Here is a 72,089-nt window from a genome sequence, read left to right as displayed (position 1 = left end):
AGTTTAACAGATTATAATGACTTTAAACTAAGACTATTTTTATTTTATTGCCTATTTGTGACGTTAACCTGTCCAGGATTTTTGCTAGAACCTCCACAAACATTTGACTTTGTGTAGCTCAGTGTTTTTATTTGCATTGTCCCTGATAAATAAACAAATAAACTAAACTAAATAAACTAAACTTACATACTTTGTTCAGTTACGTGTATTTTCGTTGATTAAAAGCATAGTTTGTATAAAAAAGTGGACTAATGGAGTGTGACGCCACCCATAGCGTTCGGCTCCAGTCAAATAAAGCTCATCGAGGTTGCAGTTATAGGGGCGAATGTGGAGCCATGTTTCTTTTTAGGACTAAAATTTGTGGGCAAAATAGTGAAATAAAAACACAAGGATCATGTAGAGTGAGTTAATACGAAAATTTTAAGACCAAAAAGAGGAGCCTGACAGCAGCAGTTACACAGACGGGGGACGGTATTTCAATACAAAGTGAATTGGAGCCAGAGTCGATGGAGTCTGAAATGCGTCCATGCTCACTTTCTGTTTGGAACGCAGCAACTAGTGAATTAGCTATGTCCATTTATATATACAGTCTATGATTAAAATGTGACTTACCTTGAAATATATAGGTTTGCCTCTCCACAGATCTGACTTGAACCTGGTCCACAGACAGATTATTTGTTTGGCAACACAGCGGATGTGAGCCAAAGAACTATAATAAAATCTGGAAGATGAATTTCAATGGTGCATGGGCCCAAAAAGAATTCATTCATTTCCACATTTACTTCCTCAATACGGGTGAGCGCCTCCCAAACTCGTGACGTCTGTTACATGCATGTGTGGAGCGTTTGGACCAATCAGAGCTGCTAGAGCGGAGCTAGGCTTACTAAGGCGACGTTCAGACTGCAGCCTGAAGTGACCCAAATCCAATTTTTTGGCCCCTATGTGACCTGTATCTGATCTTTTAATGACAGTCTGAACGACACAGATCCGATTTTTTCAAATGCGACCCAGGCCACTTGGATATGTGGTCCTAAAACCGATACATATCTGATCTTTTGACATGCGACTTCAGTCTGAACGGTCAAAGCACATTCATTCAACCTACACGTTATCAACAAACCACAAACGTCACTATTCTGCGCTGAAGTAGGCGAAAATTGTTAATGAACTCCGTGTCACTGAAGTGAAGCACATCGCCACTCACCACTCTTGGATACGTCTCCACATCCACACGTTCCTTTCAACGGACGTCGCTGCCGCTGCCCCACAAAACGCCACGGCCAAAAACCTCGTCCTTCTCCTTCTCAATCTCCTCCTTAAAACAAGTTCATGTTCTGGCTCTGGTACGAGAGGAACTTTAAAATCACCAGGTGCTCAATGCTTGGTGCATGTTTGGACAACTTCCGTAAACACAGAGCACGCTCGCTGCAGTTGACGTCGTCGTGTCTCCAGTGCACATGCGGGACACTTTCGGGCCATTTAATGTTCACACTGGAGATCACGTACAAGTCGCATTTAATTGGAAATGTGAACGACCTCGCAAAAATATCGGATTTCACAAAAAAATCTGACTTGAGCATTAAGCCCTGCAGTCTGAACGTAGCCTGAGTTAACTTTTAGGTACTTTGAGGTTTAATTTTTTTTTTTTTTTAAGTTCATGTTTTGAAAATAGAAAAAAATCCCTACAAAATCCGACCTTTGTGAAAGCTGTGGATGCCCTGTCAGCCAAACAGTTTGAATTCACAAAAATGCATTGTTCTTCTATGGGAGAATTCTTTCTGGGCCTAAACTCCCGGGAGCTGCAGTACCTGGAGCGACCACTAGTCAATCTCGAGCCGGGAACGAGAGGGAGTACCTTATCCAGTTTTTATTATAGATCCATGATGTGAGCACAATCTGTGGGTAGAAAACGCCGCTGTCTAAAACAGTTTATCACTGTGCGATAAAATAAGTAATGATGCTAAGTGAACATTAGTGAGTGGGATATGTATTCATGACTCATATGTGTTAATGCAGGTGAGTGCGTAAATGACAAGAAGAAATGACTCAAACTTCAGTAGCCGGACATCCACTCATACCTGATCGATAGAACTATATCCATCCCCCGGGAGAGTCTGAAACCTGCTGAAATCATACAAAACTATGACACTGACATGATACAAAACAGGACAGCGGCTCTTTCTGCAGGAGACATGTACAATAGAGCACAAAGTGACTAAGGCGACGTTCAGACTGCAGGGCTTTAATGTTAAATTTGGATTTTTTTTGAGAAATCAGATTTTTTTGCGAGGTCGTTCACATTTCCAATTAAATGCGACGTGTATATGTGATCACCAGTGTGAACTTTAAACGCCCCAAAAGTGTCCCGCATGCGCACTGGAGGACACAACAACGTCACACTTGTCTGCACTTGTAAATAGTTCATATAGTTTAATTCAAAATGTCTGAAAAACGCAAAAGAAGCTCATTGTGTTATTGTGTTAGATTATGAAGAGTAGGGGTGGGATTAAATAAATTTTTTTCTTCCCACTCCTTTTTGGGTAAAATAATAATAATAATAGTAATTTTTGTTGTTGTTATTTTCATTTCTGTTATGATTTCACTTATGTTATATATTCCATTGTATATAAATAAAAATCTTTACTTGCCCAAAATAAATGCATGGAAAATAAAACATACAGCAAGTGTGCTCAGTGTTTACAGAAGTCGCCTAAACATGGACGCGAGCATTGAGTACCTAGAGCAGGGGTGTCAAACTCATTTTGGTCCGGGGGCCGTATCCAACCAACTTTGATCCCAAAGGGTGGATCAGAAAACTAATGTCATATAAACCCCAAAAATAACAATAAGTTCAAATATTTGTGCAGAGAAACACAAATCTATTACAGAAATCTTTTTTAATTGATGAACTCTTTCTTTTACAAAATATTATAATATTATGAACAACCTGAAACTGACTTTAAGAAAAATCATACTCGAATTTCAACACAATTGTGGTCGAGTTGAGGTTAAGAGGAGCATGAGGACTTGTCTCTAACATTAACTTGTATAAATAGGAATAAGTAAATTTTTCTTGGAAAATCCTGCACTCGGCTCCACTTTTCTCATTTTTGACATTTTTCTGATGAGGATGTCACGGTCAACAGTCAAAACGATCGTCCTTTAAGAGCGTTTGGAAAGAGACAAGTCTTCATTTGTGCTGCTCTGGTGGGAGGGGCCACGTACAGAGACGCTGGAGACGCTGCAATGCTCAGCACCGCAGAAAATTAACAATATTTTAATAAATAATAGAATTAAAATATTTTAGTAGAAAATCAGCTGAGGGCCAGATTAAAGGTCTTGGAGGGCTGGATCTGGCCCCCGGGCCGCATGTTTGACACCTGTGACCTAGCGATTTTAAAGTTGCTGTTGGAGTGGAGCCAGAACATGTACAGCTTTTTTGTTTTAAGGAGGAGATTGAGAAGGAGAAGGACGAGGTTTTTGGCCGTGGCGTTTTGTGGGGCAGTGGCAGCAACGTCCGTAGAAAGGAACGTGTGGGTGCGGCATCACAGACAAGAGTGGTACAGAATTCATACACAATTTTCGTATGATGTCAACAGATCGGATATGTATCGGTTTTAAGAGCACATGTCCAAGTGGCCTGGGTCGCATTTGAAAAAATCAGATCTGTGTTGTTCAAATTGTCATTAAAAGATTAGATACAGGTCGCATAGGGGCGAAAAAATTGGATTTGGGTCACTTCAGGCTGCAGTCTGAACGTGACCATAGTCTGACAATCCCTCTAAACATTTCATGCAAAAACACAAAAGCTACACAGTGCATTTTTAAGTCTTCTGGTTAAAATGTGACAAAGCCAAAGAATAATTTGCGGTCTATTCTCTTTCCAAACACATTACATATGTTACATTTTCACTTACATCAGGTTTTCAGCTCTCATTTAATCTAATTTCTACTTCTACTTGAGTAATATTATTCAAATTAATGGTACACTCTCGGTTCACTAGTTTAATTTCGACTACTCCACCCACATAATCAAATTTACATAGAGCCTACAGCCAAACGCAGAGTCTAAACCTGGAAATTATCTGCAACCAGCACCAGTGTTACTTCTATAGAAAACAGAGAGGATTGGAGCCGGGGAGAGACAGAGGGAGGGAGAGAGGAGGAGGAGGAGGAGAGAGACAATAGTGATGATCTAATGCTGCTCAGGAGTTCACTCGAGGACTATAGTGGTTATGGGAGGACACTAGCGGCTGTATCCTGTTTCCTTGCCTCCTCCTCGTCTCCTCGTCTCCTCATCTCCTCATCACTAGATTTAAACACTGCTCCATATGTTGGCTCCTCCAGACGACCTTTGTAAATATGAACAGGAACAGTGGGAGTGATTTATCGTCCTGGTTTTATTGGATATTTTAGACCGCTGAGATAAAGGCCAGCGTCATTATTCACTCTGTTTTTTTCATGAAGTTTATAAAGTCTAAATTGGACTACTAGTGACCCAGGCGTGGTAATAAGAGGTTTTAAAAGGCCCATATTACACTACGTTCTGATCTCATGTTATAATGTCGTTTCCTCGACGCAACAATACCCGGGGTTGTGTTTTGTTTCAGTCACACAAGTTTAACTCACAAACCCTGCATAATTAGGCTGAGTTCTTCTCTCAAAAGGAAAACAGAGATAATATAGGAAGTGCTCCTCTGTGTTTTAAGCTCTATACACCTTCGCTTGAATTATTTGGATCATTTCAGCCACAAAATTGCCAATCTCTACTGAAGTAAAAGTAAAATGGAGCTGCGAACTTAAAAACTACCATTGCATAACATCACAAGGTGGGTTTGGAGGCAAAACTAATAATAAAGTTTTACTGGCATAATTTTGATTTACTTTTTATTTAAACACTTCGCATAAGAGAAGATTCTGTGCTTTTATTTTGGTAGTCAACAGGTAGGAAATGTTAATTTGTTTGAGAAGTGTGGCGTGTCGGCAAACCAAGCCAATTAAAGTTAAAATAAAGTGAACAAACTTGTGTTTAAAGGTCATTCTGCCTCCAAAGTATTGGTCAGCCAGCGAGGTATGTTTTTGTAATTATTCTTATGTCTTTATTTGTGTCTTTTATGTTATACTTTTCCAATTGTAATTTCTGTTTATTATTTTAGTTCGGCGGTAGCGTTGGTGATGTTGGTGGCATCAGAGGCATCCGTTAAGTCTGAAGAGTGTACGAGCCACAATAAAGATTAATCAAGCCATCAGTAAAAAGAACTCATTATGGAAAACACGAGGACTACACAAATGCTCGAACATTTGTGACTGAAACAAAACACAACTCCTGGTCTGTTTCTGAGGAGGTGACAACATTATAAGATGTTTTAAACCTCACATAAGTAAATTTGGGGGTAATATAAGACATTTAAAAGTGCACTGTGTGACTTTTGCTTGGGTTAGGGTTACCAGGAATGTTCAACAGTATGGCATTAAACTTTAAACATTCTTACTTTAGGTTGGGCCTGGGTTTGTCTCACCACAGATCTGACCCATAACTTGGCCTGGTGACATTGCCTGCTTGTCTCCATAGAGATAGAAAAGTTGAATGCCAGACTGTGGTACATTCAGGCAAAGCGATTTTATTCATCTTCGAGACAAGCGGTTGGCAAGTTGTAGGTATGCTGACGCCACCTAGTGCCTCCGCTCTATTTAATTTTTCTCCAGCAACTAGGTCAGGAATCAGAATACACTAGACCAGGAGTGTCCAAACTTTTTCATCAAGGGCCACAAATCTAAACACCAACGACGCAGGGGGCTGATCGACGGCCGTAGACTGGTGCTCAATACAGTGAATAATTAACATATGTGCATGTTTAACACGTTAGAATGAGCCATCAGTCTGTATTCACGTTAAGATCCTTAAAACCACACACTAAATATTAAATATCGGCTTTATCCAGGTAGATTTTCAAAAAGAAATGCAATAAAAAGGTAATTTGCAAGGTAATTTGGGCCAATTCTCCTGGAAGCCTAAGGGCCAAGAAAAATTTGTCTGAGGGCCGCATTTGACCCACGGGCCATAGTTTGGACATGCCTGCACTAGACGATTTGCAAGAACCCCGGGAGTTGTAGACCGTGCACTGGCCAATCAGCGAAGAGCTGTGAAGCCGTGACGTCAAACTCAAGCGCCTGTCTGGGTCCTTTTGTGGTACAACACAACAGTAAATAAAGCGGTCGAGATGGATGTAGACGAAGACAGACATTCTGTGTTGGCAACGTTTCCCGAGATCGAGGATTTAAAGCCGGAACAAAGAGAATGTTTGGTGAAATTTATCAAGGGGAAAGATGTTATTGCCCTTCTTCCCACGGGATTTGGCGCATTACAAACGTCACGACCAAATAGCAGTCAACAAATCCTAACGTGGGAAGTCAGACACTTTCCATGAAGAGAAACTGGCTGATGAATCAGGCTACGCAAGTTGACCCTTCACCAGAAAAGTTACGCAATGTTTGGTGTCTATGAACCTAGTACGTTGAACTAGAGTTTTGACCCATCAGCTCTGAGGGTGCTGGTTCGATTGTTGGGTCTTTGGGCAGGACACCTCAGCTTGCTTGTGTGAGATTTTTTTGGCAGATTTAGCAGAAGTATCTTACAACCATGAAGTGCGAAGTCAATGAATAATGCATGAATTGTAAAACTCTCGACAAGAACAGTGGATCTTTATTCATGCCCTCAAGCTATAAAACATGAAAATGAATCAACATAAATGCAGACTTAAATAGTGGGGCTGTCCTCAACTCATACAGACACTGGCTCAGATCTGATTCAGTAATACAACGTGGACTGTTTCACTTCACACAAGAAAATCTTGCATCATTGACACTGACGAATCGGTCAAATGCAAAACTTGTCACAGTGTCACAATCTTAAAGGTTGTATGGAGGAATTTTTTTTGTTTCAAATTGTCAATGATACATTATAGAGATGCAGTAGCCTTGTAATTATGATGACCAAAAAAAAGAGAATAAAAAATCATCAACTCTGGACGTGGTGGGGCTAAACATTTGCCAATAGATAACGACACTGCCTCGTTATCTGTTAGCTGACAGGCTGTCAATCAATCTCCCTACGTTTCTAGCGTAACTGACTTGCCTGCGCGCCGCCGGTACGTGGTTTACGTACGACTGTCACGCAGTCCACAGACGCAAGACGCACAGACGCTGTTTACTCCACCAACGCAACAGTTCTTAGCGGCTTTTTTTGACCTATATCTTCCTCGCAGTTCGCACAAAGTTTGTTGCAATGGCGACAAGAATCCAGGAGCAGTTCGCCGCAAAAGAAAGTCCGTTTTTGAGGTCGCTGAAAGAAGAAGACAAGGGGAAAAGCAGCGAAGCCAAACTAAGGTGATTCTTGTAGATTCATTCCAACGATGGCGCACTGAAGCAGACGCAGGGTCTAAAGACTGACGCACTGGTCGCCAAATTACTCCTGGACAGGTCACTTCTGCTTATTATGAAAACGTACTTTATTTCCAAGAGCTAGACAAACGTTTTTCAGGACACGAAAGCGATATCCTATGTCTGAAAACGTAATTTTCAAGGCAAAGAAAGAGTCCGCTTGCTGCTGCGTGTTGTAGCTAGTTCATTCACACGGAATCTCCTGCAACCTTCTCTGCTCCCCTTTCCTGCTCCTGTCCCCGCTGCCCGTTCCGCTCTTCCCCCTGCTCCTCACTTCTCCGGGCACTGAATCTCCGCTCCCCTCTCCTCTCTCCTCTCTCCTCTCCCTGCTCCGCTCTTCTCCCTGCTCCTCACTTCTCGTCCGCGAACGAAATGTCCGCACACCCGCTCCCCCCGCTCCTCACTTCTCCGTCTTGCCTAACCAACACTGTAGTTAGTTGTTTACAAGTCATGTGCAGCGCACCGGCTGTAAACAAACCTGTTTCTGGCGTAAGGAGGAGGAGGGAGGAGGCGTTTCTACGTAGGAGCTGTAGGGGAGGGGGGGTGGTTTCACACATGCGCAACATTTGAAAAAGGACAAACAGTCGCTGGATTTCTCGTTCCTTGGAAAATCCTCTATACAACCTTTAAAGACGGGATGTTTCGCAATCTGTGTATCATTCGTTCATTCATTTTTCATAATAAATCTAAAAATAAAAATATGAAAAAACAACAATATTCTTCATTATTTGCCTCCAAAACCAAAATTTAAAAAATGGATAGCGATTCGTTTTTCAGTTTTGGATGGATAACAGCCGTTTCCCGTTTCCATGACTTAAACTGCGATGCCGGATTTTTGTGCCACATAGGGACTGAACCAGGACTGAACCAGGGCTAAAAACAGGACAAAACCAGGTCCTAAACCAGGTCTAAACCAAGTCTAAAAAAGGTCTAAACCAGAACTAAACCAGGTAGAGGTGTGCAAAAATATTGAAATATCGATATATCGTATCGTTTAATGTGATGATACAGTATCAATATTGTGGGCTGCTGTATCAATATATCGCCAAGAGTATTTTTTGGTTTATTTTACCAAATTATTTTGTTACAAAGCTACAGTTTTTACAGTTTTGTTGCTTGTTTGGAGGAAGAAAACTCATTTATACGACACATTTGATATTTTGACTGTTTTCATGATTAAAATGTTTGTGTTTCATATGAATTTTGCACAAGAAGTGGTTCAACAAAGACTTTTAGTGCCACAGCCACAATTTAGCCTTTATTTTTATTGAACCGTATTGAATCGATTTGAAATATATCGCACTGTATCGAGACATATATCGTATCGTGGCCTATGTATCGAGGTAGGTATCGTATCGGTAACTTCTTAATGATACCCATCCCTAAAACCAGGAGAGTGTGCCCACGTAGACTGTCGTGTGATCAGGACTGAGACCAGGACCAGACCGGGACTGAGACCAGGACAAGACCAGGACTATACGTAGACTTTAGTCCTGGTTCAGTTCATATGCGGCGCAAAAGTCCAGCATCACAGTTTAAGTCACTGAAACGGGAAACGATCGTTATCCATTTTTTCCATTATTCATTTAAACACAAAATCGAAAAATGAAAACAACAGCTCGTTATCAGTTTTTTCATTTTGGTTTTGGAGACAAATAATGAAGAAAATTATTGTTTATTTGTTTTCTTTTTTTTTTGGTTTTATTTTGAAAAATGAATGAATGAATGATGCATGGATTTTTTGCAATTTTATATTTGTTTTCTATGATATTATAACACTGTTCCCTCATCAAAAACATGTCTGAAGAGGTTTTAGGCGCCATCCATGAATATTTCAGTAATCGAGTGATGTCTCCCTTGCTTTATTCAAACCCTCTTTGCGATTAGCTGTAAGATTCTGTCTAATGCTCAGCCCACAAGCCTGCGTCACTCATGCCCCCACATGACAATTCTCCATAAATATACAACAACATGATACCAAACTGTGCACAGCAACTTGACAAACCTGACACAATGTAAGCACGCTGATTCTGTTGTGATCGCGCTCTGAACGGGGAGTGACTTAGCGCAGAGAGCAAAGGGAGGAAAGGCTGAGAAAGTCATACACTGAAATGAAACTTATTAAACATGGGCCCGGTCAAGCACAAGTAAACAGCAAGGCCAAAAATTCAAGTTAATGCATCTGATATAAAAATGTATTCAACAGATACTATGTACTTTAGTTTATGAAACTTTACCTTTTTTCTCTACCATTTTTGGTTCTAAAGTTACATAAGTTTTAAACAGACCATGTATACAACATGGAACAAAAATTATTTCCCAAATTTCAAAGACCTGCAAATCATGTAAATAAATGAATGTATTTCATCATATCTTGTGTTATTCCATCTTTGAACTGTTGATGAAGGTACATGATTTTATTTATTTTTTTATGGATTTAAAATGATAAAAATTTGCTTGGAAGGACTGACATATTTTATAGAAATAGTTTCCTTTCATTTTGAAGTAATATTAAAGTATTCAGAAGAAAAAAACTGACAAATTATGCAAAATCATGCACCTTCTACTTGTTTGCACAATTTTCCCTCCGTTACTTTCCCTCCGTTACCATGACCTTTCTTAATAAAAAATCTCATTACTCAAAAAGTAAGAGGTTTTTCAACCTAATCTTGTACCATATGGTAGAAAACTATATGAAGCAAATATTCAAACCAGTTTGTTAAGGATATGTAAGTGAGAACCACTAGTTATCACTGTTTGTATTTATTGCCCAAAAAAGTGCTGCATATTTCATTCCCTCCGTTACCGACATGAGTTTTTAAATTTTTTGTCAACAACTTGAAAGAATATCACAGGTTTAACTTTTACCCTGTTGGAGTGTAACTCTTTCCTACATTCTGATACTTTACTTATTTCAATAGTCCCTCTAGTTTCTGAATAAGAGCTATTTGAATGTAAAAAATCTGACCCTGTTTCCTTCCGTTACCACTTGACCGGACCCACATGTTAATTTGTTGTTTTCCAGCAAATATAGCATTTTCAAAACAAAAAAAGGTAACATGATGGTGATTTCAGAGGGTGTGACTGACGGGCAGATTAACCAAGACACATGGTCCTTGAGTTTGGTAAAGTTGTTCTGTTGTTTATGCTGTAGTTATCTGAATAACTGTTCTTATGTTACATTAACAGCCTGTCGTTCTCTGTTCTATTGTTATTGCTATAATTTGCCTTTTAAGATGAAATGCCGCTTCACGGTCTCTGATCCCATATGGAAAAGGTTTAGACAAATCATACACCATTTTAACATGTTTTATCTGAATCTTAAAAGATTAGTATGTGACAGTGAAAACAGAAGATTATTGGTAAATATCTGCAGCATGAAACATATAAAACTTTGTAACCTGCAAAGGCTGAACGTGACACTAATCCAACAGACAATATCCTCACAAGTGTTGGACAAAGATCATTTTTACCACATTATTATAGAAAAACAAGTGAAATGTTGATTGTTTCTTTAAAATCGATTGCTGTGTTGTGTGTGTATGAGAGTGAGAAAGAAAATTATCACAATGTGCGTGTGTGTGTGTGTGTGTGTGTATGAGTGTGTGTGTGTGTGTGTGTATTGGGCAGCATGGGGGTAAACACAGGAATACAAATATTGCATTACAGCCTTAAAAAAACATNATATGCGGCGCAAAAGTCCGGCATCACAGTTTAAGTCACTGAAACGGGAAACGATCGTTATCCATTTTTTCCATTATTCATTTAAACACAAAATCGAAAAAATGAAAACAACAGCTCATTATCCGTTTTTTCATTTTGGTTTTGGAGACAAATAATGAAGAAAATTATTGTTTATTTGTTTTCTTTTTTTTTTGGTTTTTTATTTTGAAAAATGAATGAATGAATGATGCATGGATTTTTTGCAATTTTATATTTGTTTTCTATGATATTATAACACTGTTCCCTCATCAAAAAACATGTCTGAAGAGGTTTTAGGCGCCATCCATGAATATTTCAGTAATCGAGTGATGTCTCCCTTGCTTTATTCAAACCCTCTTTGCGATTAGCTGTAAGATTCTGTCTAATGCTCAGCCCACAAGCCTGCGTCACTCATGCCCCCACATGACAATTCTCCATAAATATACAACAACATGATACCAAACTGTGCACAGCAACTTGACAAACCTGACACAATGTAAGCACGCTGATTCTGTTGTGATCGCGCTCTGAACGGGGAGTGACTTAGCGCAGAGAGCAAAAGGGAGGAAAGGCTGAGAGAGTCATACACTGAAATGAAACTTATTAAACATGGGCCCGGTCAAGCAGAAGTAAACAGCAAGGCCAAAAATTCAAGTTAATGCATCTGATATAAAAATGTATTCAACAGATACATATGTACTGTAGTTTATGAAACTTTACCTTTTTTCTCTACCATTTTTGGTTCTAAAGTTACATAAGTTTTAAAGAGACCATGTATACAACATGGAACAAAAATTATTTCCCAAATTTCAAAGACCTGCAAATCATGTAAATAAATGAATGTATTTCATCATATCTTGTGTTATTCCATCTTTGAACTGTTGATGAAGGTACATGATTTTATTTATTTTTTTATGGATTTAAAATGATAAAAATTTGCTTGGAAGGACTGACATATTTTATAGAAATAGTTTCCTTTCATTTTGAAGTAATATTAAAGTATTCAGAAGAAAAAAACTGACAAATTATGCAAAATCCTGCACCTTCTACTTGTTTGCACAATTTTCCCTCCGTTACTTTTCCCTCCGTTACCATGACCTTTCTTAATAAAAAATCTCATTACTCAAAAAGTAAGAGGTTTTTCAACCTAATCTTGTACCATATGGTAGAAAACTATATGAAGCAAATATTCAAACCAGTTTGTTAAGGATATGTAAGTGAGAACCAACTAGTTATCACTGTTTGTTTTTTATTGCCCAAAAAGTGCTGCATATTTCATTCCCTCCGTTACCGACATGAGTTTTTAAATTTTTTGTCAACAACTTGAAAGAATATCACAGGTTTAACTTTACCCTGTTGGAGTGTAACTCTTTCCTACATTCTGATACTTTACTTATTTCAATAGTCCCTCTAGTTTCTGAATAAGAGCTATTTGAATGTAAAAAATCTGACCCTGTTTCCTTCCGTTACCACTTGACCGGACCCACATGTTAATTTGTTGTTTTCCAGCAAATATAGCATTTTCAAAACAAAAAAAGGTAACATGATGGTGATTTCAGAGGGTGTGACTGACGGGCGGATTAACCAAGACACATGGTCCTTGAGTTTGGTAAAGTTGTTCTGTTGTTTATGCTGTAGTTATCTGAATAACTGTTCTTATGTTACATTCAACAGCCTGTCGTTCTCTGTTCTATTGTTATTGCTATAATTTGCCTTTTAAGATGAAATGCCGCTTCACGGTCTCTGATCCCATATGGAAAAGGTTTAGACAAATCATACACCATTTTAACACGTTTTATCTGAATCTTAAAAGATTAGTATGTGACAGTGAAAACAGAAGATCATTGGTAAATATCTGCAGCATGAAACATATAAAACTTTGTAACCTGCAAAGGCTGAATGTGACACTAATCCCACATACAATATCCTCACAAGTGTTGGACAAAGATCATTTTTACCACATTATTATAGAAAAACAAGTGAAATGTTGATTGTTTCTTTAAAATCGATTGCTGTGTTGTGTGTGTATGAGAGTGAGAAAGAAAATTATCACAATGTGCGTGTGTGTGTGTGTCTGTGTGTGTGTATGAGTGTGTGTGTGTGTGTGTATTGGGCAGCATGGGGGTAAACACAGGAATACAAATATTGCATTACAGCCTTAAAAAAACATAAGACATACACTCTTCCACTGATATCACAGTGAACACACAGGCTGTAAAAAGATTTTTACTCTGCAAAATCCTAATTATTACAAAGGTCTATATTGACTTGTAATATAATTAATATAATTTTCACATGCCTCAACCGACAAGAGGTCATCTCACTTGGGTCATATCACTCTAACTGTTTTTTTTTTTTTAACTGCAACATATAATTAAAGAATACAAACATTACATGGAACATACAAAGAAAATGTAGTTTATCATGCACATTACCTGTAAGTATCATGCAAAATGTTCACTTTATCTTTACTAGTTTTTCATAATATAGTTGTATGAGAAACATGCAAAAGGGGCCACTTTCAGGAGTAAACCATACATGACACATGGGTCCGGTCAAGTGGTAACGGAGGGAAACGGGGGCAGATTTTTTACATTCAAATGTCTCTTATTCAGAAACTAGAGGGACTATTGAAATAAGTAAAGTATCAGAATGTAGGAAAGAGTTACACTCCAACAGGGTAAAGTTAAACCTGTGATATTCTTTCAAGTTGTTGACAAAAATTTTTAAAACTCATGTCGGTAACGGAGGGAATGAAATATGCAGCACTTTTTGGGCAATAAATACAAACAGTGATAACTCTTGGTTCTCACTTACATATCCTTAACAAACTGGTTTGAATATTTGCTTCATATAGTTTTCTACCATATGGTACAAGATTAGGTTGAAAAACCTCTTACTTTTTGAGTAATGAGATTTTTTATGAAGAAAGGTCATGGTAACGGAGGGAAAATTGTGCAAACAAGTAGAAGGTGCATGATTTGCATAATTTGTCAGCTTTTTTTCTTACGAATACTTTAATATTACTTCAAAATGAAAGGAAACTATTTCTATAAAGTATGTCAGTCCTTCCAAGCTAATTTTTATCATTTTAAATATATATATATATATTTTTTTTTTAAATCATGTACCTTCATCAACAGTTCAAAGATGGAATAACACAAGATATGATGAAATACATCCATTTATTTACATGATTTTCAGGTCTTTGAAATTTGGGAAATAATTTTTGTTCCATGTTTCATACATGGTCTGTTTAAAACATAAGTAACTTTAGAACCAAAAATGGTACAGAAAAAAGGTAAACAGTTTCATAAACTAGAGTACATATGTATCTGTTGAATACATTTTTATATCAGATGCATTAACTTAAATTTTTGGCCTTGTGTTTACTTCTGCTTGACCGGAGCCACATATTAACCTTATATAAAGATTTACTACCAAGACAGTGGTAAATTCTTATATTTTTTTTCCTTTTTTTTTTTTCCATATAGGATTTTATAAAATAAATTTCCCCCAAAAAGTGTGAGTTATAGTCCAGTGCGGCTTATATATGTTTTGTTTTTTTTTTCTTATTCATTACGCATTTTTTGGCTGGTACAACTTATACTCTGGAGCGACTTATAGTCCGAAAAATACAGTAAGTCATTTTCACTTATCTAGATATTGTTTTTTTCCCTGTGTTCAAACTGCTAACCTTCAGATCAGTGGACAAACGCTCTACCAACTGAGCTACTATCGCCTCACAGATAACAAATCTGACTACACAATGCACTTTTGACCTTTGTCAAGAAAAAACAAAAAGCTAAACTCTTCTCTTCTGTGTGTATAATATGTTTTAAAAGGCAAAACAACATTTCCAGACCAAATGCCACTTCTCCTGCTCTGGTGTTTGTTCAGTGTGGTTGACTTCAGAAACAGTGTCCAACCTAATCCTGCTCCTCGCCGCACGGAGGTCTCTGGCTCCGGACGCTGGTTATTCTTGACTCCCACTTCAAACCGCCTCGCCCGGTCGCCGCGGGAACAACTGTTGATGTTTTGGGCCGAGCTGTGGCGCGGGGCGGTGGGCACTGGGCGGGTTCTGAAAAGGGGGGGAGAGTTGCCAACATGTGGACTGGGTGATGTTGATGCATGTGCGGGGCTAATGTGCTGTGTCAGGGGCAGAGGATGTGAGGACAAAGGCTGGACTGTGTTGGCCTTTGCCTTAGCATGTGGAGGGTGACAGCCACTTACATAAAGTAGGTCCAGGGGCAGCGTGCTCATGAATAGGCCATTCTGTGGCGAGACGGCACTCAGACGGTCCTATCAAAACACAAGGCAGCTTTAAATCAAATACGCTGGTTTTACCTTTGTGGAGGCCGGGGTTTTATGGACTCAAACAAGATGAAAAAGGAAGTACAGGCAAGTCTTTAAAGCGCACGTATTACACTATTTTCTGAGCTGTGTTTTAATGTTGTTTGCTCATCAAAAACATACCTGGGGAATGTTTAAGACAAACAACAAACCCTGCGTATTTAGGGTTTAGAGTTCCTTTCTCTAACATAAACACTCTGTTCCACTTTGTGAGGTCATGAGGTGATACAGGACGTGCTCCCCTCTGTTTTTAAACATAATTTCAGCCCTGAATTGCCAGTCTACGCTGAACAAAACTGCCCTACAAAGGTAAAAGACCTTAACTCGCCAGAGTGTGAAACTGAGAAAAATGACTTCAAAGTTTCTGTTTTGTCCAGACAAAAGTAAAATATTTAGAACTCCCAAAATGTGACAACTAGCTGCTATAATGAAGAAATATTTGTATGTGAAATATGTTGAGCTCAAAACTGAGCTTTGACCCTTATTTGTCAGTTCCTGTGCTCTGCCTTTGTATCATGAGCCAAAAATAAGAAGTGGTGCAAAGGAAAAAGGCAGAAACTGACATGACATGATTATTTGCTTGATTTTCACCAGACTTCCATCCATTATAAGAAAAACACCTCACCAAAATCGAGTCATCATGGGTGTTTTTTTAAATAATATAGTAGAGCTTTGGATTTCCTGTTTAGTGCTGATCAGGATCGTGCAGCAACACTAACGCAGTTAAACAGTTTCACAGACAAGTTACTTTGCAGTATAGTATGTACAGTATGAATAAATACACTGAATACTTTCACATTAAAGATAATTTAAGTATAATAAAATACAAAGGTATATTTATTTAACGTGTTAAGACCCTGTGCCAAGGCCGTAACACAAAGACGGAGGCGAGAGGTTGGTTGGAAATAAAATATATTTATGAATTAAATCACAAGCAAAACATACATTGTTTCTGCCTTTTACCTTTGCACGACTTCTTATTTTTGACTCATGATACAAAGGCAGAGTACAGGAACTGACAAATACGGGTCAAATGGAAATTTTGAGCTCAATATTTTTCACAGTATTCTCAAACACCCACAAACATTGACATTAACTCATTTTTGAGCAGATATGATGTTATGGCGAAAAGGTAAGAGGTAGGTATACACTTGAAAACTACCACTACATGACATCACAAGATGAAACAGACAATTTGAGCTTTGGAGATGTGGACAGACTAATAATGCAGCGTTACTCCAAGATGTGTGAATGAAACAAAACACAACTCCACATCTGTTTTTAATGAGATAGCAACAGAGGTGGGACAAAGTCGTTGTTTTGCAAGTCTCATGTAAGTCTCAAATCTTTGACCTCAAGTCTGACTCAAGTCCCAAGTCAAATACAGGCAAGTCCAAGTCGAGTCTCGAATCACCGGCCCATAAGTCCAAGTCAAGTCCAAATCGTCTCCTTTGAGCTTCAGATCATTTCACGTCTTTAAACCAAAGCACCAAATATAGCTTAAGTTTTTTGCAATTTATATGAATTTTAAGATAAATTGTGCTTATAAAATCACAGTATATTTATATATGAGTATTTATAGAGTATATAACAGTTGTAGAAGTGAATTTAGTTCATTTTTCCTTTTTAAATGTCTTGACAAGAATTTAGTGTAATTCACTGCGGAAAGAAAGAAACAGAAAGAATTCAGATTTAAAAGTGCTTTTCGAGTCTTCTCAAGTCACAGGCCTCAAGTCCGAGTTAAGTCCCAAGTCTTAGTCCATTTTACCAAGTCACGTCCCAAGTTCTAAAAATAGTGACTCAAGTAAAGTTAAGTTAAAATGTAATCCCCTACAGATTACAGATTACATACCCCAGAATGTAGTTTCTAACGTAATCCATTAAATTAAAAGTGAGTAGCGTAATCTGATTACTTTGGATTACTTGATATTGTGATGCTTTTTAAAACGACATGAATGCAACAACCACATCCTGAAAATTCTTGTTTGTTCTCTTCAAATTGTCTGTTGAGCCCAAGTCTCCATGAACAGACTTTTGTTTTACTGTAGAGGAACAAAGACAAAGATGTTTTATCTGCTAAAAGAAAATAAAAAGGTGTCATACTGTTTAGACCTGGTTTAGTCCTAATTTAGTCCTTGTTTTGACTTGATTTTAGTCCTGGTTTTAGTCCTGGTTTAGACCTGGTTTAGTCCTGGTTTTAGTCCTGGTTTAGACCTGGTTTAGACCTGGTTTTAGTCCTGGTTTAGACCTGGTTTAGTCCTGGTTTCAGTCCTGGTTTAGACCTGGTTTAGTCCTGGTTTTAGTCCTGGTTTAGACCTGGTTTAGACCTGGTTTAGACCTGGTTTTAGTCCTGGTTTTAGTCCTGGTTTAGACCTGCTTTAGTCCTGGTTTCAGTTCTGATTTAGACCTGGTTTAGTCCTGGTTTTAGTCCTGGTTTAGACATGGTTTAGACCTGGTTTAGACCTGATTTAGTCCTGGTTTTAGTCCTGGTTTTAGTCCTGGTTTCAGTCCTGGTTTAGACCTGGTTTAGTCCTGGTTTTAGTCCTGGTTTAGACCTGGTTTAGACCTGGTTTAGACCTGGTTTTTAGTCCTGGTTTTAGTCCTGGTTTAGACCTGCTTTAGTCCTGGTTTCAGTCCTGGTTTAGACCTGGTTTAGTCCTGGTTTTAGTCCTGGTTTAGACCTGGTTTAGACCTGGTTTAGACCTGGTTTTAGTCCTGGTTTTAGTCCTGGTTTAGACCTGTTTAGTCCTGGTTTAGTCCTGGTTTAGACCTGGTTTTAGTCCTGGTTTTAGTCCTGGTTTAGACCTGGTTTAGACCTGGTTTTAGTCCTGGTTTTAGTCCTGGTTTAGACCTGATTTAGTCCTGGTTTTAGTCCTGGTTTTAGTCCTGGTTTAGTCGTGGTTTAGACCTGGTTTAGACCTGATTTAGTCCAGGTTTTAGTCCTGGTTTCAGTCCTGGTTTTAGTCCTGGTTTAGCCCAAAATGTGAAAACAGGAAAATATCGCCCTGTAATCCACTTATTTCGACAAAGTAACTGTAATCCAATTACCACTCATTAAAACAGTAACTGTAACTGAATACAGTTACTCATAATTTGTACTCTGATTACGTAACACCTGTACATGTAATCTGTTACTCCCCAACACTGATTATAACATGTCTTAAAACTCACAAAAGTCGATTTTGCATAATAGAGGACCGTTAAAGTGAGCTGAAAACATCTGTGTGTTGTACTGTACTTATGTAGATCACTGGATTAATGGACTTCTTTTTTCTAATTATATAGGCAGTACTTCCAGTTTTAATGTTTATATAAGTGAGGAGTGATATCTTAGTACATAAATGTTACAATTATATCATCTTTGTAAATGACGTTGTGTTGAAATAATGTATGAAAAGTGCCTTGTCAACAAATGTAAGAAAATAAGATATCCTAAACTGATTCAAAGACAAAGTAATTAATCAAATTTGAGTCACGGTCAAGATGCAGTCATTTCTAATAGTCAGTGATACACTTGGGTCTTTTTAATGTGGAGGTCTACAGCCAATCCTCCGTCACTGAAAACATGTGGTTTACAGCAGAGTCCAGACTTTGCTGGAAGGAATTTGACAATATTTTGTTTCCAGTGCTCTCAGTGATTAAAAGTGTCTATTGTTTATGCCCCGTGTGAGCCAAGTTTAGTCCGGATGTAGACTTGGAGAGGTCATGTTCTAATCCAGTCCTGGACTAGTCTTGGTCTAGTCCTGGTCTAGTTCCAGGTTTAGTCCCATTTCTGGTGTACATGGGTGAATACAGCTAAATAAAAGTAATGTAAAGTAATGTTCGTAAACCAACAGTTGCATTTGATTGGCACGTCTGTTCCAGTTGTTCTCAAACTGTTGGAGGCATAGACCCCAAATGGTATGGGGAAGAAAAAAAAAAAAAAAGTCAACTATTTGATTATGTAAAACAACTGGGGTAGGACATTATAATTTTTATTTTTTTTTAACTTCATCCTGCTCCTTTTGAGCACCAGGTCCCAAATATGTAAATGAACATTTATTTTTATTTTATTTGTTTATTTATTTTATTTTATTATTATTTTTTTTTAATTATAATTTGTATTTATTATTATTTATTATTATTATTATTATTATTATTATTATTATTATTATTATTATTATTATTATTATTAAGAAAAATATCCCAAGGACCACCAGCAGTCTCCACTATGGCATCACAATAAAAGTCTGTTTAGTTTTCACCAAATTTTGACAAAAGATCAGCTTCTCATAGTCTTTATTTTATTTGTGTAGTAAGTTAAAGTGACTTTTAAAATGTATTCCCCTACAGATTACAGATTACAGACCCCAAAATGTAGTTTGTAACGGAATCCATTAAATTACTTAAAGTGAGTAACGTAATCTGAATACTTTGGATTACTTGATTTACTGTAGAGAAGCAAAAACAAGGAAACTCATAACATAAGATGTTTTGTCTGCTAAAAGAAAAAGCCCAGATTTACTCAACCAAATTAAAAATATGACTGATAGAAAATGAGGAGACACGTCCGCGCAGCATGATTTAGTCCTGTTAAATCCTGGTTTAGTCCTGGTTTAGTCCTGTTAAATCCTGGTTTAGTCCTGGTTTAGACCTGGTTTAGTCCTGGTTAAGACCTGGTTTAGACCTGGTTTAGACCTGGTTTTAGTCCTGGTTTAGTCCTGCTTAAGACCTGGTTTAGTCCTGGTTTAGTCCTGGTTTAGACCTGGTTTAGACCTGGTTTTAGTTCTGGTTTAGTCCTGTTTTAGACATGGTTTAGATCTGGTTTAATCCTGGTTTTATTCCTGCTTTAGTCCTGGTTTAGTCATGGTTTAGTCCTGGTTTAGACCTGGTTTAGTCCTGGTTTAGTCCTGGTTTAGACCTGGTTTAGTCCTGGTTTAGACTTGGTTTAGACCTGGTTTAGTCCTGGTTTAGTCCTGGTTTAGTCCTGGTTTAGTGCTGGTTTAGACCTGGTTTAGTCCTGGTTTAGACCTGGTTTAGTCCTGGTTTAGTCCTGGTTTAGTCTTGGTTTAGTCCTGGTTTAGTATTGGTTTAGTCCTGGTTTAGTCTTGGTTTAGACCTGCTTTTAGTCCCGTTTTAGCCCAAAATGTGAAAACAGTAACTGTAACCGAATACAGTTACTCATAATTTGTACTCTGATTACTCTGATAACGCCTGTACATGTAATCCGTTACTCCCCGACACTGACCATAATTCAAATAAATAGAGATGTGCGTGTCTCAAGAACAATGAGGAAAAACAGACAATAAATAAAACAAAACAAAACAAAACAGAAAAACTGGGCATTATGATGAGGGCCCGAAACTCAAGATCACCTAGGGCCCCCAGATTGCTAAATCCGCCACTGGTTTGGTCTCCGTGAAAATATAAATGTTTAACACCTTTAAATAATGATTGATGACCCCAGTGATCCACAACTCCAGGACTATTTGATATAATAAACTGGGAAATGAACCCCTTGACCTCCTCTGCCTGAAACTTACTACTTACTTCAACAACAGGAAATCGCCCATATTTTTTTCTCCGCAGTATTTGCTGAGAAAGTAATATTCAAAGCAACTTGGCGTACTGTGAATAGTAAATAAATTGAATCAATGTTCGGGGAATGAGGAGTCCAGCAATTCTACACTGTGCTCTGGTTTGACTTTTCAAACAATATGACTAAAGGATACAGGAGAAAACGTGAAGGTTTCAGTGTTCATTACTCACTTCATTTGTCTTTTCTTTAATATTCACAGGAAATCTTGGCCTGAAAGTTCATACAAAATCAATCCACAACCAACCAGTTCAAATCAGTCAATATAAATATAATAAAGTGTTATTGATTGACTGAGTAAAAATGTCAATGTGCATTTTTTTATTTCTGGTTACAAATGATCATCTCGGGTCATTTTAATTGAGCGACCTGCAGCCAATTCTCTGTCAGTACAAACTTGTGGTCTGGAGCGGAGTTCAGACTTTAGAGGAAAAATTATGACTATTTTTGTCTTAAACTGCACTGACATGTTGCTTTAGCTCAGGAAAATAACATCCAAAACCATATATTTTTGTTTTAAATAAGATCAAAGCCACAGTATGAAACAAGAAATAAAAATAGACTAAAATAAATACATGTTTTTCTTCAGACTTCGTACTGAAAAACTGAAAAACATGCAACTTATCTATCTCCATGGACAATCTTCTGGTTTTAACTAGTGCTGTCAAGCGATTAAAAAAATTTTGAGAGGTTAATTAATTATGATCTGTAAATAATTAATCTAATTAATCTCTTTTTTAATCTCACCTAAAAATTGCTGAGAAAAGCCTTCAACTTGAGGTATTTTCATTTGAATTCATTATGACATTTTAGTGTCATATGAACCATCTCGCACTCTGAGGACCTCAGGGACCAGCCTCCTGCTGGTGCCCAGAATCAGGACTAAACAAGGGGAGTCAGCGTTTCAGGTTCATGCAGCTAAAACCTGGAACAACCTTCCTGAACATGTGAGACAGACTCTTCTGTGACGCTGTTTAAATCCAGGCTCAAAACATTTCTGTTTAACTGTGCATATAACTGAAAGGTTTTCATTCCGCACTCTTCTCTCCAATTTATGTCTCTCTTTTTTAATTTTAATCTTGATGATTATTTATGTTTTGATTTGTTTTTATTATGATTTTAATGTATTTCTTATTCTGTAAAGCACTTTGAATTACTTTGTGTACGAATTGTGCTATACAAATAAACTTGCCTTGCCTTATTACATTATTTTCATACTATCATTAACGTTTTTATATAAGTAACATTATTATTATTATTACTAATCTGCATAAATAAACTCAACTTTACAACATATAAACCAACACCACTCTAGATCCACATCAGCACGTTTGACTTTATAATGTGTTTAATGCAGATTTGTGCAACTCTCACAGAAACTAAACTTAAAACCGCATGGATAATTTGCATAAACTAAGCAGAGAAAAGGAAAAAAAAAAAAAAACGCTCTTGTGCGGTGATGCGGTTCAACTTCTAATAAAGGACACGACTCAGTGGAATACAGATGTTGATGGTGAAGGTGAGTCTGTTCTGTGTGTGTGTCATGATGTTTTCAGAGATCAAACGTGTGCAGGTTTATCGCAGATGCAAAACGGGAATGAAAATTAGAATTCTTTGTGGGAGCGAGCGGAGCAGGACTGCACAGTGCGAGACTGTGTCCTAACAACGTATAAAAACAGATTTTATAATAAGGCAGTTCGCATACAGAAACAGTAAAGTTAGAGATTAAAAATAAGATTAACGCGATTAAAAAACACAACACGCTAAATATGACTGTAATTAATTAATCACAATTAACGCAATAATTTGACACCCCTAGTTTTAACTTTTGATTTCTATTCTATTTCTCATACAGGTGACAAGACGTGTATCTAGAACAGGTGTGGGCAAACTACGAACTTGAATAATGATAATAATAATAATAATTTTCAATGTTTTAAAAGTCATTTCAATAAATAGTAAATACCGTGGGACTTAAAAGACACATATTTTGTTGTAATGATTTTCAATGATGGGATATTTTCAATAACATAGTATCGCCATAAACTTATGAAGCTCCATGGAGACTTGCAAGCCAAATTACAGGTTAGATTTGTGGAGAGGCAAGCCCATTCACAGATATTTTTGAGACCCTGTAGTTAAATAAATACAAGACAGATTAACTGTGGACAATTTAAACCAAAGCATTAACATCTCCATGAAGACAAACAGATTGTGAACCCCTCCAGGAAAGTTACATAGTGCACCTTTAAGACAGTTTTTGACAGCCTGTTACATGATTTATATACATAAAACATACATCTTTTTTCCATAGTCCATAAGCATTACAGACACAATACAATAATCTAGCCATAAAGTTGTTAAATGAAAAGCGCACAGTTTGGTTAAATTAATATCTGTGTAAGTGCTTGGCTATTGTGTTCAGTTTTGTGTTTTACTGTGTTCAGTTTTTGTGATTCGTGGAAACCGTCTGACCCCGCAGCATTAGGATTCATTCGCTCGACGGTCGGCAGGTACTTTTTTTTTTATTTAACCAGTCGCAATTTGGTCGTGGCGTATGCAATGCGCCATTAACGAGGCTAACTGGTATATTAAGCTTTTACCAAATCCGGTAGGAAGAAGAGCAATAACGTCTTTCCCCTTGATAAAATTCACCAAACTTTCTCTTTGTTCCGGCTTTTAATCCTCGATCTCGGAAATCGTTGCCAACACAGACTCTATGGCTCTTTGCTGATTAGCTGGTGCCCGAACTCGCACTTCTGGAGTTTTTGCGAACCATGTAGTGTATTTTGATTCTTGACCAAGTCGCTGGAGAGTGAGCGGAGGCACTAGGTGGCGCCAGCCTCACTACATTTGATAACCCTGGATTTGTAAATTTCTAACCTGTTCTTTGACATTTCACTAAAACTCAGACAACCACAGACTTTTGCACTGACTTTTTTGGTTGGATTTATCTATGTAATGGTTCTGTTTCTGTCTCCTTTCAATAATTTTACATAAAGTCAATTTTGTCTCTGTATAAAGATTTAGGAGGTCGAATATGATTGCATTGTGGATACAGATATTCTCACAGACCCACGCACCAAACAATGACTTTACTTTGTCGCATGTTATGGTGAATACAATGAATCCCCCACGGTTTCATTGTATAATTTTAGACCTTTTATATGTATTAAAGGGGGCCCCATATTCCCCATTGATTATGTGCTCATTACTCTGCTCTATTCAAGCTTTCATTTTGCGCTGCTGGTGAAAATTACAGCTCTGTAGGGCAAAGCATGTGGCAGGTATCAAAGAACGAGGAAATGAAAGGTCCTTTATTATGCAAAATCGACTCTTGTGAGCTTTAAGACATGTTAGAATGTTGTTGCCTCATCAAAAACATACCTGGAGTTGTGTTTTGTTTCATTCATGCATGTCTGAGTAACCTTGTTTTATTAAGTCTGTCTGCTCATAATGATCTGTTCCACCTTGTGATGTCATGTAGTGGTAGTGGGCAAGTTACTTCAAAAGTGTAATGTGTTATTTATGACTTATTACTGTCATTTCAAAGTAATTTTCTTACATTACAATATTACTGTGTTTAAAATGTAAAACATTACACAAATATTGCAGCACTTTAAGTTACTCTCACCAAAGTAACTGTCACTGATCGTCAAATAACAATCAGCGAGCGAAGATGCCGAACTTTTGCGTCGTATATGGACTGAACCAGGTCTAAACCAGGACTGAACTAGGTCTAAATCAAGACTGAACCAGAGCTAAACCAGGACTAACCCAGGACTAAACCAAGTCTAAACCAGGACTGAACCAGGACGGAACCAGGTCTAAACCAGGCCTAAACCAGGACTGAACCAAGGACTGAACCAGGACTAATCCAGGACTGAACCAGGACTAAACTAGGAATGAACCAAGGACTAAACCAGAACTGAACCAGGACTGAACCAAGGACTGAACCAGGACTGAACCAGACTAAACTAGGAATGAACCAAGGACTGAACCAGAACTGAACCAGGACTGAACCAAGGACTGAACCAGGACTGAACCAGGACTAAACCAAGGACTGAACCAGGACTGAACCAGGACTAAACCAGGACTGAACCAGGACTAAACTAGGAATGAACCAAGGACTAAACCAGAACTGAACCAGGACTGAATCAAGGACTGAACCAGGACTGAACCAGGACTAAACCAAGGACTGAACCAGGACTGAACCAGGTCTAAACCAGGACTAAACCAGGACTGAACCAGGACTAAACTAGGAATGAACCAAGGACTAAACCAGAACTGAACCAGGACTGAACCAAGGACTGAACCAGGACTAAACCAGGAAGGAACCAGGTCTAAACCAGGACTAAACCAGTACTGAACCAGGACTAAACTAGGAATGAACCAAGGACTAAACCAGAACTGAACGAGGACTAAACCAGGTCTAAACCAGGACTAAACTAGGAATGAACCAAGGACTAAACCAGATCTAAACCAGGTCTAAACCAGGACTAAACCAGGTTTGAACTAGGTCTAAACCAGGTCTAAACAAGGACTAAACTAGAACTAAACCAGGACTGAAACAGAACTGAACCAGGTCAAAACCAGGACTAAACTAGGACCAAACAAGGACCAAACAAGGACTAATCTTGGACTAGGTCTTGGAATCTTGGACCGCCCCTGGGAGAACCCCGAGCCCGTGGAGCAGGATGTTTGCAAAACACGATCATGCATCAGCTGCGATTAGCCCCGTGGAGCGCTGAGTTCTGCGCCGGTCCTTTCACCCGACGGTCTACGTGGGCCCACCTCCGAGCCCGTCCCGACACTCGGACCCGTAACGATGGCGTTTCATCGCGGTGATTTTAGCAAATTTTAATGAAGAAAAACAAAAAACCCACCACTTCAATCCAGATTAAAAATACATTGTAAAGTGCGTTACTGAGTTAAATATTACCTTTTTTTTTTTCCCTGTAATGCCGAACATAACTGGAAATAACATAATGACAGAGATGAGAAAATAGTGTCTGCATTTCAGTCAGATACAAGGATAATACATTCATTTTGTTGCCCGGTTCATAATAAACAGACAGTGGCAGCGTTTAGTGACACATTTTGACAGGATCTGACTCGTCGCCACGGCAGCCAAACCTCGATGTTTTTGTCGTTTACAGGTCGGCAGCAGACAGCCCCTCTGGACCGGTTGTGGCTGACACTTCGCCATGGCGTCGTTTGACAGGAGTTAATGATCCTTTAAACCTGATCATCACTCACTGCGGACCACACGCACCTGTCCTCACCTGACCCCCTGCCCCCGCATTACCCACAATGCCGTCTGCTCAGCCTCTCCCCCCTCCTCCTCCTCTGTGCGCCGTGAGGCCAGACACCACCGGCCTGCAAATGTAAAGCGAACGGTTATGAATATGTGCAGCTTTTGGCGAGAAAAATCACTGGATGATGTATGAGGATGATTTAGTGTCTTGCTCAGTGACACAACGGTGAGATGAACTGGTGGGAGCGGGGATTGAACTATCAACCTCATTGGTAAGTTAGCAAATTATGTAAATATTGTGTCCAAATTAGCCCTTGTTTAGAACTAGTTTAGTCCTGGTTTACTTGGTTTAGTCCTGGTTTTGAGCTAGTTTAGGCTTGGTTTAGTCCTGGTTTATTCCTCTTGGTTTTCAGTTTAGTCCTTGGTTTAGAGCTTGTTTACTCCTGGTTTAGTATTTATTTAGTCCTGGTTTAGTCTTGGTTTTGTCTTTGTTTAGTCCTGGCTTAGACCTGGTTTAGTCCTGGTTTAGTCTTGGTTTAGAGCTAGTTTAGTCCTGGTTTGGAGCTAGTTTTGTCCTGGTTCAGTCCTGGTTTAGAGCTAGTTTAGTCCTGGTTTAGCCCTGGTTTAGACCTGGTTTAGAGCTAGTTTAGCCCTGGTTTAGACCTGGTTTAGTCCTGTTTGAGAGCTAGTTTAGACCTGGTTTAGAGCTAATTTAGTCCTGGTTTACTTGGTTTAGTCCTAGTTTTGAGCTAGTTTAGTCCTAATTTTAGTCCTGGTTTAGACCTGGTTTAGTCCTGGTTTAGAGCTAGTTTAGTCCTGGTTTAGAGCTAGTTTAGGCTTGGTTCAATCCTGGTTTAGAGCTAGTTTAGTCCTGATTTAGAGCTAGTTTAGTCCTGATTTAGAGTTAGTTTAGTCCTGATTTAGTCTTGGTTTAGTCTTAGTTTAGAGCTTGTTTAATCCTGGTTTAGTATTTATTTAGTCCTTGGTTTAGTCTTGGTTTAGTCTTGGTTTAGTCCTGGCTTAGACCTAGTTTAGTCCTGGTTCAGTCCTGTTTTAGAGCTAGTTTAGTCCTGTTTTAGAGCTAGTTTAGTCCTGGTTTAGCACTAGTTTAGTCCTTTTTTAGAGCTAGTTTAGTCCTGGTTTAGAGCTAGTTTAGTCCTGGTTTAGAGCTAGTTTAGTCCTGGTTTAGAGCTAGTTTAGTCCTGGTTTAGTCCTGGTTCATGTACTGTATTCTATGATTTATTTTCTGTAGTTGATAATGAACAGAGTTAATGTTAATAACATCGATAACATCACGAATCACGTACCTGCACTTAAAAAAATCCCCACTACACCACTGCCCACAGAAGTAAAATCCTCCTCCATTATTCATTGTTTTACGTTGTACTATATCGGCAAAGAAAGCACCTATGGTCAATTTCAGCAAAACTTCAATAAAATGTCACCGAGATTAGGATTTCTAAAGCCGGTCAGACAGACAGAAGTTTAATACATTCTTATATAAATGTCAACAGAATAACAGAGTGTGAAAGAAAGTGAGACAAAAGTATTATTTTGAATTATGGAAATGTGAGAGAGAAACTTAATACGGAGATCCTTGACAAATATAATAATATAATCACAGCTATTTTGTTATTCGGAAAACAGTGTGAGTTTAAAGGTTCACATCGTAGCGTTTCCTGCTTCATAAGGATTTTATTACTTTACATGAATATTCCAGTGTATGGCATTAAACAAACTATCTCTCCATAGAGGCATGCAGAAGAATTTACAGGTCATATCTGTGGAAAAGTGACTCACAAAAGCATGTATGTTTTAAAAGATACTGTATGTTTAAACCCTACAAACACTCGTGATTAAAAAAAAAAAAAAGTATGTTAGATAAGTTTAAAGGTGCACTGTGAAACTTTTCTCATGGAGAGTCTGTCACCTAGCCTGATTCAGCTGATTCATTTTTATTTAAAACCAGTGATTTGTCCAAGTTTTATACAAGAAATGTCCTTATTTTTGACCAATTTCATCTCTGTCAACAGTGAAGAGAGGCATAAATTGTCATTTGTTTAGGTAAAATATGGAAAAGCTGCTTAAAAATGATCAAAACACAAAGAAAATGTGACTATACTGACTCATGCATCACAATTTACTATAATTAAGCATTTGTTTTACAATTTTATTATTCCCAACCAACCAAAAAATATATATATATATATATATATATTTTTTTTTTGAAAATCTAGTCACCCTAAACTTTGTGCACTAATAAATGGATAAAGGTTTATGTTTTATAAGTTTCAAGCTGTTCCCAAGGCCTTCCTATGCTCAATTTCTTGTGACCGCTAAAATAAGTGGCATTTTCTTTTTGTAAACGCAGCTCACTGGAAGAAAAAGGCAGGAGACCCTGGTCTACGTCCATCTTGACCGCTTTGTTTACTGTTGTGCTGCACCATAAAAGGGACCCAGACAGACACTTGAGTTTGACGTCATGGCTTCACAGCTCTTTGCTGATTGGTCAGTGTGCGGTCTACAACTTCCGGGGTTCTTGCAAATTGTCTAGTGTATTCTGATTTCTGACCTAAATGAAACTGAGCGGAGTAAGTAAGTCTATGTCACAAAGATGCTTTACAGATTCATTATTCTTTATCTGCACACCCGTTGGTGGTAAGCTACTGTTGTAGCCACAGCTGCCCTGGGGCAGACTGACTGAAGCACGGCTGACATGCCAATCAGTGCCATCGGTCACTCCAACCACCACCATCACTCACGCACACACCATTTTCATACCAGGCAATGAGGATGAAGTGTTTTGCCTAAAGGACATTACGACCCCTGTGGCACCTGGAACTCCCAGTGTCTCCCATCCAAGTACTAACCAGGCCCGGTCCTGCTTCGCTTCTGAGATCTGACGGGATCGTCTGGTGCAGCGGGTGAGTTGTTGTACAGTTGTAGGGAGTATTATCTGTTACATAAGGGTGAGTTGTTGTACAGTTGTAGGGAGTATTATCTGTTACATAAGGGTGAGTTGTTGTGCAGTTGTAGGGAGTATTATCTGTTTACATAAGGGTGAGTTGTTGTGCAGTTGTAGGGAGTATTATCTGTTACATAAAGGTGAGTTGCTGAACAGTTGTAGGGAGTATTATCTGTTACATAACATTGTTGTACAGTTGTAGGGAGTATTATCTGTTACATAAGGGTGAGTTGTTGTACAGTTGTAGGGAGTATTATCTGTGACATAAGGTTAGTTATTGTACAGTTGTAGGGAGTATTATCTCCTCTGTCCCTCTATAGTCTGGCGCAGTGGGTGAGTTGATGCACAGTTGTAGGGAGTATTATCAGTCCCTCTAAAGCCTGGGGCAGTGGCCGATTTGTTGTATGGTTGTAGGGAGTATTATCTGTCCCTCTATGGTCTGGTGCAGTGGGTGAGTTGTTGTACAGTTATAGGGAGTATTATCTGTTACACAAGGTTGTTGTACAGTTGTAGGGAGTATTATCTGTGACATAAACGTTAGTTATTGTACAGTTGTAGGGTGACCTGTTGTACTGTTGTAGGGAGTATTATCTGTTACATAAAGGTGAGTTGTTGTACAGTTGTAGGGAGTATTATCTGTTACATTAGGGTGAGTTGTTGCACAGTTGTAGGGAGTATTATCCGTCCCTCTAAAGCCTGGGGCAGTGGCCGATTTGTTGTATGGTTGTAGGGAGTATTATCTGTCCCTCTATAGTCTGGGGCAGTGGGTGAGTTGTCGTATAGTTGTAGGGAGTATTATCTGCCCCTCTATAGTCTGGGGCAGTGGGTGAGTTGTCGCACAGTTGTAGGGAGTATTATCTGTCCAGCCCGTTGTTCACCTGGACTCTCGGGTTCTTGTAACAGTCCAGTGTTTCCACGTCACGGTTCCGGACGGTGACGGGCTCGAAAAACACAATGAAATTAGCAGCTGCCCAATTATCACTTTTATCCAAACTTAAGTCTGAGCTTCCCGCTGCTTTGTGTTTGTGAATTACACAGAGAGACGTGTTTGAGAAGCTTCGTCAATGGAACATAATTACAGCATTCATCTGTTCTACGGGCTGTGCCGTTTTAACAAGCTCCAATTAGACTGTGTTCATGTCAGGGGGAGGAGCCTCGCAGCAGCAGACACAACAGCTCCAAACCAGACGCACAAAAAAAAAAATAAATAAAATGAATACACACAGCCCATTTTCAAACCTGTTCCTTTGTCGTCTTTTGTTCAGAAATTACCCTTCAAGTTTGGTCTGGTGAAGAAATTATTTGATTTCAGACAAAACCAGGAGGAGGAGGATAAGGTATAATGTGATGTTGTACAGAACTCATATATATACTTTTTTTTTTTTTTCGGGAATATTTGATTTTATGAACAGAGAACACAGGTGGAAAATCTCACTTTTTTTTTTTTAATTAAAGGGAGTGGGGAGGTTATGCAAAATCACTTTTCTTTCTACAAGGTCTGTTGAAATATGTGCGAAATATTGAAGTAAATATAGATGATAAATAATAATATTGATACCAGACCAGATACAGCAGAATTTTTAAAAGTTTTCTAAATGTACAAAATAAATAAATAAATAAATAAGCATGAGCTGCAATAAATAAATGAATGAATGCAACACTTAATTAGCTTGTGTTTATAATGAATCAATGTAGTTATTGATAAAGGCCGTTTAATGTTTCCGTGACTTAAACTGCGATGCTGACCAGGACTAAACCAGGACTAAACCAGGACTAAACCAGGACTAAACCAGGACTAAACCAGGACTAAACCAGGACTAAACCAGGACTAAACCAGGACTAAACCAGGACTAAACAGGACTAAACAGGACTCTAAACCAGGTCTAAACCAGGACTAAACCAGGACTAAACCAGGACTAAACCAGGACTAAACCAGGTCTAAACCAGGACTAAACCAGGTCTAAACCAGGACTAAACCAGGCTAAACCAGGACTAAACCAGGTCTAAACCAGGACTAAACCAGGACTAAACCAGGTCTAAAACCAGGACTAAACCAGGTCTAAACCAGGACTAAACCAGGACTAAACCAGGTCTAAACCAGGTCTAAACCAGGGACTAAACCAGGTCTAAACCAGGACTAAACCAGGAAACCAGGTCTAAACCAGGACTAAACCAGGTCTAAACCAGGTCTAAACCAGGACTAAACCAGGTCTAAACCAGGATTAAACCAGGTCTAAACCAGGTCTAACCTAAGACTAAACCAGGACTAAACCAGGTCTAAACCAGGACTGAACCAGGACTGAACCAGGTCTAAACTAAGTCTAAACCAGGACTAAACCAGGTCTAAACTAAGTCTAAACCAGGACTAAAACCAGGTCTAAACTAGATCTAAAATAGGTCTAAAACCAGGTCTAAACCAGGTCTAAACTAAGTCTAAACCAGGACTAAACCAGGTCTAAACTAAGTCTAAACCAGGACTAAACCAGGACTTAGCCAGGACTGAACCAGGACTGAACCAGGACTGAACCAGGTCTAAACTAAGTCTAAACCAGGACTAAACCAGGACTGAGCCAGGACTGAACCAGGACTAAACCAGGTCTAAACTAAGTCTAAACCAGGTCTAAACTAAGTTTAAACCAGGACTAAACCAGGTCTGAGCCAGGACTGAAACAGGACTGAACCAGGTCTAAACCAGGACTAAATCAGTCTCAGACCTGATGTCAGTCCTGGTCTGCTCCTGGTCTGGTCCCAGTCTCAGTGCTGGTCTCAGTCGTAGTCTCAGTCATGGTCTCAGCCCTGGTCCTGGTCCCGGTCTCAGTCTTGGTCTGGTCCTGGTCTCAGTGCTGGTCTCAGTCGTGGTCTCAATCCTGGTCCTGGTCCTGTTCTCAGCCCCTGTCTCAGTCCTGGTTTGTTCCTGGTCTCAGTCCTGGTCTCAGTCCCAGTCTGGTCCCAGTCTCAGTCCTGATCACCTGAGTGAACCAGGACTGAAGCAGGTCTAAACCAGGACTAAACCGGTCTCAGTCCTGGTCTTGTCCTGGTCTGGTCCCGGTCTCAGTCCCAGTCTCAGTTCTTATTCTGGTCCCGATCTGGTCCTGTTCTCAGTCCCGGTCTGATCCTGATCTCAGTCCTGATCCCCCGACAGTCTACTCGAGCACATCTCTGGGCCCGTCCCGACATTAAGTCCTGTTTTAGTCCTGGTTCAGTCCTGGTTCAGTCCAAAAAAACAAATCGTTATCCATTTTTTCATTTTGGTTTTGGAGAAAAATAATGAAGAAAATAGTTGTTTTTTCATTTTCTTATTTTTGGTTTTATTTTGAAAAACAAATAAACAAATGAGAACGCACTTTGTGTTGCATTTTCTGTATGAAAACCGCTCTATAAATAAAGTCTGATTGATTGAACAAATGATACACGGATTTAGTAAACGCCCATGGACCACACAGATATAAAACCACATGATAATATAAAATAAATTATTGTTTAATGTTGAAAATCACGTTTTTAAATTATTATTATCATTGTGGTGTCAGAATTGGTATTGAGTATCAAATCTATTCCTCAATATTAAAATCAACTTTGAAAATTTTAGTATCATGACCACACTAATGTAGCCTACAATAAAAAAAATAAATAAATTTAAAAAAAAGTAGTGACACAGAGAGAGATTTTACACTTACATCTTCCAAAAACAAAACAGTGAACAGCTCTGACTCCAGTTTAATTAAACCAACCAGCAGATGGCGCACTCCCTCCTCTATCCCACCCCGTGTTGTTTTTCCCCGTCTCCTCTTTTCCTTTGTGTCTGCCGGCTGTCTGCAGAGTGTGGGGCTGCAGTGAGGAGCCAGTGAGGACACCAGGGTTAAAGTCAGGTCAACACAAAAGCCATAGACACCCATACAGACAAGCACCGTACAGGTTATTACAGACACAATAACGATCGCATTCACAGTCGAGACGTGGTGTTTCGGATGGTTTAGTCTGAAATCGGTGCATCTAATGGAGCAATCTGGGACATGACTAGAATACAGTATCGATTTAAAGCCCATAAATATAAAATTGTGAAAAAATAAGATTAAATTTGTGGTTTTCATGCTCTGTATGAAGTAATAATTGGGACGCAGATGCTGTTTTTGTTATCAATTGTCGGTCAAATTTGAATAAGAAGTGAAAATAAAAATCCACAAATGCTGAATCCGATTTGTTTTAGTGACATGGTTCATCATTTTAATCCAAAATCGTGACTGTTACCATGGCAATTAACAATTCAAAACAAAATAATAATCTACATTTCAGATGGTCAGAAGTCCTAAAAACCGTGGCTATAACTGGAAAACCATGAATATTTACCCAGAGAATTCGGAATTTTAGTGGATTCGCAATTTAAATTTTACCATCGAGCACTTTTGTTAAAATTACAGATCTGAAATTAAGCAAAATAGCAAAAAAATTTAACACGGGGGAGTTATTTCTGCTCGTCTCTTATTGCTTTGAATGTCCCAGATTGTAATTTTATTTTTTACGCTTTTTTTTTGTTCAATTATATGAGTTTTTGTTGCTAAAAAACATGCATTCTTACTGTGAGCAGGATCGCCTCTCCACAGATTTGACCCGTAACCTGGCCTTGTGTTTCTGCTTTAGATAGACAAGCTTAATGCCATACTGTGGAACATTCAAGGCAAGGCAATAACATCTTCATGGAGACGAGCAGGTGGAGGATACTGTAGAAAAATGACACAGAGCACGAACAGAAAAGGTCAGATAAATAAATATGTTTTTGAAACGATGTCCAAAGAGCCTCGCCCCTAAAAAGAAGTGATTGCTGCGGAGAGAAGGCGCTCGTCTCCGCGGGTCCCACCCCTGTCTGCCGGGTCTCTGCACCACTGCTGCAGTCACAAACACACCAGAGCTTAGGTAACAGGCTTTAACCAGTGCAGCAGCGCCGCCTGGTGGACAGACGGAGAACAGCGGGGGCAGTGTTTGTAAACAGAGGAGGAGGGGGCGGGGCTTATCCGAGAGAGAGAGAGAAAATATGAATGGGATTGGAGATGGTGAGAGCTCGGCTTTCAAAGAGAGAAGGTTCATAAACCATCGCGACCCAAGTCAATAGACATTATTCGTAAATCACAAAATAAAGGTGGATTTGACCATTACTGAACATTAATGAGGATATTTTAGTGTTGACGGAGTAGGGATGTAACGAAATCCAAATCTCTTATGATATGTACACAATATTTTTCACAATATACATCTCACGGTACAATATTTAAAGTGATATTTTGTGGAGTCTTACAAACAAAACTATGAATATGCAACATTTTCCTCTTAAAATGCCTTGACAAGATTTAATCCAAAGAACTAAGACTTAAAAGTGGTTAGAACTGTTATTTCTTCATGTAGTCTACGCTGAAATGGAGCAAAGGATCATGGTCTATGTATTTCCCTCTGTCTTTTTTTTTTTTTTTTTTTTAGCTACTGCTGCACCATAACTCTTAATTTAAGCAAAGTGACTTGTAATTCGATATATTGTGATGGTCCACGATATTATTGAGACACTTTTGGACAATATGATATCATGATATTTCGGTTATTGTTACATCCCAATGACTATGAGTGACTGTGTCTCTCTGAACAGTAAGTATTAATCAAGTAAACAAGGAAAAACAGAATCTGAACCAGAAATAAAAGGATCCATAAGTCGCCTATTTGGACATTAAATGTAGCCCATTTCTCTCTCTTTTTTTTTTTTTTTTTTCAACATTCAATTGAACCAGCAATATTGGAACAAAATAACTACAAAAAGATTAGGAAGCATACAAAACATGTCTTAACATGTCAACTTTTCTAATGAGACAGGTGGGCCTGTCTGTGTTTTCTGTAGCGTGTTCCAGTCCGGGTGCAGGAGGAGAGCAGCAGATCAGGTGTGTAGGCAGAATTGTATATTGCAGACGTACATGCAGACAGTGTTGGGGAGTAACAGATTACATGTACCAGAGTTACATAATCAGAGTACAAATTATGAGTAACTGTATTCGGTTACAGTTAACTGTTTCAGTGAGTGGTAATTAGATTACAGTTACTTTGTTGAAATAAATGGATTACACAGCAGTATTTTCCTGTTTTCACATTTTGGGCTATATGTTCTTTTTTTTTTTTTTTTTTTTCGGTAATTCCACTCATTGCCGGAAACTAAACCAGGTCTAGATCTGAACCGGGACTAAAACCAGGTCTAAACCGGGACTAAAACCAGGTCTAAACCAGGACTAAAACCAGGTCTAAACTAGATCTAAAATAGGTCTAAAACCAGGTCTAAACCAGGACTAAATCCTGCTGCGCGGACGTGTCTCTTTTATCAATAATATTTTTAATACGGTTAAGTAAAGTCTGGGCTTTTTATTTTCTTTTAGCAGATAAAACATCTTATGTTACGATGTCTTTGCTTCTCTACAGTAAACCAAGTAATCCAAAATATTCAGATTACGTTACTCACTTTAAGTAATTTAATGGATTACGTTACAAACTACATTTTGGGGTCTGTAATCTGTAATCTGTAGGGGAAAACATTTTAAAAGTAACCTTCCCAACACTACATGGCAAGGTGACCCAAAAAAAAATAAACTTTTGCGACCCATCTGAGGGTCACGACCCAGTCTTTTGGAAACATTGATTTAATGAGTTTCAGAATAAAATTAAAAGAAAGAGTAACAGAGGTGAGAATTAAGACCATCTATTATACAGTTGATTGTCCAATTCCTGCTCTCTTCAGCTCATACTGCCATGTGGCCCATGTGCAAGACGCTTCCTATTCAGACTAATGCGTTAATAACATTAGTGTTTATATATGAAAGTTGATCATTAAAATGAAAACATCCACAATTAAAGAAACTAATCATCATCAGAATGCCTTTAATGCCAGTAATATTTGATGTTTCTTGTACTGAAAATGATGCGGAATCATGTTATTAAGATTAACGCCGTTTATAATCAACTACAGAACATAAATCATAGAATCATGAACCAGGACTGAACCAGGACTAAAACAGGACTAAACCAGGACTAAAACAGGGACTGAACCAACTAAAACACTGAACCAGGACTAAAACAGGACTGAACCAGGACTGAAAACAGGACTGAACCCAGGACTGAACCAGGACTAAAACAGGACTGAACCAGGACTAAAACAGGACTGAACCAGGACTAAAACAGGACTGAACCAGGACTAAAGCAGGACTAAACCAGGACTGAATCAGGACTAAAACAGGACTGAACCAGGGCTAAAACAGGACTGAACCAGGACTAAAGCAGGACTAAACCAGGACTGAATCAGGACTAAAACAGGACTGAACCAGGACTAAAACAGGACTGAACCAGGACTAAAACAGGACTGAACCAGGACTAAAGCAGGACTAAACCAGGACTGAATCAGGACTAAAACAGGACTGAACCAGGGCTAAAACAGGACTAAACCAGGACTAAAATAGGACTAAACCAGGACTGAACCAGGACTAAAACAGTATTAAACCAGTACTAAAACAGGACAAAACCAGGACTAAACCAGGACTGAACCAGGACTAAACCAGGACTAATCAAACCGTTGCCCGTGCCTCCGGTTGTACTTGTAGCTATTTTATATTTGTTATATTTTGTTTTTATATCTCACATCAGGAGAAGTAGGTGGACGTCGTACCCCCAAGTACCACGCCCACTACACCCCTTCACCATGGCAAACTGTTGAACATTCCACCATAGAAATACACGTAAAACACCCCCAGCGTGACGTCAGTGCATAGTATCAATATGACGGTGGAGTACGCTGCCATAGACAACAGACACGAGCGCCTTATGTTGCTCTGCTCCATAAACCCATGGCATACGAACAGTGGGATCTGCAGGGGTTTGATAATATTCACTATTCACTCTGAGCTCTTTAATGCGATTATGTGGAATAATCAGGGAGCCCACACATCACTCACAGCACTGACGGGGACTTACCCTGTGCAGCTGCAGATCACAGGGCAACGATTCACCCTCTCCAGGCTCCCGCTCCCCTCCTCTGCCCCCAGAACAGTGCACCGTGATGGGGTATGACAGGCAGACGGTGCCTCTGCAGGGGGCCCGAGCTCCATCCGTGAGCTCTGACTTTATCTGTCTCTGAATGTAACAGGGTGATGCCCGCGCTGCAAAAGAGGAGCAGTGGTGTGTATAAGAGGAGGTTTGCAGATGGTGCACTTGACAGATTCTGAGATGTTAAACTGGATATTATCAGACAGTTACATGTACTTGAGTCGCCTTTTAAAGAAATCGTACTTTTCTAGCAGCATTCCTTTACTTCTACTTGAGTAATATTTCATTTTTATTGAAGTAGCAGTACTTGTGGTCAGTGTTGGGAAGGTGACTTTTAAAAGATTACAGATTACATACACCAAAATGTAGTTTGTAACGTAATCCACTAAATTACTTAAAGTGAGTAACGTAATCTGAATACTTTGGAGTACTTGATTTGCTGTAGAGAGACTAGGATATTGTAACATAAGATGTTTTGTCTGATAAAAGAAAAGAAAATATAAATAAAATAAAAGGCCCAGACTTTACTGAACCAAATTAAAAATATTATTGATAGAAGAAATTTAGTCTTGTTAAATCCTGTTTGAGACATGGTTTAGACCTGGTTTAGACCTGGTTTAGAACTGGTTTAGAACTGGTTTTAGATCTGGTTTAGACCTGGTTTAGAACTGGTTTTAGACATGGTTTAGACCTGGTTTTAGACCTGGTTTAGAACTGGTTTTAGACCTGGTTTAGAACTGGTTTTAGATCTGGTTTAGACCTGGTTTTAGACCTGGTTTAGACCTGGTTTTAGACCTGGTTTAGAACTGGTTTTAGACCTGGTTTAGAACTGGTTTAGACCTTGTTTAGAACTGGTTTTAGACCTGGTTTAGACCTGGTTTTAGACCTGGTTTAGACCTGGTTTTAGACCTGGTTTAGACCTGGTTTAGACCTGGTTTTAGACCTGGTTTAGAACTGGTTTTAGACCTGGTTTTAGACCTGGTTTAGTGACCCAGAAATGAGTGGAATTACCGAAAAAACGAAAAAGAAAAAAGGGATTTAGTCCAAAATGTGAAAACAGGAAAATACCTCTGTGTAATCCATTTATTTTGACAAAGTAACTGTAATCCAATTACCACTCACTGAAACAGTAACTGTAACTGAATACAGTTACTCATAATTTGTACTCTGATTACGTAACTCTGGTACATGTAATCTGTTACTCTTCTCTGTGAGTAAATCTACAAGTGACAAAAGCTTCATACTGACAATATGAAATAATTAAAACATTTGTGCTTCTTTCGGTGCTCCTTCAGATTTAATAATTTATATTTTGTCTTTCAAATTACATTAACATCAAATTATGAATCAAATATTACATCCCAGCAGTTACTTTTTAAGTCAGTTCACTCCATTTGTTGGGCCACTACTTTGCACTTCTTCAGTAATATTATTTTGAAGTAACATTACTCTTACCTGAGTACAGATCTGGGTTGGGAATCAGCTGGAAAGTCCCCCTGGCTGGAAGGTCCCCAAGATGGAAAGTCCTACTGAATTTATGAAAGTTTGTTAATATACATATTAAATAAATAAATAAATCATTCTATATATATTGTATTAATTAAACAAGTTACAATATATCTCAACACATTTTTTCATACATATAAACAAAATATGCAAAAATTATGTGGTCTCAAACACACAAATAAAGGAAATACAGTGTGTCAAATTACTCCTCAGGAACAGTCCACAAGTGAACCACACGGCCTTAGAAACTCCTATGTTCTCAATAAATGTGCCACAATTAACTACTAACTACTAAGACCTTCCTAAAAGTGATTCTGAATGATTTTTGGACACATTCTGTAGCTTTCTAAGTTTCTTGTGTTGCTCTGCATACAAATTATAGTCATGGCAGCAGGTAAAGGAATAATTAAAATTTCTTCCCAAAACAACAGTCACAGATGCTATAGGACACAGGGAACAAGAAAAAATGATTTAAGATATGACTTCATAGTAAACTTCTGCGAGCAAATGAGGATTATATTGATTTATATACTGAAAAAATGCGTGCCGCTTCAGGAAGATCAGTAAAATGACATAAACAAGGCCCGATGTTTAGTCTCGTTACATTCACATTTCACTTTATTATGATATAGAATGCTGATTTTCTAACTCAGTACATCACATACTGCTGCCCAGGAGAAGGAGGCTCCTGGAGGGAAGAGAGAGACGTTCTCGCCGAGAGAAAGGGACACTCAGGCTCAGGCTCGGACTTTCAAGCCAGGAGGACGCTCGAGCAGGTATTCTTTGGGCCACTCTACCCACCTCTGGACATTATTTACATTTGGACATACATGCTGTATATATTAGTTTATCTTTATCCACTGGTGGGTTTCAGAGCCATATAGTAAATATGTAACATTAGCTCCAAATATCTGGGCACCGTGATGGACAATAAACTGAAATTTGACCTAAACACTGAAAACATCGTCAAACGAGGGCAGCAAAGAATATATTTATTGAGGAAACTGAACTCTTTTAATGTGAACAAAATGATTCTTAACCATTTTTATTGTTCTTTTATTGACGTCTTCTTACTTTTTCTTTTATTTGCTGGTTTGAATCCTTGTCTGTGAAGGATAAAAACAAACTTCAAAATATTGTTAAAACCTGCTCGAAAATCACAGGGATCAAACTGAGGGACCTGCTCTCTCTGTGGGAGGAGCAGGTCCTGAGCAAAGCCAAGTGTCTCCTGGATCAGCCCCTTCATCCTCTGGCTCCTGATTTTATCCTGATGCCTTCAGGGCGTCGGTTTTATGCTCCGATACGGAAAACCAACCGGTTTTCTAATTCTTTTGTGCCCTCTGCTATTAAATTGTTAAATTCTAAGGGTACAGTTTTATGAAAGTTTTACACTGTAATTTGAACTTTATTTTGAGTTCCACTGGTGGACGGCAATGGACTGACTCACTTTGTGTTTGTTTGTGTTTGTGTTTGCTCTGAGATGCTGCTAATGAATTGCCTTATGGAATCAATAAAGTTTTCTGAATCTGAATCTGAACATACTTTGAGAAAAAAACATTCAAAAATACATGAATTAACGCTCTTATTTCTCAAAATAAATCTCTCCATCAATGTTATTAATACTCAAAATTCTATCTAAAATACAGGAACATTTATGCACAAAAAACTAATTTTCCTGCCAGTTTAAATATTCATTTAAGAAAAATAAATTTTAAGAGTGCTGGCTTTGCATATAGTCTAAATCAGGGGTGTCAAACTTAAATTCACAGAGGCCAAAATTAAAAACTGGGACTAAGTCGTGGGCCAAACTAAATATTTAGTGAAAATTTCAACAATATCTGCATGTTTTCTCTTCTTTCGAGATATGTAATGTAAAATTTTTCTTATTAAAATAAATGTTTAATAATAGTTTTGCTTAAACATTGAATCCAGAACAAGCATAATATAAAATAATAACACAATTTTAAATAAATAATGTCTCTATAGCCTATCTGTAGCTTTTGAACTTCTTTTAAATGTGTTTTTTTTTTTTTTCTCCTCAGGCCAACAACCAGTCAAAAATAACAACTTACTTCAATCAAAATCCAATCTTTCAACTATGAACAGTCAAAAATCATAAAGAAAACATTAATCTAAACTCGGTCTGCTAGACTGTGATCTGCTCTGATGCACATGGGTTCAAAGCAGATACAAATACTTCGCATCTCTTCTCAGATATAAGTTCATCAAAGTAGTAGTAATTCACCAAAATACTGAAATAAATAATTATCAACAGCAGGACTTTGGGGAGAGGAAAAAAAATAAATCACGGGACACAGCAGGTCAAAGCGGACATAGATAAAGAAAGCAGAGGAATTTCTATCCGCTCTTCACTTCTAAACGTTTGTATTTTGAAGCTGCCCATTGATAAACAAGTATTTGAACACACCATACCTGATGTTGTCTTGTGAACCCACCGACATCAGCTTGTTCAAACATCTCCCTCTCTCTCTGCGTTACTTCAGGGAGCAAAGGAGAAATGAGTTCACGATGAGTTCACTGTCCTGATTCGTCTCGGTCTTTTTCATGTTCAGGGTAAATGTAGTCTGTTTGAACTGAGACTGCAGCTTTGCATCTCCCTGCAAGAAATTAATAAGAAGCACTCTCTGTAATAGTTTACAATGTTAGAAGGCCCATATTACAATATTTTCTGGCCTATGTTATTATGTTTCCTCATCACAAACATAAATTAAGTTGTGTTTTGCTTCATTCACATGTTTAACCCTGCATATTAAGGCTGAGTAATAATAATAATAATGTTATAAAATAAAATAAAATAATGTTACTGTATTATTATTATTATTATAATATATAAATAATAATAATAATATAATAATAATAATAATAATATAATAATATAATATTATTATTATTATTGTGTTATATTAATAATAATAATAATAATAATAATAATAATAATAATAATAATAATAATAATAATAATAATAATAATAATAATATAGTAACATTATTATTATTATTATTTATTATTTATTTATTTATTATTTTATTTTTTTAAGACTTAAATCAAAGAGCTAACCACTTTGCAATTTTCATCTCCCTAGGAAATTTAAACCTATTTTGGGAAATATTATCGTAACTTTTGGACATCACTGACTCACAAACTCACTGAAAAATACTATAAAAAAAAAAAATAAATACATAATATTTTTAAACAAGAGTCTAACCAATGAGTATTTGCTTAGTTCTTTATTGAAGTTTAGAATAAATTCAGGCTGCATGTGTTGCTGTTCTTTTAGACTGGAGTGTTACTGTGGCGCCATCTAGTGGAAGTATTTGCAAGTACAAAACTACATACAGGGTCATTACAGAGTATGACGTAATGTTGGACCAGGTCATTGGGGCACATCGCGCCCCTCCTCGCGCTGGGGTAAAACTGTGTGTGTCACTTTGGTGCACGTGGTATAGATTGCATCCAGCAGGGGGCGACATATTTCTTTGAAAAAGTGTCTAATTACAGCTAAATAGTCCAGCCCATTTCGAAATCGGCTCCGTAAGAACATTTTTCATTCATTTTTCCCAGAAACATTTTGAATTCAAATATTAAGCATTCTGCTAATTGTAAATATTGTAAATAATGACCTCGAGTTGTAAAAATGACCTTTTTAATGAACCCTAACTCCAACAAAACTGGGAGGTGCCTTGGCAATTTGTCAGAGAAATATAGACATGATTTTGAGGGAAATAATCACACCATCCAAATTTAGGAATAAAAGAAAGCAACCAAAGATCTAAATTATATAAAAAGTTTATTTTCAAAACATGACAGACCCATGTAAGTGTGCTTGACTCTGAGAAATGAGCAAGTCTATTGAAATGTGAAATATTTTAGTACCATTCTTTAAAGGTAAAAGGTTACAGTGCTAATTTTGGGCTCAGAAAAAGTGTAATTTGAAACCATATTAAAGTTTAATGTATATCATATCTTAAGACAAAATGATCTGGCACAGGAATAGATAATAACAAATCAACAAAATTAAGTATTTGTGTGTAATTATAATACTTAGGCAACTAGTTCAGTGCTCCATTTTCCCAATGCTGCCCGTAAGAAGAAAGTGACATAATTTTACTGAGACATTTTTGTCAGTAGGTAAAAAAGGCAAACATGAACAGTTTGAACCTGAAGGTAAATTTGACCTTTGATCTCACAGAATATTATAAGTTCACATAAATGAAACCTACTGTGTTTTAAATGTCACTGTAAACTTGTCCATTACAAACTCATCACAGCTCCACTTTTTGTTTACTGGCTGTGTTCCCGTTTAAATCTGGTTTCTTCTCGCTCTTCTTCTTGTTTTTCTTTTTGGGACTGACTTCGTTCTGCTGTTTGGTTTTTGACTCGTCTTTTTTGGCAGCTTTTCCGGGGTAAATCTGCCCCTCCACGGTGACCTCCGCACATCTGTCCTGAGACACCAGGAAGTCCTTGACCTCCCAGGCCATGCTGCCGTCACGCAACATGAAGATGACGCGATTGGAGCCCACCACAAACCTGCAACAGAATATCAAGATACAAGTTCAGTTCTTTTCACAAGAGAAAAAACAAAAGTCACACCATAAAACCAAAATGTGTCACAAATTTGTCTTACAGGGTCTATATTACGCAATCTGTTTCCTCATCAAAAACATAACCTGGAGTTTTGTTTTGTTTCATTCACACATGCTCATGTTCAACTTTTGTCAAACTGAAAACACTCTGTTCCACCTTGTGAAGTCATAATAAATAAAATAAGTGCTCCACTGTGTTTTTAAACTCTATACACCTTCACAAGAATCATTTGGATGAGTTCAGCCCTGGAATTGCTCATCTCTGCTGAACTAAAAGTATCTGTTAACTTGAAAACTACATTACATAACAGCACAAGATGGAACAGAACATTTTGAGCTTTTGAAATGTGGACAGACTAATGATCCAGGATAACTCAAAGGTGTGAATGAAACAAAACAACTCCAGGTATGTTTTTGGTGACATAACAACATTATAACATGACTTGCGGCTCACAAGAATCCATTTTGTGCCATACAGGACCTTTAAAAGACAGTTGATTTTTTTTTTTATTATTTGATTGCCATCACAGAAGACTTGATCCATACTAAACTACAGTAAAATTGTTCACGATATCAGAGTTATTGTTTGAAATAATCATGATTTCAATATTGTGATTATTATTTTCACCATAATCCCCATTAGCCAGGCTGGCACCACCTAGTGCCTCTGCTCAATTTCATTTCTCTCCAGCGACTAGATCAGGAATCTGAATACACTTGACGGTTTGCAAGAACCTCGGAAGTTGTAGACCGTGCACCGGCCAATCAGCGAAGAGCTGTGAAGCCATGACTGGGTCCCTTTTTGTGGTACAGCACAACAGTAAATAAAGCGGTTGAGATGGATGTAGACGAAGCCATACATTCTGTGTTGGCAACGATTCCCGAGATCGAGGATTTAAAGCCGGAACAAAGAGAATGTTTGGTGAATTTTAACAAGGGGAAAGACGTTATTGCACTTCTTCCTACGGGATTTGGAAAACGCTTAAAATACTAGTAAGCAGTGCAGTACATACATCACAACTAAATAGCGGCGATTGGTTAAATAAAAAGAGTACCCGCCTACCGTCGAGCGAACGAATCCTAATGCTGTGAGCCGGTTTCACTTTGTGGAAACCGGCTGATGAATCAGGCTAAATCCCCATAGCCCTGTATTACAGTGTGGTCAGATCAAGGCCATACAAAAATAGTTCAGCCAAAATTTATACCATCTGTGTTTTCCTTTTTTTTTCCAAGTACTAATATCTGCTCAAATGAATATCTAGTTTGGACTCTGACCTCTGTATATCGTAGTTGGCGTTGAAGAGGCTGCCCTGCCACAGCCCGGTGATCTCCTCGGTCTCCTTCTCCGTGGGGTTTCCGGACACTGTGGCGAAGACCATCAGAGTGCGCCCCTTTTTGGACAACTTCAGCAGCTCCTCGGGTTTAGAGGGATCCACTTTGGAGAAGTCGATGGGCGGAGGAGAGCGCTTGTGCTCGGGCAGGTCGCCGTCCTCAATGTCGTCATCCTCCTAAAGAAATAAACAATACAAGATTCACTAGTGTGCATTGGTGTTGTCACAGTAGTAAAATTTCAATACTAAGGAATAGACTTGATACTCAATACAGACTCTGATACCACAATGATAATTAAAAAAACACTATAGACAAGAGAATGTGATTTTCAACACTGAATCATAGTCCTTTCTTTTATTATATTACCATGTGGTCTTATATCTGTGTAATCCCTCAGTGATTCAGGCAGGTTCCATAGTGGTCCATGAGTGTATATTAGTCTATGTGCTCTTATACTTGTTCTGATACAGCTCAAAATCATTCTAGTCTAGTAGGGATGGAACAATATCCGAAATATCGTGATATTGTATCGTCAAAAGTTTCACAATAATATCGTGGGCTGTCACAATATATCGAATTGCAAGTCTCTTTGCTTAAATGAATAGTTATGCTGATTTTTATGTCTTTCCTTGTGATTTTAATGGATTTCTTATTCTGTAAAGCACTTTGAATTATTTTGTGTTTTGCATTGCCGTGGTGCAGTAGTAGTTAAAACAGAGGGAACTACATAGACCATGATGCTTTGCTGTTGTCAGTGCAGACTACATGAAGAAACAACTGTTATTAAGCACTTTAAAATCTTAATTCTTCATATTATAACAGCACCAATGGCTTTTCAATGCTTTTCTGAGGTTTTTAAAAGGAAAAAGTAGCATATTCATAATTTTGTAAACCTCTACAAAATGCCGCAATCTATACCGAACCGTGAGGTGCATATTGTGAAAATATGTTTATATCGTTACATCCCTACATTCTAGCTGTTCAGAAAAGGATCATTTCTGTCCGGAAATGTGACATCTTTTAGTATTGATACCTGGTCAATAGGGTGTAATGATATCCAAGTCTCACCATACGATATCGTCACGGTATGACCCTCACGGTACGATATTTATTGCAATATGTTGTTGAGGCTTTCAAACAAAACTGTTAATATGCTACTTTTTCCTCTTAAAATGCCTTGACAAGACTTAATCCAAAGAACTAAGACTTAAAAGTGCTTAGAACTGTTATTTCTTCATGTAGTCTGCACTGAAATGGAGCAAAGGATCATGGTCTTTGTAGATCCCTTTGTCTTTTTTTTTTAGCTATTCCTGCACCATAACTCTTCATTTAAGCAAAAAGACTTGTAATTCAATATATTGTGATGGTCCATGATATTATTGTGAGAACTTTGAGAATACAATATCACGATATTTCGGTTATTGTTACATCCCTACAGGTCAAATGAGCATCTAGTTTAATATCAGTAACAGCCCAAGAGTCATTATAATTCCCCATATTTGTCAGTCCCTCTTAATCATGTTCACACAGTGACTGAGATTTGTTTGATGTTACTTATTGGCTATAGTTAGTCTTTTATTGAATTGTACACTTACTTTTTATGCTGATGATAATACAAGAAGCAGAAAGAATGCATTTGTCATACCAGTTTTGTTCATCTTATATTTAGAAAAGGAGAACTTAAAATTAAACTTGGCCACCTCCATTTCCTCTATAAATTGGAAACACGAAAACATATGTCAAAGGTAAAGTGTCACATGGTTTCCTTCGCCCCTCCCACAATCTTTATTGCTGTTTTTTACAAGATTTTGAAGTTTAGACTTTGACTTTAAGGACACACGTGAAATAAAACACTAAAGCATCTTGGCAAATATGGATATGATGAGTAGTGATACATATTTGTTCACGATATAAAAAAAATAAAAAATACACACTACACAACATTGTATGCAACAAACCAAAACTTCAGATCTAAATTAATGCTTCATTAGTAGGGCTGTAACAATAACCAAAATATTGTGATATCATAACATCAGAAATCTCACAATAATATCAAGAGCTATCACATTATATCAAATTTATAAGTTCCTTTCCTTAACCGCATTGTTCTTTAGTAGAAACAGCTAATAAACATCGGGAACTACATGTCCTATGATTCATTTCAGAACAGACAACATGGAGAAATATGTTTTTTACTTGAATTCTTGGGATTTTGAGAGTAAAAATTGACACCAAAATCTTGTCATGGATATTTTAAAAGCAAAACGTGTCCTATCTAGAATTATATTTGTCACTCCTAAATAAATAAATTAGATTTGTTATTATAGCAACTCAGTGACAACAAAATCTACAGGTTTTGCATGACATTAAAACTAAATGCTTACTAGCAGTGTTGTGAAGGTGACTTTTAAAATGTATTCCCCTACAGATTACAGAATACATACCGCAAAATGTAATTTGTAACATAATCCATTAAATTACTTAAAGTGAATAACGTAATCTGAATACTTTGAATTACTTGATTTGTTGTAAAGAAGCAAAGACGAGGATATCGTAACATAAGATGTTTTGTCTGATAAAAGAAAATAAAAAGCCCAGACTTTACTGAACCAAATAAAAAATATTATTGATGGAAGACGAGGAGACACGGTCCACACAGCATGATTTAGTCCTGTTAAATCCTGTTTGAGACCTGGTTTAGTCCTGGTTTAGTCCTGGTTTAGTCCTGGTTTAGTCCTGGTTTTAGTCCTGGTTTATTCCTGGTTTATTCCTGGTTTAGACCTGATTTAGTGTCCGGCAATGAGTGGAATTACCAAAAAAAGAAAAAGGGATATAGCCCAAAATGTGAAAACAGGAAAATACCTCTGTGTAATCCATTTATTTCAACCAAGTAACTGTAATCCAATTACCACTCACTGAAACAGTAACTGTAACTGAATACAGTTACTCATAATTTGTACTCTGATTATGTAACTCTGGTACATGTAATCTGTTACTCCCCAACACTGCTTACTAGCTATTTTAAATCATGTGTCCTGTTTATTTAGAAAGTAAATAAGCCTTTTAGGGAAATTGAAATGACAACTTCTGTTTACAAAAGAAAAGCACAGTCACCAACAAGAAGGAAATTCAGAAGACATTGCAATCTGATGACTAATCTCCAACTACACATTATTAAAACCATAAAATAACTAAACAACAGACGTGTGTTAATTTGCGGTTCACGCTGACATCTTAAACAAACATTTGGTTATGATTAATTGGTCTTTAATTCCATCTCCTACACATCATTCTTGGGAGGCTAAGAGAGCAGCTAGTTTCCCCCTTCTTCACTTCTCAATGAAAACTCCTCCGTTCACGTACCTCCCACTGCTCCAAAAGCCGAGCCATGTCCGCGTCATTGTAGTCTCTAATGTCTTTCTTTTTCTTGGGTTTGTCTTGATTTTCAGCCGCGCAAACAAAGACAAAAACGGTGCAGAGGAGAAGCGCAAAACACCTCAACCTGAAGTCCACCGCCATGCTTCCAGATGGAGCGTTCTGATTGGCTGAGACATGTGCCGGTCACAAGACGGGGAAGGGGGCGGGGTTAAAGGGAGTAAAACAGAAACAGGATATTTCAAAATAAAATAAAAGTTGTATTTTTCAGTTTTTATTTCATTGAATAAACTCTTGAACCGTTTTACTTGGAAAATATGTCTGTAACAATGAAGTAGATTGTAAAAGTTGGCTGTTTTCTTTACAGAATCAGACACACTAGGCCTATTTATTTAATGTTGGTTAAATACATATATAAAATAGTTTAGTTATAGGTCTAGTTTACAGCAAGGACTTTCTGGAATCAGATAAAGCTACATAACATTATTTGGATATTATTATTACTTACACTACATTCACACAGTTTATTATGGGACATTTTAAATAACCTCTAAAGAAATACCAAGCTTCAGCAGTCACAGTAATAATAATAATAATAATAATAATAATAATAATAATAATAATTTCATTAAAAAGTATAATAAAATGAAATAATTAAAATTTAAATAAATAATAATAATATATATATATATTTTTTTCTTCACAATATTTTTTAAAGTAGATTAGTTAGAATTATGAATGGTATTCTCAAATATGTTTAGGCATGGGAAAGTCACTTGAAAATGGTCACGCAAAGTTACACAGAACTAATTTTGCCTTCTTGCAACGAACCAGTGCTATAAACTTGGACAAAAACACACAGCATCATCATGAATCAGCGCTGTAAAGCTCTGTGTGTGTGTGTGTGTGTGTGTGTGTGTGTGTGTGTGTGTGTGTGTGTGTGTGTGTGTGTGTGTGTGTGTGTGTGCGTGTGTGCGTGTGTGTGTGTGTCAGTTCAGGAGGTCACAGATCAAAGACAGGACAGCGCTCTTTCCTCTCAGGACGACTCCACCCAAACACCGCTCTGTGCTCCTCTGTACAGCAGCTGCAATTCACAATAACAAAAAGGAAATGGGTGGTATGGAAATGAGCTATTTTTCAGCCCTGTACTTATAAATGTCGTAATAACATCATTTATTTGTTTAACCAACGTGTCGTGACTTGTGATACTGGGAATAGTCTGTGTATAGGTTTTTGAATGTATTGAATCGTCCTACAATAATAAAAATACAGACAAAAAATGAACGTTTATTTGTCTCAGAACTGGGAAACAGCACAAGAATAAAAATATCAACATAAATAGCTATAAAATAAATTAAGAAAATACAATACAACACTGTGCAAATCATTAGTTGTCCATATAAAAACAAAAGTCCGAATGTATAGGAAAATTTTGATGAAAATAATATAGTATTTTTAAACCCAATACATTTTTAAACCTCTCTAGTTGAGTGGAGCCTTCATTAAACTTTCCAAAATAAGCCTAAAATAAAAGCGTAGTTTTAGTTCATTGTGGATGTTTTTATTGCACTAAAAAGATACAAAAACCTACGTGCTTACTGTAGTGGGCTTGCATCTGAACAAACCTGACTCAAGCCTGGAGGAGGGCTTATCTATGTCCGTAGGAAATGTATCAACATGATTTGAAGTTATTTTAACTTCCTATTTCCATGGAATTGTGCTAATGACCTCAGGCCTCTGTCCAGTTTCTCAAATCACAATATAAAAACAACATGTATTTGAGTTCAAATTCATACCAGACTCCATACAGATGTACAACAACTCACCTTTATGTAACAGACAATACTCCCTACAACTGTACAACAACTCACCCTTTATGTAACATATAATACTCCCTACAACTGTACAACAACTCACCTTTATGTAACAGACAATACTCCCGACAACTGCACAACAACTCACCTTTATGTAACAGATAATACTCCCTACAACTGCACAACAACTCACCTTTATGTAACAGATAATACTCCCTACAACTGTACAACAACTCACCCTTATGTAACATATAATACTCCCTACAACTGTACAACAACTCACCCTTATGTAATAGATAACCCTATGTCCTGTCAACGATCAAATCATCCTATGACCTCTTGTACACAGCTGAGATTTTATATTTTATTACTTATTTTTCTATTTAATTTTGACTTGTACATTTACATTATTAGGATAAATAACTAGGTTTTGCTGTCTTGTATAATCACTTCAATAGTTCATTACTGTACCGAGGTCATTTGAAGATAAGAGCTCTGATCACAGCTGTGAGACTCATAGATATATGTCAAGACAAATGCAGGATATTCCAATCTATCTAAAAACAAAGTAAATAAATAGGACAGGAAATACAGATAGGGATGATGTCATGACTTGTTAGCCAGATAACACCCCGGATGGAGTCTGATTGGACTGTGCGACGTGCCAAAAGGTTCTAAGTCTCAACCATGTCAACCTCCCACCATAGTTTGTGTATAAAAATCATTGTAAAGGCGTAAACATGGAGTCTCTGCATGGGAATGTCGGCACAGACTCCTTGTACAATTATGGTTTTCTAATAATGGAATAAGTAAAATATCTGGACTTTATTTCTGTTTCAAGTGTAATTTTTGTCCAAGCAAAAATTAAAGAACACAAGAGGAACAGGTTGTTTTCCTCAGCAACATTTATATAATTATGCCTTATTTGACACATGTCTCTTGCTACCTTTTTTGCTACTTATTCAGAATTTATTATTACCATTTATGTTTTACTCTTTGTTGTTATAATATATTATATTGTGACGAGTGAACTGTTGTGTCCAAATAATTTCTCTTGTGGATCAATAAAGTTGGTCGAACTCTAAAATATATCAGAATAAAAACAAAGGCATCATGATCCTTTTAAATGTTTTCACTATACCTAAATGTATTTCTATGGATGTATAATGAGTTTTTATATAGATCAGGAGTGTCAAACTCAAATTCACAGAGGGCCAAAATAAAAAACTGGGACTAAGCAGTGGGCCAAACTGAATATTTATTGAAAATGTTCAACAAGATCTGCATGTTTTCTCTTCTTTTGAAATATGCCATTTTAAACCTTTTCTTATTAAAATAAATGTTTAATAATAGTTTTGCTTAAACATTGAATTCAGAACAAACAAAATATAAAATAACAACACATTTTAAAGTAAATAATGTCTCCATAGCCTATTTGTAGCCGGCGGGCCAACTCTAATACATATTTGATATGATCTTGTGGGCCAAATATAAGTATATCACAGGTCAAATTTGGTCCCTGGGCCTAAGTTTGACATATCTGCATTATATTGTGATGAGTGAGCTACTGTGTTCAAATAATTTCCCTTGTGGATCAATAAAGTTGGTCTCGGTTTAGGTCTAAAATATATCATAGCATAAAAACATACACATCATGATCCTTTTGGGTGGGCAAACTTTTTGACTTTTGGGCGACAAAGAATTCTAAAAGTTGACGGAAGGGCCGGACCAGGAGCAGATTGGTGGAGTTTTTCCTGGTAATTCACCTCATAAGAGAAAAAAATAACATGGGATATGTAGAAAACAGACCCCATGTTATTGAAATATCCCATCATTGAAAATCATTACAAAGCACCACAACAAAATGTGTCTTTCAAGTCCCATTGTATTTACTATTTATTGAAACGACTTTTAAAACATGCAAAATTATTGTTATTATTACTATTATTCAAGTTTGGCGGGCCGAATTAAAAAGATTAAAGGGCTGCATATGGCCCCTGTGCCATAGTTTGCCCACCCCTGACCTAAATGTATTTCTATGGAAGTATAGATCCATGTTTTTTTATAACTTTGTTTTTAATGGTTTTAAGTAACATTTCAAAACATACAAAAACAATATAAATAAAATAAAACAAAAAACTATGTAACAGTCTGGAGTTACAGGTTCTTATTTAAACATGCATTTTGTATTGAACTCCAAAACACATGTGTGTGATCAGCGTCCATTTCTCCACACAACCTCCAACACTCTGAAGTATAGGCGAGTTTCATTGTTGACAAAAGCGCGCGTTGCATGCTGGGAATTATTTTGGTCGGTGGCAATAAACACTAATTCAACATGACGGACGGAGCGAGAAAGCACGTAAAGGGTATTGATCCCGGTTATTTATCCAGTCTAACGGCAGAGGACCCAAGACCATTTGATCATAAATTGGTCATAAGCATCGACAGACGCCAAATCACCCTTTTCAACCCCTACAAAAGGTGGACAAAACCAAATTTCTGGTGAGAATCACCAACTACCTGGTCAAATATTCACTTCTGCGATATCCACAATGACTTGGTGGAAACTCCTGGGCCATTCACAGCAGAAAAGATGAAAACCTCCAAGAGTCTCGATGTGTTGTTGAACTTGTTGGAGTCCACGGTTTGCTAGGATCTTCTACGTTTGCTCTGCGAATGTTTGAAAGCCATTTAATTCACCGTTAGGGAATCTTTTCACACGGAATACGAAAAGACATTTTCCTTCTTCCGTGCTTCTATTTGTGCATCCGATAATGCAGCAGGAATTTACCATTATCGGGGATAAATACGCGAGGTTACGCACTGTGTTTGACGCTATCGTGTTTCTTGCCTCCGACCAAAATATTTCCCAGCATGCAACGCGGGCTTTTAATAACAATGACATCAGCTGAAACTCGACGTCATTGTTATTGCTGCATTATCGGATGCACAAATAGAAGCACGGAAGAAGGAAAATGTCTTTTCGTATTCCGAGTGAAAAGAACCTCTAACGGTGAATTAAACGGCTTTCAAACATTCGCAGAGCAAACGTAGAAGATCCTAGCAAACCGTGGACTCCAACAAGTTCAACAACGCATCGAGACTCTTGGAGGTTTTCATCTTTTCTGCTGTGAATGGCCCAGGAGTTTCCACCAAGTCATTGTGGATATCGCTGAAGTGAATATTTAGCCAGGTTGTTGGCGATTCTGACCAGAAATTTGCTTTGGTCCACCTTTTGTAGAGGTTGAAAAGGGTGATTTGGCGTCTGTCGATGCTTATGACCAATTTCTGATCAAATCGTCTTCGGTCCTCTGCCGTTAGAGTGGATAAATAACCGGGATCAATACCCTTTACGTGCTTTCTCGCATGTTGAATTAGTGTTTCTTGCCGCCGATCAAAATAATTCCCAGCATGCAACGCGCGCTTTTGTCAACAATGAAACTCGCCTATAGATCCATGTTTACTTCACGCAGAATTAAAGCGTGTTTTATTGTGAAAGGGTTTTTTCCGGGGTGTTTGACGCACGCTTGACGCAGCCGGGCAGAGTCTCATGGCAGCGCAGTACCGAGTTTAGCTCAAAGTTCCTCCCGGAGAGTCCACCGGCTGCTTCCCTCCGCACAGCCCGACTCCCCCCGTCTCCACGCCGGTACAGCGGGGCTCAGAGCAGCGGCAGACCCGGACGGAGCCTGGATACACGCGGGGGGGGGGGAAAGTGGACTAGTGACCCGCGCCTCTCGACTCGGAGCGCTGCTACAAACTTCACTTGGCTGAGCCCGACCAGGCGACCACACCCTCCCCGTTTCCTCATCGAGAGACCCCGCTTTGAATCTCCGGGAATAACCGCTACGTCTCCCGCCGGACCTCCGACTCGGCCCGGGCAGACGAGCGGCGGGTTTCGAGCGCGTCCAGCCGGTATGGAAAGCAGCGGCGAGTCCCTATGGAGCTTAAGCGGGACTCCACGCTCTTCTCCCCGGGGTTGAGACGCTGTGGCGGCCGGAGAGGAGAAAGCGCAGGGCGGACAGACTGACGATGCATATGGCGTCAGAGCGACCCTTGGAGCCACTGCAAACCTGCAACCCGGGGCTTAATCTGAAGAAGAAGCGATTGAAAGTGGATTAAAAGTTTGGCCCGGATTGCTCTGGATCTTATTTTAAAGGAGGGGAGTTGAAATGATGGTGCTTGAGGAAAACGAAAGAGTTGACGCTGCCACGAAGAGTTGCCCGGGTGGTGCCCTGTTTGAACCCAGAATGAACGCGCCAAGCCGGTCACAGTCGGTGGGAACAAGTCGGACCAGACCTCGGTGCTCCTACAAACTACATCCTCTGTTCACAAAATTATAAAATGTCCCATGTTTAGTCTTTAAAGTTGCTAAAATGTCAGACTTAGACAGCTAGTGTATATGGTTTTCCTGATGGGAATTTGTATTTCATAACAATATTTTATAATCTCAACCTGCACTTTGCTTTTTTTTTTTTTTTTTTTTTTTTTTCTTTGAAGGCATCTAGGTGGCACTGCAGTTTTTGTGATAATCTTCAATTCCTGTGAATGTGTTTGGGGACTGTAGAAGACTTTGAGAGGAATGTTTTTGATCAGGGCATTTAGTGAGGTAACTTCTCAAGAAATATATAGGTTTTTTAAAGCATATTTTTGTTTTAACCAAGGTTAATATGTCAGAAAATACTAGTTCTGTAACAATATGGGGATTTATTTCAAACATGCAGTTATGTAGTTTACAAGTTAACATGTGTGTGCATTAATTATTATCTGAAGGAACATAAGGCAGACTTTTGGGCCAGTTTAACTTTCTATTAGCTTTTGTACATAAAGTAGTGCTTATTTTGGACATGTCTTGAACAGAACAATGCAGCAGCAGAGACTATAAATAACTGAGGAGTTTGACCGCACCCTCCCGGACCCTGCTCCTGATTATGGCGAGTGGAGGGTCTGGGAAATCCGCGAGTGAGGCATCAAACATCACCCCCAGTGGCAGTGTCCAGCAAAGGAAAAGGCTCTCCTCCATTTGTGATTCCTGCAAAATCAAAATGCAACTTGTAGCAGATCTTTTGTTGTTATCCAGCGAGACCCGGCCCGTTATGGCTTCGGATGGGGTTCCACTCGCGGATACGTTTGACCAATGCCGAGACACTGTGATCGCGAGGACTAAAGAGCTTTCTATACTAACACATGACATCCAAAGCCAACTCAACATGGGGCGTTTTACCGAAGTTGGCGATCGGCTATTGGAACTGGCCGATCTGGTTGTGTCATTGACTGAATGCTCTGCCCACGCAGCGTATCTGGCAGCTTTAGAAACTTTGGGGTCCCAACCGTGCCTCCCCGGTTTGGTGGACCGCTATAAAGTAACGCGCTGCCGACACGAAGTAGAGCAAAGCTGCAACGTCCTCCGAATCACGCCGATTTTGGACCTCACTCCTCAGTTGCTTCTCGAACTTTCGCAAAACATTTCGACTAATCTCAAAACACTGACTGACATCTCATCCTTGGCCAGTGAAAGGTCCCGCGACCGCTTTGCCAAAGAACAGTTCAAGTTGAGCGTTAGAAGCATGGCGACGAGCGGGACGGCGTTTCTAGCTTGCGTTAAGGAAGTGAAAACGCAACCCAGCGAGCTGACTAGAAATCGTTGTGTTTTATTTAGCGCTGCCTTAGTTCAGTCTGTTAACGCTTTGGTTGGATTCGCTACGGAGCCGCAGTTCCTGGGTCGCCCGGCGAGCATCTCCTCTGAAGGAAAAGGGGTGCAGACGGCGGTTTTGGGCGGGGCCATGAGCGTAGTTTCGGCATGCGTGCTGCTAACTCAAGGGCTAAGGGACGTGGCGCAGCATCCGGACAGCAGTTCCAAGATGGCCGACTACAGGGAGAGGCTGAGGAATTCGGCGTGCGCGGTGTCGGACGGGTGCACTCTGCTCACACAGGCTTTAAGGGAGCGCTCCTCTCCACGCACACTCCCCCCGGTCAACTCCCACTCTGTGAATTAGATCTAAACACGGCCACACGTAACTGTACCAAAGAGTAGGCATGGGATGGTATAAGATCGTCAATAATACGATTTATCGCTACAGAAAACATCACGATAATACTGAAACCGCTTTATGCCACTCTAGGGCTGCTCGATTACGGGAAAAAAAATCATTATCACAATCGTTTTGGTTAATATTGAAATCACGATTATTCAAACGATGCATTTATTCAGCATTTCTCTCTTAAAAAAACACTTTCACATTGATAATTGACGCAAAACTTTCAAATTTAAATTGAATTCAGACTACAAATAGAGCAGTTTTGCGATGTATCAAACGTAAAATGAATAAAATATACTTTGAACATGAAATAAGGCATAGAAAACATAAAAGTATCCAAAATAAACTATATATTCAGCTGTTCTACAACCTCTATATTTAAAAATAAAATAAAATTTGATTATACAAGTTTGGAAATCGTTGAGACAACTTGAAACCGCGATCAAAGTTTAATTAATTGCCTTATTCCACTCACACAATAGCCCCAAACCCGGATCATTTGACTGCGTTTTCTGAAGGGACCGATTTTTCAGTTCAGGCTCTGGGCCGGAAAGGTGCTCGACGTGTCCTCGCTTTTTTGAGGTCGCGCAAAATATCCCCGACACTAGATCTGTTTCAGTAATAATGATATAACAACAACTGCCGCGTTAGAATTTTATTAAAAAGCGAAACTGCCAATCCAACCTTGAACCGCTATTGATTGAACTAGAATCCAACTGGGTCTGAACCAAGACAAGCCCAGAGTAAAACCAAGTCTAAACCAGGACTAACTAAACCATTAAACAATAAATAATTAAAGATTTGAAGGCAAGTGGGCTAGATTAGATTTGGCATTCCACTGTTGCAAAGAAAATGTAAACATGATACATACTGGACCAAAAAATATCATTTAGTTTTCCTTTTTTTGAATCCACAGCCAGCTACTGACTAATTTCCAGTGATTTCCATGTTATCTTTTTAGATTTCAATCTGGATTCCCATGTACACTGTGTACTTATCCAGGCTCGGTGTGGCACTAAACATACTTAGACTTGTCATTCCACGAGGCTGTGAACGCCTTTTGTTTTTTTATGACGGATCACAGAAAACCTATCACCAACTACGTCAGTCATTTATTAGACTTATACAAACATGATTGCGATATTACCATTATTAATTTTGAAAACCAGTTTACCCTCCCATGCCTATCAAAACCTCACGTAATAATGTAATATTTCCATTCCATTGTTGTCATTGTATTTCTGCAAACTATACCCGCGTCATTTAGGTCACTGGTTACAAGAATATCTATTGTTCAAGAAATAACAACTAGGGATATAACAATAATCGAAATATCATGATATCGTATTGTCAAAAGTCTCAGTAATATCGTGGGCTGTCACAATATATCGAATTACAAGTTCCTTTGCTTAAATGTGTTGTTTTATAGTAGCAATAGCTGATAAACATCGGGAACTACATATCCCATGATTCATTTCAGCGCAAACAACATGAAGAAATATGTTTTTTACTTGAATTCTTGGGATTATGATGGAAATAATTCACACCAAAATCTTGTCAAGGCACTTTAAAAGCAAAAAAGCGTCCTATTTACAATTATAATCTCAAAAATATCGTACTGTGAGATGCACATTGTGATAATATATCGAGAGATTTTGATTTCGTTACATCTATAATAACAACTCAACTTAACACTGAGGTCAAATCATATTTACTGGTTTTAGTCTGTCATATGTGGCAACCCAAAGTTAGACATTAATTGTACTTATTAATGGGATAATTGACATGAAAACCAAATTAACTTTAAAACAATATTTGATTTGTTGTTTACTAGAGCTGGGTATCGTTAAGAAGTTACAAATGTGAGATATGTATCGTATTGTGCATTATGTATTGATGTATATCTCGATACTGTGCATTTTCAATTCAGTATAAGTCGATTCAGTAAAAAACGGAGACTAAATCATGGCTGTGACACTAAAAGTCTCTGTTAAACCTCTACTTGTTAATGTGAAATTAATATAAAATACCAGGGATGTAACAATAACCAAAATATCTTGACATCGCATGTCAAAAGTCTCACAATAATATCATGGGCTGTCACAATATGTCAAATCACAAGTTTTTTTTGCTTAAATTCATTATTTTAGAGCAGCAGTAGCTTATAAACGTCGGGAACTACGTATCCCATGATTCATTTCAGCACAAACAACATGAAGAAATATGACTTTTACTTGAATTTTTGAGATTATGATGGAAATAATTCACACCAAAATCATGTCAAGGTATTTAAAAGCAGAAACAAGTCCTATCTCCAAAATATCGCAATAAATATCGTACCGTGAGATGCATATCGTGATAATATCGGACCGAGAGATTTGGATATCGTTACATCCCTAGTTGTCACAAAATAATTTAGTCAAATATACAAAAAAATACTCTCAGCGATATGTCGATACAGTGGCCCACGATATCGATACAGTATCATCAACTTAAACGAAACGATGTTTTGATATTTTCACGTATATTTTTACCGTAAATATTCTTCTTCTCTGTGTAGTTTGCAGTACAATACAACAGCACGTGATATTTCCTGGTTTGGTTCGAGTTTCTGTGGTTCACGCTGGTTGTGAATGGAGCCCGTTTCAACCAACAGTGTCCTAAAACACCAAATTACCCGACCCTTACCTCTGCGTCGCCGTGCGGTGGGGTGCATCCATCGTCGTGCTGAGAGAAATGGACGATTGAAATGTTTTTTGTGTGTATTTCTCTGGGGTAATCGCTGCTGTGCGTGTGTGCCATAGGTTTTTACACTATCCACCAGACTTCCCATAGTATTGTGTTTGGATCATGCATGTAATGGAGTATTTATTTCAACTATTAAAAAGTTGTTTCAGATAACACTGTTTTCCGAGTACGTCCTTCGGTATTTTAATAGCTTTTGTTGAAATTATCGGTTTGTATTAATTTGTTAATCATTTATTTCGGTCTTTAGGTTTACTTAATGTGTAGGAGTGAGTCAAGAAATGAATCATAGTTGTGCAAATAAACCAGCTAATCAGTTAAAGCTGCACTGTGTAACTTTCCGATCACCTGTTTCGTTTTTTATGGATGCCTGGAATGTTCCACAGTGTGACTTTAAACGGCTCTACCTCACATCTATTCAGTCACAGGTGGTTTTAAAGCTCAAAAATACCTTGAAAAACAGGCATTCTGACTGTGAGCGGGGTCGCCTCTCCACAGATCTGACCTGTAACTTGGTCTGGTTTGGTCTCCATGGAGATAGAAAGGTTTAATGCCATACTGTGAAACATTTGACGGACCCTCCAGCAGAAAAGTTACACAATGCACCTTTAAATTGTTTCTTAAAAGGTACATTTTGGAATTTTTCTGGTGTGGGGCGATGTTTTTGTTTTACCTAGAATGTCCCACAGTATAGCATTAAAATATTTATGTAGCATTTATTTCTTTACATGTATTTATCTCTCTTAAAACAACTTTAAAAATATATATATTTTTTAAGTTTTCTTATTGTGAGCAGGGTTGCCTTTTCACAGATCTGACCTGTGACTTTGTTAGGCAGTGTCACCTGTCTGTCTCCATGGAGATAGGCAAGTTTAGTGCCGCCATACTGTGGAACATTCACGGCTAAGCAATAACATCTCCATGGAGAAAAGCATTTATTTAACGAACCCTCTAGCAGAAAAGTTACACAATGCACCTTTAAATTGTTTCTTAAAAGGTTACATTTTGGAATTTTTCTGGTGTGGGGCGATGTTTTTGTTTTACCTAGAATGTCCCAGAGTTTGGCATTAAGATATTTATGTAGTATGTCTTTTCTTTCTCTAAAACAACTTAAAAAAATATGTGTCACCTCTCTGTCTCCATGGAGATGGGCAAGTTTAATGCCACCATACTGTGGAACATTCACGGCAAAGCAATAACATCTCCACGGAGAAAAGCATCTGACAGACCTTCCACCAGAAAAGTTACACAATGCATCTTCAAATTATTTCTTAAAAGTTAGCATTTTGGAATTTTTTTGGTGTGGGGCGATGCTTTTGTTATACCTAGAATGTCCCAGAGTATAGCATTAAAATATTTATGTAGCATTTATTTCTTTACATGTATTTATTTCTCTAAAACAACAAAAAAAAAATAATAATAAAACTTTTCTTATTGTATGCAGGGTTGCCTTTTCGCAGATCTGACCTGTGACTTTGTTTGGCAGTGTCACCTGTCTGTCTCCATGGAGATAGGCAAGTTTAGTGCCGCCATACTGTGGAACATTCAAGGCAAAGCAATAACATCTCCATGAAGAAAAGCATTTATTTAACGGACCCGCCACCAGAAAAGTTACACAATGCACCTTTAAATTGTTTCTGAAAAGGTACATTTTGGAATTTTTCTGGTTTGGAGTAAAGTTTTTGTTATACCTAGAATGTCCCAGAGTATAGCATTAAGATATTTATGTAGCATTTATTTCTTTACATGTATTTATTTCTCTAAAACAACTTAAAAAAAATAATATTAAAGTTTTCTTATTGTATGCAGGGTTGCCTTTTCGCAGATCTGACCTGTGACTTTGTTTGGCAGTGTCATCTGTCTGTCTCCATGGAGATAGGCAAGTTTAATGCTGCCATACTGTGGAACATTCAAGGCAAAGCAATAAATTCTCCATGGAGAGGAGCAGACAGCAAACCCTTCACATGAAAAGTTACAAAGTTCACCTTTTCAGTGTTCAATAATTTGTGCGCTGTCATGAGTCTCGTTTTACAGACAAACAAACAAACAACAACAACAACAACAAAAAGAGCACATGTCATTTTGAGCTGCTCTGACCTTTAACCTCCATTTAAGTGAACACGCAGGGGTCAAGTGTCGGGTGAACGGCGGCTGGTGTCTTTTACCTGTGTCCAAACAAACAGCTGCCAATCATGTCAACCAACTCATCATATTATTTTATGCAATTTATACACTACCGGTCAAAAGTTTTAAAACACCACACTTTTTCCTTTTTTTTTTTTTTTTACTGTTTACTGTTGACCAAAACATATTCTAAACTCTTGATTTAGAGCCATATTTATTTTCTAATCTGTTAAGCAAGTCCAAATTTGACTAAAGTTGTAAGCAGGCCTAGTTTAGTCCGTGTCCTATTTAAGACCTAGTTTGAGACCTGGGTTAATCCTGGTTTAGACATAGTTTAGTCCTGGTTGAGATCTGGTTTTTAAATTGGTTTTAGTCGTGGTTTAGCCCTTTTAATACAGATTTAGTATGCCTAGTCTGTGGGTTAAAGTTCAAATTGTATTTAAAAAAAAAAAGCAAAAAAAACTTGCAATATACCTGGTTTAGTCCTGGTCCAGTTCTGGTTAAGACCTAGTTTAAGATCTGGGTTAGTCCTGGTTTAATTTAGTCCAAAATGTAATAATGCCTAGTCTGTCACTTGTTGATCTGGGTCAATTCACCTTTGATAAACTTGTAAAAGACCTGCTTTTGTTCTGGTCTAATTCTGGTTGAGACCTAGTTTAAGACCTGGGTTAGTTCTGGTTTTGGATATTCTTATTCTTCAGAAAGTTCTTCCCAAGTTTGTTGCAGAAGTTCCCATAAATGTGTGGCACTTGTAGGTTGTTTGACTTTCACTCTTCTGTCCAGTTCATCCCAAATCAGCTCGATGGGGTTTAAGTCTGGAGACTGTGCTGGACTCTCCATGTTTATAACTTAATACAGCCAAAAAATAATGTGGTCAAATATGTCAAAATTTCAAATAATGTGGTCAAATAATGTCAAAACTTCAAATAATGTGATCAAATATAGCCAAAGCTTCTAATAATGTGGTCAAATAATGTCAAAATTTCAAATAATGTGGCCAAATAATGTCAAAACTTCAAATAATGTGGCCAAATATAGTCAAAACTTCAAATAATGTGGTCAAATAATGTCAAAACTTCAAATAATGTGGTCAAATATAGTCAAAACCTCAAATAATGTGGTCAAATATAGTCAAAACTTCAAATAATGTGGTCAGATATAGCCAAAACTTCAAATAATGTGGTCAAATATTGCCAAAGCTTCTAATAATATGGTCAATTATAGCCAAAACTTCAAATAATGTGGTTAAATAATGTCAAAACTTCACTTACTGTTAATTTCCTATTTAAAAAAACATGTATAATGTACCAAAACTATATATCTTGGCCAAAAATCTTTTTTGCAGTGTGCCCCCTGTCCCAGCAGATCTACCCAAGCCCATGTGGTGTCCCTATTTTTTTTTATTTTTCATTGTTTAAATTTGATACCTGACAACAGTAAAGAAGCGAATATTGTCTTTTTTTGTATTTTTTTTAGCTAAAAAACAGAAAACCGAGCTTAAAAATGAAAATCTATGCACCGACCTTTATATATCGACCCACAAGTGAGTCAAGAATGGACAATTTTACGTGCTCTTTTCACATTTTTTCTTTTTTTTTTTAATATCATCCATCCCAATCCAGGTATGTCCCAGTTTAGAATTCTGAAAATCTGCACATACGTCTTACAAATAACAGCTTTCTCTCACTGTAAACGAAATTAAATTACAATGAAAATCCCCTTGTTATCTTACTGTGTCCCCTCTGTCCTCCCACAGTGAATGAGACAGTCCCCTTTGTCCTCTGTCCTGCCCGGAGACTCTGAAACCATCCGCCCACAACAGGAAGTTCAGGGCCAGGCTGCTATCAGGAGTGGCTTCCTTCACGTGAAAATACCTTCGTCATAATTTCTGGTCAGTTTCAGCCTCTTATGTTCCACAGTGTGACATTAAACAGCTCTACCTTACGATTAATTCAAGCGCAGGTGGTTTTAGAGCTCAAAAATACCGAGAAAAAGAGACATTCTGACTGTGAGCTATCTCCACGGGGAAAAGCATTTGACGGGCCCTCCGCCAGAAAAGTTACACAGTGCACCTTTAACCCCTTAACTCCTAAATTTATATAGACATAAACTTTAGAACACCCAAATTTTTCCTGTTATTTATTGCAATTCAAGTAGCGCAAGTCCAATGAAGAGCTTGAAATGGTACAAAGGTAAATACTGAACTTAAAAGATAACAAAACACAAGTCCAAACTCTGACAAAACTACCCCAGGAAAACAAAAAAACGAGATGTTAAGCTTGAAAACATGGAGTGTCCAGCACAGTCTCCAGACTTAAACCCCATCGAGCTGGTTTGGGATGAACTGGACAGAAGAGTGAAAGTCAAACAACCTACGAGTGCCACACATTTATGGGAACTTCTGCAACAGATTTGGACTACGTTTACACTGAAACAAATCACCGTATCACCTTATCGGAAATGATCTGCGTCCACACACGTCGTTTCTGTGTCTGCAAGCCTTCCCTTGTTTACGTTTTACAGAAACAAAACTTAAAGTTGGAGATGGTTCATGTTAAAATTTTCTGAGATTATACGTCTGCAGCTTGTACGCATAGACCATACTTATGAATGGACATATATTCTAGCCTTTTGCATTTTCTGTACTCAAATAAATTCATGGGAGCTGACGGCACCAGATCGTTCTGTCTCTGGAGCCGTTTTCAATCGGATTAGTGCGGACGAACACTGCATCTGCAATGAAAACGACTCGAATACATACTAGTGTGGAAAGGGCCGTGGGAAGAACTTTCTGAAGAATATTTTATTTCTATTGTAAAAAGAATGAGCCACGAGTGTGTTCAGCTGTTATGTCTGCCAAAGATGCACACCTTCATGAATCAAAGGTTTAGGATATGTTTTAGTCAACAGTGTTGTCTGTTACAACAAACAGACACATCATCACCGCGGACGTGACAGATGATGATGCTGATATGTACAGACAGTGTAGGACGCTCTATGCTCAGACAAATACTCTTATGCTTAAGTCTGGTTCTTGTTCAAATGATGTAAAGTTGTTTAAATCATATTGTATATCATTGTACACAGCCCAACTCTCTATTAATTATAAAAAAGCCAGTTTGCAAAGACTGCAGGTGCCTACAATGACACTTTACGGTGCTTTTGAGGAGACGACGATGGACGAGTGCGACTGAGATGTTTGTTACTGCACGAGTGAAAACTCTGTAAGCTGCACTAAGAATTTTAATGTACAGTTTTATCTTCAGACTGAACAAATCAGACAATGAAATAATAATGCCACTCACAAATATGAGATTCAGTGCAATAAGAGATCGGTCCAACATGTGGAGTCACTGGTGTGGTCTTTTAAAAGCATAAATGTTTGTTGTTTTGTAATGTCACTGTCCTTGTCTGTTTTAAAAGAGAACAACGAATCCAGAAAGATGATGATGATGATGATGATGATAATGAACAGTAAAGAGTAAAAAAACTAGAAAAAGTGTGGTGTTCTAAAACTTTTGACTGGTAAGTACCATGCCATACCCACTTTATTTATAAAACACTTTAAAAACTTTACAGTAGGCCAAAGTTCTGTACACAAACACAGGACAGACAGACAATCGCAGTAGAAGAAAATATATGGTACACATACAATACAACTACTAAAAAAACATAGAAAAACAGTAATATACTCAACAAGAAATATACATGTCACTTATTAAAAGCCAGTGAAAAAGGTGCATTTTTAGGAGAAGTGTATATATTTTTAAAAAAGTATTGTCTGTGTTTTTCCCTTTAAGTAGATGGTAAATTAAGTTACGAGCAAAAAATAAAAATAGAAATTTGGGTATCTTGCAAATTTGTGACAACAAGAAACAAGTGCTTGCCAAATGTTCCTAGGAAGCGACTGCATATGCACTAACCCGCACCGTTCTGGGGGAATGCAGCCACTATCTCAGTTTATATCTCGATCCAAACGGTTTGTTGCATATCTGTGACAGTCGGCGTTAAGGATCCATAAAATGATATCCACTTCCAACCATTCACGTAAGGAATATAAGGAACTGTTCAAAAGAGCCATTACTAGTTTTAAATAAGCTTGATTTCAACTATGACTGATAGTTCTGGTCATTTTCTTACAGTGTTAATCCTGTATTGTTGTTGGCGCTGTGTTTCCTCGGACAGGTGAGCTCTACAGGTGAGCTGCTGTAACCTGACCGGGACTATCTGATCCACCGTGCATTATTAAAACACAGCCGATCGAATGTCTCCTGTAACATTAGCAGCAAAGTAACAGGCTCCTTAAGGCACAATATACACCGACTACAAATAAACACTGAAAAGACCACTTGTTTTGAACAGATTAGTGCTGTTACGATCCAAAAATGTCAATACTAAGGAATAAATTCGATGCTCAGAAGCGATTCCAATACCACAATGATCATTAAAAACACTATTATATTACCATGACCTGTGTAATCCATCGGTCGTCTACTCTGTTGTTTCCCAAAGACTGGGTCAGGTAGGTTGCAAGAGGTTTTTTTTGGGGGGGGGTCGCCTTGTTACAATCTGCAAGTAGATCTGCAATATACAGTTGTAAACATGGATCTGTAACATATCATCATTCTGGATAAGCATTTCGTCTTATTAGGGTAGGGGTGTCAAACTCATATTGGTCCGGGGGCCGTATCCAACCTACTTTGATCCCAAAGGGGCCGGATCAAAAAACTCACGGCATATAAACCCAAAAAATAAAAATAAATTCAAATATTTGTGCAGAGAAACACAAATCTATTACAGAAAACTTTTTTAATTGATGAACTCTTTCTTTTGCAAAATATTATAATATTATGAACAACCTGAAACTTTAAGAAAAATGCAATTTCAACACAAAGTTTTAACATGAACTTGTATGTAAATAGGAATAAGTCAATTTTTCTTGGAAAATCCTGCACTCGGCTCCACTTTTCTCATTTTTGACATTTTGCTGATGAGGGTGTCACGGTCAACAGTCAAAACGATCGTCCTTTAAGAGCGTTTGGAAAGAGACAAGTCTTCATTTGTGCTGCTCTGGTGGGAGGGGCCACGTACAGAGACACTGCTGCTGTGATAAAACACCGCAGAAAATTAACAAGATTTTAATAGAAAATATAATAAAAATATTTTAGTAGAAAATCAGCCGAGGGCCAGATTAAAGGTCTTGGAGGGCCGGATCTGGCCCCCGGGCCGCATGTTTGACACCTGTGTACTAGGGCCTTAGCTTGAGCTTCGTAGGGCCACTATTTCTTTGCTTATTCCTTTCAATACTACATATATGTGTCAATTGGGATTTTACTACCCACCTATCTCACCTATCCTTAGAAATGTTGAAATGCTTGTATAATTTCTAATCTTTTTATAATTATTTTATTGACTGTTTTGTTTCAGTATTGGAGCTTCAGTTGAATGTTGAAAAGAAAAAGATATGGGCTACTTTTAATGTCCAAATAGGCGACTTATGGACACCTTTTATTGCTGATTCAATTTCTATTTTCACTGTTTAAAACTTGAGTAATACTAATTGTTCAGAGAGACATGATCAAACTAGCCTGATTCATTAGCCGGTTTCACTTTGTGGAAACCGTCTGACCACGCAGCAAACACAACGGATTCCAGGCACTACTTTGTGTTTTAGTTTTGATCCTTTTTCCAAGAGCACCCTCTACCTGCTCCTACTGACTGGAACACCTGCAGCAAACAGCCACATTTTTGTTCTTTTTGCATTAGGATTTTTTCGCTCGACGGTTGGCAGGTACTTTTTTTATTTAACCAGTCACCGCTATTTGGTTGTGATGTTTGTAATGCGCCAAATCCCGTAGGAAGAAGGACAATAACGTTGTTTCCTTTGATAAAATTCACCAAACATTCTCTTTGTTCCGGCTTTAAATCCTCGATCTCGGGAATCGTTGCCAAGACAGAATGTATGTCTTCGTCTACGTCCATCTCGACTGCTTTGTTTACTGTTGTGCCGTTCCACAAAAGGGACCCAAACAGTTTGACGTCATGATTGGCCGGTCTACAACTTCCGGGGTTCTTGCAAAACATCTAGTGTATTCTGATTCCTGACCTAGTCGCTGTAGAGAAATGAAATTGAGCAGAGGCACTAGCTAGACACAGACAGCAGTGTCTCTTATAATAATGGTCAAATCCATTTATTTTGTGATTTACGAATAATGTTTATTGACTTGGGTCGCAAAGGTTTGTGACTTTTAAAATATGGGTCCACAGAAAAAAAGATGATCTATGTTATAATGTTGTTTCCTCATCAAAAACATACCCGGAGTTGTGTTTTGTTTCATCCAAACTTGTTTAACACAGAAACCCTGCATATTTAGGCTGTGAAAAAAACAAGCAGAAAACACTGTTCCACCTTGTGATATCATGTGGTAATACAGGAAGTGCTCCACTGTGTTTTCAAACTCCATACACCTTCACGAGAATCATTTGGATATTTTCAGCCCTGGATTTGCCCATTTCTACTGAACAAAACTTAAAAAGAGCTGTTAACTTGAAAACCACCGGTGCAAAAGAGCAATTTGAGCGTTTGGAAATGTAGACAGACGAATAATAAAGGATTGCTCAATGTGTGAATGAAACAAAAAACAGCTTGGGTATGTTTTTGATGATGAGATAACAACATTATAACACGGCTTAAAGTTCACAAGAGTCCATTTTGTGTAATATAGAACCTTTAAGCAGTCGAAACTACACAAATTAAGATGCATTTTCTTAATCCATGCTATTTTAACTCATCTAGCTTTCTTTTTCTTTTTTTTTTCTTTTTTTCTTTCAGTGCTCAGAAGCCCTCTCCCCTCTGCCTCTAACCACACTCCTCATATCCTGCTAAAACAACCACTCCCTGCTGCTATTGTCTCAGCTCAAAACATAAACACGAAACTAAGAATCCAGAGATGAGTGGATTTTATCAGTTTGGGCCTGACAGAAACACAATGCACCCACTCCTTCTGCAAAGGTCAGGTAAGGTTAATACTATTTTCCAAGTATCAGCATTGTCAGGATGAAATATTTAAGTAAAGACAAAGAGCTGAGTTAAACACACACACACACAAAGTCAAAACAACTACCCGGTCACCTAGTTACAGTTAGGGATGTAAGAATAACCAAAATATTGTGATATCGTATTGTTAAAAGTCTCTCAATAATATCATGAGCCATCACAGTGTGTTGAATTACAAGTTTCTTTGCTTAAATTCATTGTTATGGTGCAGTAACAGCTAAAAAAAAAAAAAAAAAAGTAGTGAGGGAGGGAACTACATAGACCATGATCCTTTGCTGCATTTCAGTGTAGACTACAAGAAGAAATAACAGTTTTAAGCACTTTTAAGTCTTAGTTCTTTGGATTAAGTCTTGTCAAGGCATTTTAAGAGGAAAAAGTAGTTCACAGTTTTGTTAGACTCAACAAAATATCGTAGAAAATATCATATATCTTGAAAATATATGAGAGATTTGGATATGGTTACTTCCCGACACAGTAAAAAGTGGAGTGTTAAAATTGACTCTCACAGAATCAATTTTAACATTTTCTCAGAGTTTATATGAGTCCAATCTGTTCTAGAGTTAATTTAACATGTTTGGAAATGTTAATGAAGTAAAACTGGACCAAAGTTCCTGTTTAACCCCGAAATCCAGAGTTATATTAACGTTTTGAGAGTAAACAGATAACACTTTGTAGAGTTATTCTGATTTAACTTAACAACACACGCAGAGGTGTTTTATTTTATTTTTTACTTTATTTTAGTTAATTTAATATTAAATTATGTTCAGCTGGCTCAAACTGGTCTTCTCTCACAAGAGTCTGAAGTGGTGAATGGGAGGAGCCAAATTAACACTAAGAAAAGTTGAATTAACATTAAGAGAAGTTGAATTAACATTAAGAGAAGTTGAATTAACATTAAGAGAAGTTGAATTAGCACTAGGGGAAGTTGAATTAACCTTAACCACATCAACTCTGACAAATAACCCCATCTCAATCCGCCATTTAACTTTCAAATAGTTAAAATAACACTTTTGGTGTTTAAAACAACTCTGAAGTATTTTACCTTAAAATTTTAACCCTCCAGTTTTTGCTGTAGTCACAGTAAACATGTACCTGACTTGAGAAGAGAGAGAGATAGAAATCGATCAATGACAAGAGTGAAACCAGACTCAGTAAAAGGATGCTGCCTGTTTTAACCACCTTTAACAGGTTAGAAACATTTTACTACAACACAGTTAAGATCATTATATATTTAAGATTTAATAACACCTTTTACAGTGATATCCCCAGTTTGGCCATATTTATAGGTTTCAGATTTTACTTTTTGGTGGGAAATCATTAACCTGATTCATCAGCCAGTTTCACAGGACGTATGTAATGCTCCGCTAAAAGGGCGATCTGGTATATTAAGCTTTTCCCAAATCCCATAGAAAGAAGGGCAATAACCTCTTGGAATATAGCAGAACATGTATGAAGGGATACAAGTTGAAAACCATTTTAACATTTGTACATTTAACGCCACGGTATATGTATTATGGATGTTCTAATTGCATTCAAAAATAGAAAAACCTGCGTCCTTACTGTGAGCGAACTTGCATTTACACAAACCTGACTCTTAGTGAGACTTAGAGGAGGGCCTCCTACTGCTGTTTCCATGGAAATTTTTGTCCCTCGAGCTATAATATTCTAGCCTGATTCATCAACCAGTTCGTGGAAACTGTCTGACCTCACAACATTAGGATTCGTTCGCTCAACAGTAGACAGGTACTTTTTTAATTTAACCAATCTGTTTGCTGTTTGGTCATGACGTATGTAATGCGCCAAATCCCGAAGGAAGAAGGGCAATAACGTCTTTCCCCTTGATAAAATTCAACAAACATTCTCTTTGTTCCGGCTTTAAATCCTCGATCTCAGGAATCGTTGCCAACACAGAATGTATGACTCTTCGCTGATTGGCTGGTGCCCAGATTTGCACTTCCAGGGTTTTTGCAAAAAATTGTCTAGTGTATTCCCATTCCCGACCTAGTTGCTGGAGAGAAAAGAAATTGAGTGAAAACACTTGGTGGATGGCTAGAAGATTATAGCTAAATGAACAACAATTCTATGGCAACAAGCAGGAGGAGGAGTCAGGTTTGTGGAAATGCAAGTTTGTCAGTGCAATAAAAGAAATCTTTTATGTTTAAAAACACTTGGGAGCGCTTCTGTGTCTGGAAATTTGCAATGGTCCAAACTCAGCCTTCATAGATGCAACTCGACATTTAAAAAGACAAAAAATAGATAGGAGTTTCAGCTAACAAGATCTTTTACAGAACTTTAATTTTTGTGTTTTGGCTGAAAAGTTAAAGTATGTATGTGGCTTTAAAGCTACAATTTTTTTTTCTCAGCCATACTTAGGTTGTTTTCCCTTATTGTAGCAGCACTTTTCCCATTTGACTTTTGCTTCATAAATGTTTTCAGCCTGAACAAGCCCTACTCTTTATTATTGCAGTCCACACACATAGAGTAGTACAGTATTACTGCATTGTGAGGTACAGGAAACAGCAGGTTACCATCAGAAGAGGTTGATGGCTGCTCTAGAGCTGGTGGATCATGTGAGAGGCCTCCACCCTCTCCCCAGAGTCTACACTGAGGAGCTGCAGTAGCCTCATCTGTTCACACGCTCTAAACCTGACTTCTGTTTACACTTCAGTTCATTTTATTTGAGAAACGTTATACATTGAGTGGTTTAAATTGCTGCTTTTGGTTGTTTGAAACTGCAAATACTTCACTTTTAAATCTGACAATCTTTTTCATGGATGTTCAGTGCATTAGTTGAGTCTGAATAGTTGAAGTTAGTCCCTCCCATAGGCTTCAGTTGTTATTAAAAAAATAAATAAATAAAAAAAAGACTGTAACGACGGAAAGGTTTAAATAGTAGAGGATGGTGCGCTTGTTGTAGTCAGTTTTCTGGGAATTGTAGTTTTGACTAAACAGCTGTTGGTTAGGAGGATTCGGATCCACCAAAAGCAGTTTCTTCTCCTCACTCCTCCTTAATCCTTATACTTGATATCGTCATGACATATCTCTTAAAGGTCAAGTCGAAGGAGAAGAAAGAAGGAAGGATTTTTGCCCAATTTTGGATATGAAGTTTTAGCTGCCACACTTTTATATCATAAAATGGAGACTTTCTGTTTTTGTTTTTTCTTCTAATTAGAGCTTAATTTTAATACTTCACAATACATTTGGAGTTCCCAAAAATGCACCAACGACCAAAATATGATCCAATCTTTAAAAAACTTTATAAACTAAAGCTATTATCCAGGTTTGTAAGTACTTCATACGAACACTAGAGGGAGACACAGTACAGACCAGTGCTACTGCTCCAAGACACGTTCTCCTCTTTCCCTCAACAAGTTTCTGTTTTACTGCAAAATTTAACTGCACTTTGTAAATACGCTTTGGAAATGTAAATGTATTTATTAAATACATGACAGGGTTTGTATATTTAGACTGGACTCAACACGTTTGGAGCGAACAGCAAAATAGAGATGTCTGCAAGCAGCTGTTTTGGGGTTATGGCACAGGTCCCTCTTGATTCAGAGTTCAGTGCAACAACTTGTGTGTAACAATTTGAATGTTTTTTTTTTTGTTTTTTTTGCATATGCATTTAACTCACACTCAGCTCCAACAACGTCAGTAAAACTACAATAAGACACTACGGTCACAACACAAACACAGGGCATCAGTGCTGCTCAGCGCACGGCAGAACAACCGGAGCAGCTCCGTCGGCTCAGAGCTCTTTTACGCACTATTTAACTATTAACACTATAACACGATTGAACTATGTTAAAACAGACTTTTTTTTTTCAATAACTGATCTCTTATGAGACAAAAACACAAACGTCACCTAAAAAACACTATTAAAAAGCTAAAAAGATTATTATCTGAATATCACAACACGTTTAACAAATGACATGACAGAAAAAACCTGAAAACAAGACAGGCTACCGGTTACCATAGCAACAGGGTCTGGGTCAGCTGACCGGGGTAGGACAGGTTTATGACTTTTCAGAAAAAAAAAAAAAAAAAAAAGTATTAAATAGCCAATCCCATAAAACAATCAACTGGGATTTAGTAAAGAAAACCTTCAATCTGTCGTTTTCAACTTATTTAAAAATAAAG

At 37.9% G+C, this 72,089-nt stretch overlaps 2 protein-coding genes across 2 annotated transcripts; one reads left to right on the top strand and one right to left on the bottom strand.

Moving 5' to 3' along the window:
- Nucleotides 1-42,651: 42,651 nt before the first annotated feature.
- On the bottom strand, nt 42,652-48,342 carry mesd (mesoderm development LRP chaperone). The gene is made up of 3 exons (XM_020937087.2): nt 48,160-48,342; nt 44,740-44,972; nt 42,652-43,408 (listed from the first exon to the last, which is right to left on the bottom strand). The coding sequence occupies exons 1-3, from the start codon at nt 48,313-48,315 to the stop codon at nt 43,144-43,146; spliced, it is 654 nt and encodes a 217-aa protein (XP_020792746.1). The 5' UTR covers nt 48,316-48,342; the 3' UTR covers nt 42,652-43,143.
- Nucleotides 48,343-54,913: 6,571 nt separating this feature from the next.
- Nucleotides 54,914-58,924, top strand: tlnrd1 (talin rod domain containing 1). Its single transcript, XM_055154711.1, has one exon. It carries the CDS (start codon nt 54,917-54,919, stop codon nt 55,979-55,981), a length of 1,065 nt encoding a protein of 354 aa, XP_055010686.1. The 5' UTR covers nt 54,914-54,916; the 3' UTR covers nt 55,982-58,924.
- The last annotated feature ends 13,165 nt before the right edge of the window (nt 58,925-72,089 follow it).

The sequence above is a fragment of the Boleophthalmus pectinirostris genome, unplaced genomic scaffold (assembly GCF_026225935.1).
Source record: "Boleophthalmus pectinirostris isolate CB_2022bp ecotype Guang Dong unplaced genomic scaffold, ASM2622593v1 HiC_scaffold_19, whole genome shotgun sequence".
Lineage (NCBI taxonomy): Eukaryota > Metazoa > Chordata > Actinopteri > Gobiiformes > Gobiidae > Boleophthalmus > Boleophthalmus pectinirostris.
The sequence above is the reverse complement of the archived record's forward strand: the minus strand, read 5'-3'. Positions and strand labels throughout refer to the sequence as shown.

What these genes read in the sequence shown, in the direction of transcription:
- mesd (XM_020937087.2), bottom strand. Translation starts at nt 48,315, where the DNA reads ATGGCGGTGGACTTCAGGTTGAGGTGTTTTGCGCTTCTCCTCTGCACC. An exon ending in GGCTTTTGGAGCAGTGGGAG is followed by an intron (nt 44,973 to 48,159) that starts GTACGTGAACGG and finishes TTATTTCTTTAG; the next exon opens with GAGGATGACGACATTGAGGA. An exon ending in GCCAACTACGATATACAGAG is followed by an intron (nt 43,409 to 44,739) that starts GTCAGAGTCCAA and finishes ATTCTGTTGCAG; the next exon opens with GTTTGTGGTGGGCTCCAATC.
- tlnrd1 (XM_055154711.1), top strand. Translation starts at nt 54,917, where the DNA reads ATGGCGAGTGGAGGGTCTGGGAAATCCGCGAGTGAGGCATCAAACATC.